We start from the raw sequence: 72,089 nt of genomic DNA, 5'->3' as shown, positions 1-72,089 counted from the left end.
TTAACATGAGAAAACCTTTCACAAGTGTTTCTTCCTTTGGCCTAAGATGTGTGATACCTTCTTCCCTTCATTGTGGCCCCCAATCCCTTACTTATTCAGAGTGTCTGGCCAGAAAGCAAAGGCTGGGTGGTTGTCTTAAAAAGATGTGCAGTAATGTTGTTCCCAGACAGAACGAGGTCTGGCTGCTTGATCTCACGGTCCAATAACAAGATGCAGACAGCCTGGGAAATAAGGAAGTTTATTTCTGCAACTAGTTATAGGCAGAAGGTCGGAGTCACTCACCAGACCAACTCAAAGTTTCAAGTTTTTTTCTAGTGCTTATATACATTTTAAGCTCCATGCTGCGCATGGGAGTGCACCTACAAGCAGGGGTGTTTAATTCAATCTCTCTCTAATCTTTAACTAGGGTCTGGGGTCTGGAAAGCTTTCTCTAGAGTCTCGGAAAGTTTATCTTAAGTGGGCCCTGGTACGAGGTGTATGTGTAAGAATGCTTTTATTATTTGACCCGACTTTAATGTCGGAGAAAACCTGAGTGGGGTATTAATGGGTTTGTTTGGGCATTCCAGCCCTTGCACTCAGGCACTAGTTTCTCCAGTACTTTAACGCTTAACTTATACATTCATCAGAATTATGGCAAAAGGCCAGTAAAAATGAACTGTTCTGGTTGCAAATGGAAGCCTGACCTGCCACAATGTCTTTGAAGGATTATGGGGTTGGGGGAAAGGCTGTTTAGTCTTATTTATTTCCATTAGTCCCGCACAGATTAGTTTCTTCAGTGATCTCACAGAAGCCCAAGGTATTGGACCAAAGTCTTGAGAAGGTGACGGACAGATGGTTTTCAGTAGGAAGCAAGGTATCATATGGATGGAGGGTAGAAGCATAAGGAGGCAGCCCTGGATGGGAAGGTGAGGAGGGAACGCCCTGGACTGATGGGAATTCTGAACAGCCTGATAGTCACAGGCTTGGGAAGGCGGAAAGGCAGGCTCTGAGTGATGAGGTGCCTGTCACAGGTGTTGGGATAAATAAGAAGGCACCCTGGAAACTCCTTGACAAATGCCTGAAAAGAAACCAGTGGTGTTTTCCCACTGGGACCTTGTTCTCAATGAAAATGCTACCTGTTTTCTTTAAAGGAACCAAGAGAGGGCGCTGTCGTACTACCTCCAAATCCTGCTAAACCAGTTTCTGACTGGGTAATTCTCCCCCTTCCCACCCCAGTCTATAAAAATTCAGCTTTTTGAGGGATCCCAGACTGATTTTTAACCTCCTGATCAGCGGTGGTGGAGATGTTTACAACAGGGTCTCTGCTAAGCATATGCTGTATGGATAGGGTAATTCAAGGTCCCACTTGAGCCCAAAGAAACACCTTAAGATGATGGTTTTGGCAGCATTATTATGTTGCACACAAAATGCACGTGGTTCTTGTGTTCAGGAGTCCAAATATGCAAACAGGTTCAGGATGTAAAGGGAATTTGGATAGTGGGGAAATAGAAGGGTGAAGGTCGTGCATTGTAGGATAACAAAGGGAGTGTGTGTGTGCACATATACACACACACACATATACACATGCACACCCACGCACACACACACTCACACACATTGGGATTTTAGATTGGTCAGAATGGGCAGGGACTTTGGTTCACTGCTGACTGCTTCTTCAGCACCTGACATCTGTGCCTGCCACAGAGTAGGTGCCCATGAACACCTTTTGATTGTAACTGATATGTTCAATATCAAGATTTATGAAAAACTGAGAAAATTTAATCAACTGGCTGTTTAGCTTATGCAGCACTGAGTAATGTTTAGCTGTTTTAACTGCCTTAAAAAAACTAAGCTAAATGAATTGGCTCTTTGTTTGAAGATCATGTAAATATAGGAAAAACATCAATAAATATAATGACAAAACATTGCCTGTTTCACCTCAGCTTTCCTGAAAGCCTCCCATTCTTCTCATTCAACTCTCTTCCTTATGGGTACCCTTGAAGGCCAGTGAATGCGAGCCTTGCCCTGGCTGAAACCATAGCCAGCATCTCCCTGATGTGTGCAGGGCTGGGTTGTCCTCACCTCATGGAGTGACTTCATTGGCTCCTCTGATTAGTCCTTTTCCTCCCTTCTCTCATCCAGAGCAGGTCCCAGCAGGCAGAAGAGTAAGCTCAGAATTTCAGACATGACTTTCTGCATTGGGGTCTTCATTGTAAAATGAGATCTGAATCCAGGTCTCTGTCCCTTTCATCTCCAGGGCTCTCTGCCTCTGAGATTCCCACACCCTGGTGTGAATCAGACATCAGATCACGCTCCTTATCATGCACCTGCACAGCACCGCCCGGGGACCTGTAGAAATGTAGATTCTCTGTCTCTCCCTAGACACATGGAATGAGAAACTGTTAACCTGCTCAGGGATTATACCCCTTTAATTGCTGCTACTAAGGAGGCTGAGGCAGGAAGATTGCTTGAGCCCAGGAGTTCAAGAGCAGCCTAGACAACATAGCATGACTCACTCTCTAAAAAACATAAGGAAGGAAGGAAGGAAGGAGAGAGAGAGGGAGGGAGGGAGGAAGGAAGGAAAGAAGGAAGGAAGGAAGAAGAAGGAAGGGACGGAGAAAGGAAAGATAAACCGTCGGGAAAGGGGAAAATGGTCTTTCCACCCACGTGGGGCCACATGAGAAGGGGCCTTGGGTACTTCCTTACAGAGAGAGAAAGCCTGTGCCGTGCCTATCACCTCATGCATTGTGTGGGGAGAGCTTTCAGACTCAATGGATGTGTGTCAAGGGCCCTAGACACCCCCCGCCAGCTTTCAGTATTTCAGACTCGAGATAGAAATATGGGGTTATTCCTCTAGGGTGCAAGAGGAGTGTGCATAGGTAAATTACCCTATCTACACTGACCACACTATTGGAGCTGGTCTTGTTCTGTGTCTTCTCTACCTAAGCAAAGCATCGTCCCTTTCAGTGCTTGACTGCACTGTTTTCCTTGGTGACTCTGATGCCAAGGTCAATAGGCACAAGTGTTTGGAGTTCTCCCCTGGGGCTGGTAACCAGAGTGTCTTGTTTTGTGAGACAGACACTTTGACGGGGCCCAGCAGTCTGATATAGCAGACCCACAGGGGATTCTGATGCATGCAAAATGGAGCCACTGGTTTAGTGGAACTGTGTAGTGGGAAGAGGGGGTGCCAATATACTGAGGATCAAGTGGAGTTTGGTGCACCCAAGTCCAGAGGAGTGGGCTCAGGGAGGAGCTTCAGGATGGGAAACAAAAATCTCATGGGATGCCTGGGGTGTAAGAAGAGGCAATGTCAGGTAGTGAGGGCCGGGGTGGTGCAGCATGGCGGCCAGGAGCACAGGCTCTCGATGCGACTGCTTAAGTCAGCTCTGCCACTTATTACCTGCATGACCATGGGCAAGAGGCATAAACTGTCTAGTCTCTGTTTCTTCATTTCTAAAAATATAACAGGTCTTGTAGTAACGCTGTAGTAGACATAATCAGCAACGACCTGCATTTGGTGTCTTAATCCCTTCTGCACACTCCTGCCCAACTTCTGGGTTCAGAGCTCTCCTGGGTATGAAAGCCAGCTGTCCAATTGCCCTCACTACACCCCCCTAACACCACAGTGCCTCCCCGCAAACAATGCTGGATGAGGCTGATGTGTAAGAGCCCTGGCTGTCCAGCCTCTCTGGTGAGTAAATCTGAGGTGTGTTTTCTACACTGGTTCTAGAGTTTCCTCAGCAGAGATAAGCTCTGATGACCGCAGTGGGGTAACTGGCACCACCTGTCAGCTCCCCCTTCCCTCTCTCACTTCCCCACTCTCTAGGCTGGTTTCTAAGATTGTGTTCCAAAGAAACAACTTGCACTTGGACCCTCGTCTCAAGGTCTTCTCCTGGGGAACCCATGATAACCTAAGAACTTACCTTCTAGGGTTGATATGAAGATTAAAGGAGTTAGTACTGAGAGCTGTGCTTGGCACATCATAAGTACAGTCCTGTGCTGTATAACTACATTCTGGTTGACAAACCACATATACAATGATAGTTCCATAAGATTATAATACCATATTCTTACTATACCTTTTGGTGTTTAGCTATGTTTAGATACACAAAGACTTACCACTGTGTTACAATTGCCTACAGTATTCGGTATTCAATTCAGTATTCCACCACATCACATGCTGGACAGGTTTGCAGCCCGGGAGCAATAGGCTGTATCATACAGCCTGGGTGTGCAGTGGCTGTAGCATCTAGGTTTGTGTACGTGCTCTGTGCCAAACAGCATATTTCTGAGGTGGTATCCCCATTGTTAGGAGATACATGGCTGTACTCAACAAATAATTGCCATTGTTATTAATAACTGAGCACTGAGCTTGGAGCTAGGACACTTGATTCCAATCTACTTTGTGGCTTACCACCGATGGGAGTGCGAGCAAGTCAGTTAACTTCTCTGAGTGTCAGTTTCAGCCTTTTCAGGGCTGTTTCTAGAATTAAAAAGGGGGAAGAGCTCGGCAAGCACTTTGCAGACTGCCAAGGGTGATACCAAAGTGAAAGTGAAGAAGGACCAAAGGTGGAGAAAACAAATGAGACTAATGCCAGCTGCCCACAGAGGCTGGATCTGAGGTGCTGTCCAAGGGGCAAGACTGCCTCAGATCCAGCCAGAAACTTCCTGAACCAAGGCCCCTGACCAGAGGGCTGTGGCCAGCACAGCTCCCCACTGACCTGGGGAGGAGCAGGAGGCAAGAGGAGATTTCTCAGCCTTGCTAGTTTGACAAAATGGCATTGAGTGCCATTACAAATCAGGCCCTTTAATCTGTGCACTTCTGAGCATTTTGGGCAGGGTATCTTAGAAGTTATGAGAAACTTGTATACAGCTGGGCAATTAGGCAAAACTGATCAAAATTATGGATATTTTTACTCTGATACTATTTCTAATACTTTAACCTACAGATATACCTGTAAATGATCAATTACAAAATGATATATTCTGGCCAGGTGTGGTGGCTCATGCCTGTAATCCAGCACGTTGGGAGGCCGGGGCAGGCAGATCTCTTGAGGCCAGGAGTTCAAGACCAGCCTGGCCAACATGGGGAAACCTCATCTCTACTAAAAATACAAAAATTAGCTGGGTGTTGTGGCAGGCGCCTGTAATCCCAGCTACTCTGGAGCCTGAGGCATGAGAATTGCTTGAACCTGGGAGGTGAAGGTTGCAGTGAGCCAAGATTGAGCCACTGCACTCCAGCTTGGGTGACAGAGCGACATCCTGTCTCAAAAAAAAATTAATCAACTTAAAAAATGGGTATATTAGAGAGAGAAGGCAAGATGGCCAAATAGCAAGAGTTCTGGTCTGCAGCTCCCAGCAAGATCAACTCAGAAGGTGGGTGATTTCTGCATTTCCAACTGAGGTACCCAGTTCATCTCACTGGGACTGCTTGGACAGTGGGTGCAGCCCACGGAGGGTGAGCCGAAGCAGGGTAGGGTGTCACCTCACCTGGGAAGCACAAGGGGTGGGGGAATTTTCTCCCCTACCCAAGGGAAGCCATGAGGGACTGAGCCTGGGGAACTCTGGCACGGATACTGCGCTTGTCCCTTGGATTTTGCAACCTGCAAACCAGGAGATTCCCTTTGGTGCCTACCTAACCAAGGCCCTGGGTTTCAAGCACAAAACTGGGTGGCCATTTGGGCAGACACCGAACTAACTGCAGGAGTTCTTTTTTTTAATACCCCAGTGGCACCTGGAATACCAGTGAGACCGAACCATTCACTCCCCTGGAAAGGGGTGCTGAAACCAGGGAGCCAAGTGGTCTGGCTCAGCAGTTCACACCCCCATGGGCTCAGCAAACTAAGATCCACTGGCTTGAAATTCTCACTGCCAGCACAGCAGCAGTCTGACATCGATCTGGGATGCTGGAGCTTGGTGGGGGAAGGGGAGTCCACCATTGCTGAGGCTTCATTAGGTGGTTTTACGCTCACAGTGTGCTCACAGTGTAAACAAAGCTGCTGGGAAATTTTAACTGAGTGGAGCCCACTGCAGCTCAGCAAGGCTGCTGTGGCCAGACTGCCACATTTCCCTGCTCTGGGCAGGGCATCTCTGGAAATAAGGCAGCAGCTCCAGTCAGGGACTTATAGATAAAACCCCCATCTCCCTGGGACAGAGCACCTGGGGAAAGGGGCAGCTGTGGGCACAGCTACAGAAGACTTAAACATCCCTGCCTGACGGCTCTGAAGAGAACAGTGGACCTCCCAGCACAGCATTCGAGCTCTGCTAAGGGTCAAACTGCCTCCTCAAGTGGGTCCCTGACCCCTGTGTATCTTGACTGAGAAACACCTCCCAGTAGGGGCTGATAGACACCTTATACAGGAGAGCTCTGGCTGGCATCTGGCAGGTGCCCCTCTGGGACAAAGCTTCTGGAGGAAAGATCAGGCAGCAATCTTTGCTGTTCTGCAGGCTCTGCTGGTGACACCCAGGCAAACAGCATTGGGAGTGGACCTCCAGCAAACTCCAGCAGACCAGCAGCACAGGGGCCTGGTTGTCAGAAGGAAAACTAACAAACAGAAAGGAATAGCACGTCCATTCAAAGACCCCACCCGAAGGTCACCAACATCAAAGACCAAAAGCAGATAAATTCACAAAGATGGGGAGAAACCAGTACAAAAAGGCTGAAAATACCAAAAACCAGAATGCCTCTTCTCCAAAGGATCACAACTCCTCACCAGCAAGGGAACAAAATTGGACAGAGAATGAGTTTGACGAATTGACAGAAGTAGGGTTCACAAGGTGGGTAGAAACAAAATCCTCTGAGCTAAAGGAGCATGTTCTTACCCAATGCAAGGAAGCTAAGAACCTTGAAAAAAAGGTTAAACAAATTGCTAACTAGAATAACCAGTTTAGAGGAGAACATAAATGATCTGACGGAGCTGAAAAACAGAGCACAAGAACTTCGCAAAGCATACACAAGTATCAATAGCTGAACTGATAAAGCGGAAGAAAGGATATCAGTCATTGAAGATCAACTTAATGAAATAAAGCATGAAGACAAGATTAGAGAAAAAAGAATAAAAAGGAACCAACAAAGCCTCCAAGAAATATGGGACTATGTGAAAGACCAAATCTATGTCTGATTGGTGTACCTGAAAGTGATGCGGAGAATGGAACCAAGTTGGAAAATACTCTTCAGGATATTATCCAGGAGAACTTCCCCAACCTAGCAAGACAGGCCAACATTCAAATTCAGAAATACAGAAAAACACCACAAAGATACTCCTCGAAAAAAGCAACCCCAAGACAAATAATCATCAGATTCACCAAGGTTGAAATGAAGGAAAAAATGTTAAGGGCAGCCAGAGAGAAAGGTCGGGTTACCCACAAAGGGAAGCCCACCAGACTAACAGTGGATCTCTCTGCAGAAACCCTACATACCAGAAGAGAGTGAAGGTCAATAATGAACATTCTTAAAGAAAATAATTTTCAACCCAGAATTTCATATCCAGCCAAACAAAGCTTCATAAGTGAAGGAGAAATAAAATGCTTTACAGACAAGCAAATGCTGAGAGATTTTTGTCACCTCCAGGCCTGCCTTACAAGAGCTCCTGAAGGAAGCACTAAACATGGAAAGGAACAAATAGTAACAGCCACGGCAAAAACATGCCAAATTGTGAAGACCGTCAATACTATGATGAAACTGCACCAACTAATGGGCAAAACAACCAGCTAGCATCATAATGACAGGATCAAATTAACAAATAACAATATTAACCTTAAATGTAAATGGGCTAAATGCCCCAATTAAAAGACACTGACTGGCAAATTGGATACAGAGTCAAGACCCATCAGTGTGCTGTATTCAGGAGACCCATCTCATGTGCAAAGACACACATGGGCTCAAAATAAAGGGATGGAGGAATATTTACCAAGCAAAAAAAAAAAAAAAAAAAAAAAAAAAAAAAAAAAGCAGGAGTTACTATCCTAATCTCTGATAAAACAGACTTTAAACCAACAAGATCAAAAGAGACAAAGAAGGCCATTACATAATGGTAAAGGAATCAATGCAGCAAGAATAGCTAACTATCCTAAATATATATGCACCCCATACAGGAGCACCCAGATGCATAAAGCAAGTCCTTAGAGACTTACAAAGAGACTTAGACTCCCACACAATAATAGTAGGAGACTTTAATACCCCAATTTCAATATTAGACAGATCAATAAGACAGAAAATTAACAAGGATATTCAGGACTAGAACTCAGCTCTGGACCAAGCTGACCTAATAATCATCTACAGAACTCTCCATGCCAAATCAACAGAATATACATTCTTCTTAGCACCTCATCGCATGTATTCTAAAATTGACTGCATAATTGAAAGTAAAACACTCCTCAGCAAATGCAAAAGAACAAAAATCATAACAAACAGTCTCTCAGACCACAGTGCAATCAAACTAGAACTCAGGATTAAGAAACTCAGTCAAAACCACACAACTACATGGAAACTGAACAACCTGTTCCTAAGTGACTACTGGGTAAACAATGAAATGAAGCCAGAAATAAAGATGTTCTTTGAAACCAATGAGAATGAAGACACAATGGACCCGAATCTCTGGGACATCTTTAAAGCGGTGTGTAGAGGGAAATTTATAGTACTAAATAACCATGAGAGAAAGCAGGAAAGATCTAAAATTGACACCCTAACATCAAAACTGAAAGAACTAGAGAAGCAACAGCAAACAAATTCAAAATCTACCAGAAGACAAGAAATAACTAAGATCAGAGCAGAACTGAAGGAGATAGAGACACGAAAAACCCTTCAAAAAATCAATTAATCCAGGAGCTGGTTTTTTGAAAAGATCAACAAAATTGATAGACAGGTAGCAAGACTAATAAAGAATAAAATAGAGAAGAATCAAATAGACACAATAAAAAATGATAAAGGGGATATCACCACTGATCCCACAGAAATACAAACTACCATCAGAGAATACTATAAACACCTCTATGCAAATAAACTAGAAAATCTAGAAGAAATGGATAAATTCCTGGATACGTACACCCTCCCAAGTCTAAACCAGGAAGAAGTCGAATCCCTGGATAAACCAATAACAAGTTCTGAAATTGAGGCAGTAGTTAATAGCCTACCAGCCAAAAAAAGTCCAGGACCAGACAGATTCACAGCCGAATTCTACCAGAGGTACAAAGAGGAGCTGGTACCATTCCTTCTGAAACTATTTCAAACAATAGAAAAAGAAGGAATCCTCCCTAACTCATTTTATGAGGCCAGCGTCATCCTGATACCAAAGCCTGGCAGAGACACAACAAAAAAAGAGAATTTTAGACCAATATCCCTGATGAACATCGATGTGAAAGTCCTCAATAAAATACTGGCAAACCGAATCCAGCAGCACATCGAAAAGCTTATCCACCACGATCAAGTGGGCTTCATCCCTGGGATGCAAGGCTGGTTCAACATACGCAAATCAATAAACATAATCCATCACATAAACAGAACCAGTGACAAAAACCACGTGATTATCTCAATAGGTACAGAAAAGGCCTTCCACAAAATTCAACAGCCCTTCATGCTAAAAACTCTCAATAAACTGGGTATTGATGGAATGTATCTCAAAATAGTAAGAGCTATTCATGACAAACCCACAGCCAATATCATACTGAATGGGCAAAAACTGGAAGCATTCCCTTTGAAAACTGGCACAAGACAAGGATGCTCTCTCTCACCACTCCTATTCAACATAGTATTGGAAGTTCTGGCCAGGGCAATCAGGCAAGAGAAAGAAATAAAGGGTATTCAGATAGGAAAACAGCAAGTCAAATTGTCTCTGTTTGCAGATGACTTGATTGTATATTTAAAAAACCCTATCGTCTCAGCCCAAAGTCTCCTTAAGCTGGTAAGCAACTTCAGCAAAGTCTCAGGATACAACATGAATGTGCAAAAATCACAAGCATTCTTATACACCAATAACAGACAAATAACCAAATCATGAGTGAACTCCCATTCACAATCACTACTAAGATAATAAAATACCTAGGAATACAACTTACAAGGGATGTGAAGGACTTCTTCAAGGAGAACTACAAACCACTGCTCAAGGAAATAAAAGAAGACACAAACAAATGGAAAAACATTCCATGCTCATGGATAGGAAGAATCAATATCATGAAAATGGTGCCTGTAGTCCCAGCTACTTGGGAGGCTGAGGCAGGAGAATGGTGTGAACCCAGGAGGCGGAGCTTGCAGTGAGCCGAGATTGAGCCACTGCACTCCAGCCTGAGCGACAGAGCAAGACTCCGTCTCAAAAAAAAAAAAAAAAGAAAGAAAATGGCCATACTGCCCAAAGTAATTTATACACTCAAAGTTATCCTGATGAAGCTACCACTGACTTTCTTCACAAAATTGGGAAAAACTACTTTAAACTTCATATGGAACCAAAAAAGAGCCTGTATAGCCAAGACAATCCTGGGCAAGAACAAAGCTGGAGGCATCACACTACCTGACTTCAAACTATACTACAAGGCTACAGTAACCAAAACAGCAACTGGTACTGGTACCAAAACAGATATATAGACCAATGGAACAGAACAGAGGCCTCAGAAATAACACCACACATCTACAACCATCTGATCTTTGACAAACTTGACACAAACAAGCAATGGGGAAAAGATTCCCTATTTAATAAATGTTGCTGGGAAAACTAGCTAACCATATGCAGAAAACTGAAACTGGACCCCTTCCTTACACCTTATACAAAAATCAACTCAACATGTATCAAAGACTTAAACATAAGACCTAGGACCATAAAAATCCTAGAAGAAAACCTGGGCAATACCATTCAAGACATAGGTATGGACAAAGACTTCATGTCTAAAATACCAAAAGCAATGGCAACAAAAGCCAAAATTGACAAATGGGATCTAATTAAACTAAAGAGCTTCTGCACAGCAAAAGAAACTATCATCAGAGTGAACAGCCAACCTACAGAATGGGAGAAAATTTTCGCAATCTATCCATCTGACAAAGGGCTAATATCCAGAATCTACAAAGAACTTAAATAAACTTGCAAGAAAAAAAAACCCATCAAAAAGTGGGCCAAGAATATGAACAGACACTTCTCAAAAGAAGACATTTATGCAGCCAACAGACATATGCAAAAATGCTCATCATCACTGGTCATTAGAGAAATGCAAATCAAAACCACAATGAGATACCATCTCACACCAGTTAGAATGGTGATAATTAAAAAGTCAGGAAACAACAGAAACTAGAGAGGATGTGGAGAAACAGGAATGCTTTACACTGTTGGTGGGAGTGTAAATTAGTTCAACCATTGTGGAAGACAGTGTGATGATTCCTCAAGGATCTAGAACCAGAAATAACATTTGACCCAGCCATCCCATTACTGGGTATATACCCAAAGGATTATAAATCATTCTGCTATAAGGACAAATGCACATGTATGTTTATTGCAGCACTATTCACAATAGCAAAGACTTGGAACAACCCAAATGTCCATCAATGATAGACTGGATAAAGAAAATGTGGCACATATACACCATGGAATACTATGCAGCCATTAAAAATGATGAGGTCATGTCTTTTTCAGGAAAGGAACATGGATGAAGCCGGAAAGCATCATTCTCAGCAAACTATCACAAGAACAGAAAACCAAACACCACATGTTCTCACTCATAAGTGGGAACTGAACAATGAGAACACATGGATATAGGGAGGGGAACATCACACACTGGGGCCTGTTAGGGGGTGGGGGGCTAGGATAGGGATCACATTAGGAGAAATACCTAACGTAGGTGATGGGCTGATGGGTGCAGCAAACCACTATGGCACATGTATATCTATGTAACAAAATTGCACATTCTGCACATGTACCACAGAACTTATAATAAAAAAAAAATATATATATATATATAGGTATATTAGAAATGGAGAGAAATGCAAAAATGCGGTTATGAATACCATGCTGCAGTTTAAATATTTACCTTTTACAAATGAAATGCTTGTAATAGGAAAAGTGCAATGCAACAAAATTGTACTGTTAATATCATAACTAAATCATTCGTAAATCATTATTAACTCAGTGCAGAGTAGGTGTAGGCATAGTAGGTACAGGATAAGTTTAAGATGTAGTCTTCTTACTTGAATCCAGCGTGTGTTGTCAAGCAACACACAACCTCATTTGGCCATCATGTCATTAAAAGATAAACTTAGGCACATTAAACTTCTGAAGAGTTTATTTAAGCAGACAGTAATTCACAAATTGGCCAGCTCCAAACCACAAGTAACAGTGCTCCCCCTGGATGGGGAGGGGAGAGGACTACTTTGATAAGGTGTTCAAAAGAGCAATAAAAAGAAAATGTATTTGACGAGCTAAAGTGCCCAGTCCCTATTTAGTGGTTAGTGGGTGGTTTCTGAAGGGTTGAGCTTAAGTTTTGTTTTCCCATTTGCATTGGGATTTAGTCTGCTTTGGTAGGAACCCAAGGTGGGAGAGCTATCTCAGCCTAATGGCCTCATGATTAAATTTCTGTTTAATCTGTTACAGGCCTAGTCGTAAGCCCTTTGTCCTCCACCTGAGCAGTGACAGCCTTTTTGAAAGTGGAGGTGTAGGAATAAAGCCTTCTGGGATCACCTGAAATGTGGATTGCAGCAGGGAGAGAGGAGATGTGGAATTTATTTAGAATTAGTAGTGGACACGTGGACTGAGGCCCTAGAGGTCTAAAGTAAAGCTGCAGAAATGGCTGTGAAGAGGTGGAAGGGACTAAGAAAGATATTTTGAAAGGAATTTTTTTTTTTTTTGAGACAGGGTTTTGCTTTGTCACCCAGGCTGGAGTGCCCTGGTGCTATCACCGCTTACTGCAGCCTTGACCTCCTGGGCTCAAGGGATCCTCCTGCCTCCACCTCCCAGAGTGCTGGGATTACAGGCATGAGCCACCACATCCAGCCAGCTTTTTGTTTTTTCACCTATGTGAAATAACAGAAATGCCAATAGAATTAGCAAGAGACCATTTTTGTTTGCTTGTTTGTTTGTTTGAGACGGAGTCTCGCTCTGTCACCCAGGCTGGAGTGTAGTGGCAGGATCTGGGCTCACTGCAAGCTCCGCCTCCAGAGTTCACGCCATTCTCCTGCCTCAGCCTGGCCAGTAACTGGAACTACAGGCGCCCGCCACCACGCCAGGCTAGTTTTTTGTATTTTTAGTAGAGACGGGGTTTCACCGTGTTAGCCAGGATAGTCTCGATCTCCTGACCTCATGATCCGCCCTCCTCGGCCTCCCAAAGTGCTGGGATTACGGGCGTGAGCCACCACGCCCGGCCGCAAGAGACCATTTTTTAAAATGAGCAAAAGGAATTAACTGTGACTTCCGCAAGCTTCTTGAAACTGGCTTTCCTCAGGTGCTGCCTCTGTCTCCTCGGGAAAGGAGGGATATTGTAGCGAGGCAGACAGCTTGCCATTCACTACTCCTCCAGTCATGCACGTGTGTGTATTTTTCCTTTGATGAACATTTTTCCTCAAAACACCCAGGCAAGAGCCAGTGGAAGACGACGTGTCCCAAGACAGCCGATGTGGCTGGCAAATGTCATTTCCTTCCCTGCGTCCTTTCAGACTTAGCCCTGGATAGTGGGAAGAGTCTGGGAGAGGTAGCAGCTGCAATGTTTTCCGTCATTCAGGAAGGGAAGATTTGTCTGGAAAAGGAAGGGGGTGTAGGCTTCTCCTCTTAAAGGTTAAAGGTTAGATGGCAACACGGCTGGAGCCCTCATTAAGGTTCCCAAGGGACTTGCCCAGGTCCCTGCTCTCAGATACAGAGCTCTAGTCACCCAGGGAAAGGCTTAAGCAGCTTAGTTCTTATCAGATAGCTATTTAACCCCAAGAAGCTCAGCGTTATCAACTAAAAGAGTAATAATAACATGGCAAGCGAAGTGATTGAGATTTTGATTTTTGTGTGCGTGTTTTGCTTTGGGTTTTTGCTTGCTTTGTAAGAGATGAGAAAGACTAAGAGGTGTTTTTTCTCACCCCATCCTAAGAGAGTAGTCCAGCCTTTCTCTTTGGGATTGAGGACTCCCAGAGTTCCTTGTGTTTTATAACTGAAGATGGAGATTTTGGGGCATGAGAACAGCTCCCACCAAGGCTTCTGTTGGAGGCGAGTGGCCCACTGAGTGGGAGGGGGCTGGTGCTAGAAGTAGAGGGAGAAGCAGGTGGCTGGGCCCAGGGGAGAAGAGACAGGTCTCCCAGGCACTTCAGAGGGCACTTGGCTTTTGAGGCCTTTTTTTTTTTTTTTTTTTTTTTTTCTTTCTTTCTTTCTTTCTTTCTTTCTTTCTTTCTTTCTTTCTTTCTTTCTTTCTTTCTTTCTTTTTCTTTCCTTCTTTCTTTCTTTTTCTTTCTTTCTTTCTTTTTTGAGATGAGTTTTGCTCTTGTCACACAGGCTGGAGTGCAATGGCATGATCTTGGCTGACTGCAACCTCTGCTTCCTGGATTCAGGTGATTCTCCTGCCTCAGCCTCTCAAGTAGCTGGGACTACAGGCACCGGCCATCACGTCCGGCTAATTTTTTTGTTTGTTTGTTTGGTAGAGACAAGAGTTTCACCATGTTGGCCAGGCTGGTCTCGAACTCCTGACCTCAGGTGATCCACCCGCCTCAGCCTTTCTTTTTTTTGTTGTTTTGATTTGTTTTGTTTGATACAGAGTCTTGCACTGTCGCCCAGGCTGGAGTGCAGTGGTGCGATCTCAGCTGACTGCAAGCTCCACCTCCCAGGTTCACGCCATTTTCCTGCCTCAGCCTCCCAAGTAGCTGGGACTACAGGCGCCCACCACCACACCTGGCTAATTTTTATTATTTATTATTTTTTTTGTATTTTTAGTAGAGACGGGGTTTCACCATGTTAGTCAGGATAGTCTCTACCTCCTGACCTCGTGATCCGCCGGCTTCAGCCTCCCAAAGTGCTGGGATTACAGGCGTGAACCACCGCGCCCAGCAATCTGCCTCAGCCTTTCAAAGTGCTGAGATTACAAACGTGAGCCACCGCAGAGGCCTTTCTAAAACTGGTGGCGGCCTGTGCCCTGCTACCACACAGCCTGCTAAGACAAGTGATGAGATTTCTGATGGAGTCAAGTGTGGAAGCAGCAGAAGAAAGCTAAGAGCAGTGGCCTTGGAGACTGAGGCAAAACATTCCTACTTATTTGCTTGGCTGAAAATGAAGTGAAAATGAAGTCACCTGACTTTTCTGATTTTAAATGGAGACCATAACCAGGAGCACCCCAGTAGTGACCAGGAAGGAAACATGTCTAGAGTTTCTGTTTTCTAACTGTAAGCGCTTTGGATTCTTATTTGACTCTAGGAAGGGGAAAGGATTCCTAAAATAGGACTGTGGTTGCTTTTTCCACTACCTTTAAACAAATAAGGTAACATGATGCTGACTTTCACTTTAGCATTCTAAGACTAAATTCATACCTGAAATATTAAGAACACACAATTCCAGGTTTTATGGCGTCTGAAGCTTGCGAAACTTGGAGAGCCCTCTTTAAGAAAAATAATATATGGCTATGGATACACAATTAGGCATGGAAGTGATTATTCAGAATAAGAGCGGAAATCACAACAACATGATAAAAATTTAATCTGACTGTATTAGTTTCCTGTGGCTACTGTAACAAACTACGACAAACTTGGTGGCTTAAACACCAGAAATTTATTCTTTACAGTTCTGGAGGCCAGAAGTATGAGATCAAGTTTTTTTTTTTTCTTTTTCAGATGGAGTCTTGCTCTGTCATCCAGGCTGGATTGCAGTGGCAGGATCTCAGCTTACTACAACCTCCGCCTCCCGAGTTCGAGTGATTCTCCTGCCTCAGTCTCTGGAGTAGCTGGGAATACAGGCACCCACCATCGTGCCCAGCTAATTTTTTGTTTGTATTTTTGTAGAGACCGGGTTTCACCATGTTGGCCACTCTGGTCTTGAACTCCTGACCTCAGGTGATCCGCCCACCTCTGCCTCCCAAAGTGCTGGGATGACAAGCTTCAGCCACCGTGCCCAGCCAAGATCAAGTTGTTGTTGGCAGGGCTGCACTCCCTGCAAAGGCTGTAGGAGACAACCCATCTTTGCTTCTTCCAGCTTCTGGGGGCTTCCCCAGCATGCCTTGGCGTGCCTTGGCTTGTGGCTGCATTCCTCCAATCTCTGCCTGTATGGTCAAATTACCTCCTCCTGGTCCATCTATCTCCCTGTGTGTCACTTATAAGGACAGTTATCATTGGATTTAGTGCCCTCCTGGATGATCCAGGATGATCTCATCTCAAGATCCTGAACTTAAGTACACCACAAAGTCCCTTTTGCCAAATGAGATAACATTCACCATTTCCGAGGATAAGGACTTGGATACATCTTTTGGGAGGTCACCATTCAACACACTACACTAACAAATATCACTGTTAAAAAAATATGAATTGAGAGTCCATTTGGCTGAGATGGCTTCCAGGGCCTTGAGTTCCTATGTAAACAAACTGAAACCCAACCGATTTAAACAGTAAAATGAAACTTAAACTTCACCAATTAGAAACTGTCAACTAACCAGTAATTAGAGAACTCATCAATCAGAAACTGACAACTAACCTCTAACTAGGGACTCTGCACTTTAGCCAATCAAACATATGTTTTTTGTCTTGCTACTGAGAACAGTTTTTGAAAGTTTCCCCTTGAGTTCCCTTGGTGGAGTCCTGAACCCCTCCTGGTCTTGTGCTGCCTGATTCATGAATCGCTGCCTGCTCAAATAAACTGTTTAGAATTTTAACATGCCTAAGTTTATCTTTTAAAACCACTAACATCACCAATGTCAGGAAAATGACAAAACGTTTTAAGTTATTTATTTATTTATTATTTTTTTCAGACAGGTTTTCCCTCTGTCACCCAGGCAGGAGTGCAGTGGCATGATCTTGGCTTACTGCAACCTCTGCCTCTCAGGCTCAAGCAATCATCGCAAGTCAGCCTCCCAGGTAGCTGGGACTACAGGCACATGTCATCATGCCTGGCTAATTTTTGTATTTTTTGTAGAGATGGGGTTTTACCCTATTGCCCAGGCTGGTCTTAAACTCCTGGGCTCAAGCAATCCACCTGTCTTAGCCTCCCAAAGTGCTGGGATTACAGGTGTGAGCCACCACATTCAGCAAACATTTTTATTTTTTCTGAAATACTTTTTCTTATAATTTCTGAATACTTTTTCTTATAATTTTTGGCTGCACATGCTTTGCCTCTTCATCCAATAATAATTTTGTAATTTCATTTTCTATAGAAACAATAGAAATTCAATATTTACTCAACATGATTGATTTAAATGTGCATATTATGATTTGTAGTTGGGATGCATGCAATATGTAATTCCATACATTTACTCATTATGGTACTTGCTGCTATAGGTTTGAACCCTAAAAAATAGGAATTTGGATAAATTCTATTTCATGTGATTTCTATCAAAAATTGAGGGGAAAGTAAGGTGTTTTATCAGTTTCCTAGGGCTACTGTAATAAAGCATCACAAATTGAGGGACTTGAAACTACAAAAATTTATTCTTTCACACATCTGGGGGTTAGAAGTCCAAAAGAAAGGAGTTGGCAGGGTCATGCTCCCTCTGACACCCTAGGTATGGGTAGAATCCTTCCTCACCTCTTTCTGGATTCTGGTCTTGCCATTCCTTCTTGGTATTCCTTGGCTTGCAGCTGCATCCCTTCTATCTTGGCCTCTATCGTCACATAGGGTTCTTCATGTCTGTCTATGGCCAAATTTCCCACTACTTATAAGGCCACCAGTCACTGGATCAGGGCCTGTCCTCCTCCAGTATGACCTCATCATTGTTTACATCTTAATTATATCTCCAAAGACCCAGTTTCCAAATAGGGTCACATGCATGGGTACTGGAGGTTAAGACTTCAACCTATCCTTTTGGGAAACATAATTCAAAAGCATTTACATCTGTATATTATCAATGAAAAGAGTCAAACTTTAGGTTGGGCATGATGGCTCACACCTGTAATCCCAGCACTTTGGGAGGCTGAGGCAGGTGGATTACTTGAGGTCAGGAGTTGGAGACAAGACTGGCCAACATGGTGAAACCCTGTCTCTATGAAAAATACAAAAATTAGCTAGGCATGGTGGTTGGCATCTGTAATCCAAGTTACTTGGGAGGCTGAGACAAGAGAATCATTTAAACTCAGGAGGCAGAGGTTACAGTGAGTTGAGATTGTGCCACTGCACTCCAGCCTGGGTGACAGAGCAAGACTCCATCTCAAAAAAAAAAAAAAAGTCAAACTCTGTAAAATATTAATATTTGAAGAGATTTATTCTGAGCCATATATGAGGGACCACAGCCCATAACACTGCCCTCAGGAGACCCTGAGAACATGTGCCCCTGGTTAGGCCACAACTAGGTTTTATCCATTATAGGAGGACATATGATATCAATTAATACATGTAAGATGTATATTGGTTTGGTCCATAAAGGCAGGACAACTGGAAGTGGTGGGGCTTCCAGGTTATTATGATCAGATTCAAAGATTTTCTGGATGGCAGTTGGTTGAAAGAGTTTATCTAAAGATCTGGAATCAATAGAAAGGAAAAGTCTGGGTTAAGATAAGAGATTGTAGGGGATCTGTTCCAAGATGGCTGAATAGGAATAGCTCTGATCTGCAACTCCCAGCATGATCAACACAGAAGATGGGTGATTTCTGCATTTCCAACTGAGGTACCTGGTTCATCTCACTGGGACTGGTTGGACAGTGGGTACAGCCCACAGAGGGTGAGCCGAAGCAGGGTGGGGCATCACCTTACCTGGGACACACAAGGGGTCCGGGGATTTCCCTTTCCTAGCCAAGGGAAGCTGTGACAGACTGTACTGGGAAAATCGGGACACTACCACCTAAATACTGTGCTTTTCCAACAGTCTTAGCAAACGGTACACCAGGAGATTATATCCTGCGCCTGGCTCAGCGGGTCCCATGCCCACGGAGCCTTGCTCACTGCTTGTGTAGCAGTCTGAGATCCAACTGCTAGGCAGCAGCCTGGCAGGGGGAGGGGCGTCCACCATTGCTGAGGCTTGAGTAGGTAAACAAAGGGGCCAGGAAGCTCGAACTGGGTGGAGCTCACTGCAGCTCAACAAGGCCCTCTGCCTCTGTAGACTCCACAACTAGGGGCAGGGTATAGCTAAATAAAAGGCAGCAGAAACTTCTGCAGACTTAAACATCCCTGTCTGATAGCTCTGAAGAGAGCAGTGGTTCTCCCAGCATGGTGTTTGAGCTCTGAGAACAGATAGACTGCCTCCTGAAGTGGGTCCCTGACCCCCGCGTAGCCTAACTGGGAGACACCTCCCAGTAGGGGCTGACAGACACCCCATACAGCCAGGTGCCCCTCTGAGATGAAGCTTCCAGAAGAAGGATCAGGCAGCAATAGTTGCTGTTCTGCAATATTTGCTGCTCTGCAGCCTCTGCTGGTGATACCCAGGCAAACAGGGTCTGGAGTGGACTTCCAGGAAACTCCAACAGACCTGCAGCTGAGGAGCCTGACTGTTAGAAGGAAAACTAACAAATAGGAAGGGATAACATCAACATCAACAAAAAGGACATCCACACCAAAACCCCATCTGTAGGTCACCATGATCAAAGACCGAAGATAGATAAAACCACAAAGATGGGGAGAAACCAGAGCAGGAAAGCTGAAAATTCTAAAAACCAGAGCACCTCTTCTCCTCCACAGGATGGCAGCTCTTTGCCAGCAATGGAACAAAGCTGGACGGAGAATGACTTTGATGAGTTGACAGAAGCAGGCTTCAGAAGGTTGGTAATAACAAACATCTCCGAGCTAAAGAAGGATGTTCGAACCCATTGCAAGGAAGCTAAAAACCTTGAAAAAAGATTATATGAATGGTGATCTAGGATAAACAATGTAGAGAAGACCTTAAATGACCTAATGGAGCTGAAAACCATGGCACGAGAACTACATGACGCATGAGCAAGCTTCAGTAGCTGATTTGATCAAGTGGAAGAAAGGGTATCGGTGACAGAAGATCAAATGAATGAAATGAAGTGAGAAGAGAAGTGTAGAGAAAAAAGAGTAAAAAGAAATGAACAAAGCCTCCAAGAAATATGGGACTATGTGAAAAGACCAAATCTACGTTTGATTGGTGTACCTGAAAGTGACAGGGAGAAAGGACAAAACTGGAAAAGACTCTTCAGGATATCATCCAGGAGAACTTCCCCAACCTAGCAAGACAGGCCAACATTCAAATTCAGGAAATACAGAGAACACCACAAAGATACTCCTCGAGAAGGGCAACCCAAAGACACATAATCATCAGATTCACCAAGGTTAAAATGAGGGAAAAAATGCTAAGAGCAGCCAGAGAGAAAGGTCAGGTTACCCACAAACGGAATCCCATCAAACTAACAGTGGATCTCTTGGCAGAAACTCTACAAGCCAGAAGAGAATGATGGCCAATATTCAACATTCTTACAGAGAAGAATTTGCAACCCAGAATTTCATATCCAGCCAAACTAAACTTCATAAGTGAAGGAGAAATAAAATCCTTTACAGACAAGCAAATGCTGAGAGATTTTGTCACCACCAGGCCTGCCTTACAAGAGCTCCTGAAGGAAGCACTAAACATGGAAAGGAACAACCAGTACCAGCCACTGCAAAAACATGCCAAATTGTAAAGACCATTGATGCTAGGAAGAAACTGCATCAACTAATGAGCAAAATAACCAGCTAACATCATAATGACAGGATCAAATTCACACACAACAATATTAACCTTAAATGTAAATGGGCTAAATGCCCCAATTAAAAAACACAGAGTGGCAAATTGGATAAAGAGTCAAGACCCATCAGGGTGCTGTATTCAGGAGACCCATCTCACATGCAGAGACACACACAAGCTCAAAATAAAGGGATGGAGGAAGATCTACCAACAAATGGAAAGCAAAAAAAAAAAAAAAAGCAGAGGTTGCAATCCTAGCATCTAATAAAATGGACTTTAAATCAACAAAGATCAAAAAAGACAAAGAACGCCATTACACAATGGCAAAGGGATCAATTCAACAAGAAGAGCTAACCATCCTAAATATATATGCACCCAATATAGGGGCACCCAGATTCATAAAGCAAGTCCTTAGAGATCTACAAAGAGACATAGACTTCCACACAATAATAATGGGAGACTTTAATACCCCACTTTCAATATTAAAAAGATCAACAAGACAGAAGGTTAACAAGGATATCCAGGACTTGAATTCAACTCTGCACTAAGTAGAACTAATAGACATCTACGGAACTCTCCACCCCAAATCAACAGAACATACATTCTTCTCAGCACCACATCGCATTTATTCCAAAATTGACCACATAGTTGGAAGTAAAGCACTCCTCAGCAAATGTAACACAATAAACTGTCTCCCAGACCACAGTGCAATCAAATTAAAACTCAGGATTAAGAAACCCACTCAAAACCGCACAACTACATGGAAACTGAACAACCTGCTCCTGAATGACTACTGGGTACATAACGAAATTAAGGCAGAAATAAAGATGTTCTTTGAAACCAATGAGAACAAAGACACAACATACCAGAATCTCTGGGACACATTTAAAGCAGTGTGTACAGGGAAATTTATAGCACTAAATGCCCACAAGAGAAAGCAGGAAAGATCAAAAATTGACACCCTAACATCACAATTAAAAGAACTACAGAAGCAAGAGCAAACACATTCAGAAGCTTGCAGAAGGCAAGAAATAACTAAGATCAGAGCAGAACTGAAGGAGATAGACAGACACACACACAAAATACCCTTCAAAAAATCAATGAATCCAGGAGCTGGTTTCTTGAAAAGATCAACAAAATTGATAGACCACTATCAAGACTAATGAAGAAGAAAAGAGAGAAGAATCAAATAGATGCAATAAAAAATGATAAAGGGGATATCACCACCAATCCCACAGAAATACAAACTACCATCAGAGAATACTATAAACTTTGCTACACAAATAAACGAGAAAATCTAGAAGAAATGGATAAATTCCTGGACACATACACCCTCCCAAGAGTAAACCAGGAAGAAGTTGAATCACTGAATAGACCAATAACAAATTCTGAAATTGAGGCAATAATTAATAGCCCACCAACCAAAAAAAGTCCAGGACCAGATGGATTCACAGCCGAATTCTACCAGAGGTACAAGGAGGTGCTGGTACCATTCCTTCTGAAACTATTCCAATCAATAGAAAAAGAGGAAACCCTCCCTAACTCATTTTATGAGGCCAGCATCATTCTGATACAAAAGTCTGGCAGAGACAAATGAAAAAGAGAATTTTAGACCAATATCCCTGATGAACATCATTGTGAAAATCCTCAATAAAATACTGGCAAACCAAATCCAGCAGCACACCAAAAAACTTATCCACCAAGATCAAGTTGGCTTCATTACTGGGATGCAAGGCTGTTTCAACATATGCAAATCAATAAACACAATCCATCACATAAACAGAACCAAAGACAAAAACCACATGATTATCTCAATAGATGCAGAAAAGGCCTTCAACAAAATTCAACAACACTTCATGCTAAAAATTCTCAATAAACTAGATACTGACGGAACGTATCTCAAAATAATAAGAGCTATTTATGACAAACCCATAGCCAGTATCATACTGAATGGGCAAAAACAGGAAGCATTCCTTTTGAAAACTGGCACAAGACAGGGATGCCCTCTCTCACCACTCCTATTCAACATAGTATTGGAAATTCTGGCCAGGGCAATCAGGCAAGAGAAAGAAATAGTGTATTCAATTAGGAAAAGAGGAAGTCAAATTGTCCCTGTTTGCAGGTGACATGATTGTATATATAGAAAACCCCATTGTCTCAGCCCAAAAACTCCTTAAGCTGATAAGCAACTTCAGCAAAATCTCCAGATACAAAATCAATGTGCAAAAATTGCAAGCATTCCTATACACCAATAACAGACAAACAGAGAGCAAAATCATGAGTGAGCTCCCATTCTCAATTGCTACAAAGAGAATAAAATACCTAGGAATCCAACTTACAAGGGATGTGAAGGACCTCTTCAAAGAGAACTACAAACCACTGCTCAAGGAAATAAAAGAGGACACAAACAAATGGAAGAACATTCTATGCTCATGGATAGGAAGAATCAATATCATGAAAATGACCATACTGTCCCAAGTAACTTATAGATTCAATGCCGTCCCCATCAAGCTACCAATGACTTTCTTCACAGAATTGGAAAAAACTACTTTAAAGTTCATATGGAACCAAAAAAGAGCCCACATAGCCAAGACAATCCTAAGCAAAAGGAACAAAGCTGGAGGCATCATGCTACCTGACTTCAAACTATACTACAAGGCTACAGTAACCAAAACAGCATGGTACTGGTACCAAAACAGAGATATAGACCAATGGAACAGAACAGAGGCCTCAGAAATTACACCACACATCTACAATCATCTGATCTTTGACAAACCTGACAAAAACAAGAAATGGGGAAAGGATGCCCTATTTAATAAATGGTGCTGGGAAAACTGGCTGGCCATACGTAGAAAGCTGAAATTGAATCCCTTCTTTACACCTTACACAAAAATTTATTCAAGATGGATTAAAGACTTAAATATTAGACCTAAAACCATAAAAACCCCCCTAGAAGTACACCTAGGCAATACCATTCAGGACATGGGCATGTGCAAGGACTTCATGACTAAAACACCAAAAGCAACGGCAACTGAAGCCCAAATAGACAACTGGGATCTAATTAAACTAAAGAGCTTCTGCACAGCAAAAGAAACTACCATCAGAGTGAACAGGCAACCTACAAAATGGGAGAAAATTTTTGCAATCTACCCATCTGACAAAGGGCTAATATCCTGAATCTACAAAGAACTGAAACGAATTTACAAGAAAAAAATCAAACAACCCTATGAAAAAGGGGGCAAAGGATATGCACCAACACTTTTCAAAAGAAGACATTTATGCAGCCAACAGACACATGAAAAAATGCTCATCATCCCTGGTCATCAGAGAAATGAAAATCAAAACCACAATGAGATACCATCTGACACCAGTTAGAATGGCAATCATTAAAAAGTCAGGAAACAACAGGTGCTGGAGAGGATGTGGAGAAATATGAACACTTTTACACTGTTGGTGGGACTGTAAACTAGTTCAACCATTGTGGAAGACAGTGTGGTGATTCCTCAAGGATCTAGAACTAGAAATACCATTTGGCCCAGCGATCCCATTACTGCGTATATACTCAAAGTATTATAAATCATGCTGCTATTAAGATACGTGCACATGTATGTTTATTGCAGCACTATTCACAACAGCAAAGACTTGGAACCAACCCAAATGTCCATCAATGATAGACTGGATTAAGAAAGCACGGCACATATACACCATGGAATACTATGCAGCCATAAAAAAGGATGAGTTCATGTCCTTTGCAGGGTCATAGATGAAGCTGGAAATCATCATTCTGAGCAAACTATTGTAAGGACAGAAAACCACACACCACATGTTCTCACTCATAAGTGGGAATTGAACAATGAGAACACTTGGACACAGGGTGGGGAACATCACACACCAGGGCCTGTTGTGGGGTGGGGGGATGGGGGAGGGATAGCATTAGGAGAAATACCTAATGTAAATGATGAGTTAATGGACACAGCAAACCAACATGGCACATGTATACATATGTAAAAAACCTGCACGTTGTGCACATGTATGCTAGAACTTAAAGTATAATAATAATAATAATAATAAAGATAAGAGATTTTAGAGGCCAAGGTTCTTATTATGAGATAAAGCCTCCAGGTAGCAGGCTACAGATAGAATAGATTGTAAATGTTACTTATTAGACTTAAAATGGTGTCAGACTTTGGTTGATTCTCTCCTGGATCAATAAAAAGACCTGGAAAAGGGAAAGGGGACTTTTTACAGAATGTAGAGTTTTCCCCAAAACAGATCACTTTGCAGGTCTATTTCAAGATATACCCAAGAAACATACGTGTGGTTAAAATATTATGATTTCTTTTCTTATCTGTCATGATGTTATGCCAGAGTCAGTTTGGAAAGTAAGCCACATTAAATGGGTTAAATAAAATTTCTCTGATAAGAGTCTATGGCTTGTAGGATATGACTCCCCAGGCCCCTTAGATAAGAATTTGGACAAGAGAAGAAAAAAAGGTCAGAATTTAGTCCTCAATATGATGCATTATTCAATATATACCAGGATAAAGCCTTCACTTCTGACCATGCATCAATGAGAACCAAATTATCCACTTAGAATTTTATCCATGTGATTACTGGGATAATTTTCCATGGACTAGTTTCCAGCTCTGGAGATTTGAAACTTGGTTTATTATGGTTGTTATACTGTGATAGTTAATATTAAGTGTCAACTTGATTGGATTGAAGGATGCAAAGTATTGTTTCTGGGTATGTCTATAAGGGTGTTGCTGGAGAAGATTAACATTTGAGTCAGTTAATCTGGGAGAGGCAGATCCACACTTGATCTGAGTGGGCACCATCCGATTGGGTGCCAGCACAGCTAGAAAAAGCAGGCAGAAAAAAGTGGACTGAGCAGACTTGTTGAGTCTTCCTGTCTTCGTCTTTCTCCTGTGCTGGATGCTTCCTGCCCTTGAACATCAGACTCCAAGTTCTACAGCTTTTGGACTCTTGGACTTATACCAGTGGTTTGGTAGGGGCTCGTAGGCCTTTGATCACAGACTGAAGGCTGCACTGTCAGATTCCCTACTTTTGAGGTTTTGGTGCCCTGCTTACCAGCCACTCCAGCTCCACCCATGGCTAAAAGGGGCCAAGCTACGGCTTGGGCCATGGCTTCAGAGGGTGCAAGCCTCAAGGCTTGGCAGCTTCCACATGGTATTGGGCTTGCAGGTGTGCAGAAGACAAAAATTGAGATTTGGGAGCCTCTGCCTAAATTTCAGACGACGTATGGAAATGCCTGGATGTCCAGGTAGAAGTCTGCTGCAGGAGTAGAATTCTCATGGAGAACCTCTACCAGGGAAATGCAGAGGCGAAATGTAGGGTTGGATCTCCCACACAGAGTCCCCACTGGGGCACTGCCTAGTGGAGCTGTGAGAAGAGGGCCACCATCCTCCAGATCCCAGAATGGTAGATCCACCAACAGCTTGCACCTTGTACTGGGAAAAGCCATAGGCACTCAACGCCAGTCTGTGAAAGCAGCCATGGGTGCTATACCCTGCAGAGCCACAGAAGCAGAGCTGCCCAAGGCTGTGGGAGGCCACCCCTTGCATCAGTGTGCCATGGATGTGAGACACAGAGTCAAAGGAGATTCTTATGGAGCTTTAAGATTAAATGGCGGCCCTGCTGGATTTTGGACTCACATGGGGCCTGTAGCCCCTTTGTTTTGACTGATTTCTCCTTTTTTGAAAGGGAGTATTTACCCAATGCCTGACTCTATGTGAGACATAGAGTCAAAAGAGATTATTTTGGAGCTTTAAGATTAAATGTTTGCCCTGCTGGATTTTGGACTGGCATGGGGCCTGTAGCCCCTTTGTTTTGGCTGATTTCTCCTTTTTGGAAAGGAAGCATTTACAGACTTATAGGCAGAAGGAACTTGCCTTGTCTCAGATGAGACTTTGGACTTGGACTTTTGAGTTAATGCTGGAATGAGTTAAGGCTTTGGGGAACTGTCAGGAAGGCATGATTATGTTTTGAAATGTGAGGAGGACATGAGGTTTTGGAGGGGCCAGGAGTGTAATAATATGGGTTGGCTCTGTGTCCCCACCCAAATCTCATCTCGAATTGTAATCCCCATATGTCAAGGGAGGGACCTGGTGGGAGATGATTGGATCATGGGGGTGGTATCCCCCATGTTGTTCTCATGATAGTGAGTTCTCATGAAATCTGATGGTTTAAGTGTTTGGCAGTTACCCCACTCTCTCTCTCCTTCTGCCATGTAAGACGTGCCTTACTTACTCTTCACCTTCTGCCATGATTGTAAATTTCCTGAGGCCTCCCCAGCCATGCAGAAATGTGAATCAATTAAACCTCTTTCCTCTATAAATTACCCAGTCTCAGGTAATTCTTTATAGCCATTTGAAAATGGATAAATACATACAAGTTGCAAGAGAAAAAGAGCAGATGGGGAATAATCAATTATATATTCATCTTGAGTCTTGAACTCAGTAAAGTGGCACTTTATATAAGATAAGTTGAACATAGAGTAGCTACCTGTGGAATCCTTTTAACTGTAGCTATTTGCTTAGGGACAAAAGGAAAGGCAGCTTTTTTGCATGACTCAGCTTTCAGCTTAATTTTTCTTTTTCTTTTTTTTTTTTTTGGTGTAATGAATTGGGGTCCCAAGTTTTTATTTTCCTTTCACATTTTCTCCCTATTTTTTTTTTTTGGGACAGAGTTTCACTCTTGCCCAGGCTGGAGTGCAGTGGAGTGATCTCGGCTCACTGCAAGCTCCGCCTCCCAGGTTCATGCCATTCTCCTGCCTCAGCCTCCCCAGTAGCTGGGACTACAGGTGCCCACCAACACGCCCGGCTAATTTTTGTATTTTTAGTAGAGACAGGGTTTCACCACATTAGCCAGGATGGTCTCAATCTCCTGACCTCATGATCTGCCCGCCTCAGCCTCCCAAAGTGCTGGGATTACAGGCATGAGCCACCATGCCCGGCCCTCTCTCTGTTTTTTCTTTTTAAAGCTTTCAGAGGAAACATTTTAGAAGAAAATGAGTCTCTGGTCTTGGGTTTTGTTCGATCTCTCATAGCTAGGACAGTTTGTTCCTAGACAAATAGGTCCCACATTGTTAGGAAAGCTCATTTTTTTTAACAGATTTTAAGGTCTCCTATCCTATCAAGAAAAAATAGGGGAAGGAAGAGAAAAAGAAAACAATAAACCAACAAAAAAATAGAACAATCCTAGAAAACTGATATAGGCTGCATTATTCTGAAGTCCATACATCAGTAGGCAGATATGAAAGTAGTTTATGTATATAAATAGGTTACTGTTATTTTCTTCTGATGTTTAAGTTATCTAGCTTCAGTTTACAGGGCTTTAAGAAGAGCAAAGCATAATTTTTAGTGATTTCAAATTAGAACAAAATGGACAGAAAAAAGGAAAAGAAGAAGGAAAAAAATTGAAAACATTCCAGCTTGTGTCCAGGAAAAATTTTAGAATTCAGTTCAAATAAAAATTTTATTATTTAGAAAATAATACAAATGGAAAAACATTAGGCAAGACTAGAATCTAATAACAGGTGTACTGCAGTTATTTTTTTTAGAGACAGGGTCTTGCTCTGTCTCTCAGGCTTAAGTACAGTGAGTTGGTCACAGTTCACTGCAGCCTCAACCTTCCAGGCTCAAGTGATCTTCCTACCTCAGGTCCTCAAGTATCTGGGACTGTCAATTGAGCCACAACACCTGGCTAATTTTTAAATTTTTTTTGTAGAGACTGGGTCTCACTGTATTGCCTGAGCTGGTCTCAAACTCCTGGGCTCATGTGGTCCACCTGCCTTAGGCCCCCAAAGTTCTGGGATTACAGGCATAGCCACTGTGTCTGACCCTATAGTTTATTTTGAAGCATAATTTTTCCCTCTTCAATTCCTCAATTTTATGAAAGACAAAATCATCATAATACTAATTTATTTGTAAAATAACTTTTAGTCCTATTACACTTTGCTTGGTTATTTGCATAAAGTGCAGCAAAAATAATTATTTTCCATATAGGCACTCCGTCTTTTTTTAATTGGCTTTGCCAGAACCTTTTTCATAAGGAATCTAAGATTAGACCTTTTTAAAAGGCTTGAGCCCAGCCAAGGATTTATCTGTGCTTGCAGATACCTGTGTGAATTGGATGAATTCTTCTCTTTTCAAGGTTCTAAGAAAACTTGGGGTTTCTGGGCCTGACAAAAAATGACATTCTTAATTTACCACAGGTTGGCACCCTGTAAAAGACAAGGTATAAAGTCAGTTTTTCTAAGGGGCTTCTCTAAACTCTATGAGTCAGCCTCATTTTCTAAAGTCAATCTGAAAATATCACTCCACTCAAAACCTTGGTAAAATAACCAGTGTCTCCAAATATGCCATGTTAGAAAAGAAAACAGATTCTCATTGAACTTATGCAGATAACTATATTGTCATAAATTAAGAATGCTCACAAAACAGTTTTCAAATTTTAAAGAAATTAGGTTTTGAGAAAGGGGTTGCATTTCAAATTTTGCTCATAAGAGTATCCTTTACTCAATTGTTAACAGCTTTAAATAGCTTAAAAGAAGAGAAACTTTTCTTGACTCTGAAAAACAAAACAAAGAGTCAGCAAATGTTTTGAAGAAGCCGTAAAAGATTAACTCAGTCTTCTGTTAGTTCAGCCCATGTAACTAACTCCTGTTCTGCTTGATATTGGATCAACAGTCCTCATGAATACATCGGCTCTCCATGAGAATCTTCGAAATTTTTCTCTCTATTCCTGTGGCACAATCTCTCAATTTATACAAAACCTGTATTTAAGAGTACCCCTCAGAGCTCCATAGCTGATTATAAACTGCTCTATGAAAGAATCAAAGTAAAACAACAATTGCGGATGACAAAAGTCTTAGAACAGCCATGGTTGAAGAGACAATTGACAAGGAAATTTGGTTACTTCTGTGGCATACAACAATTTTACATAATAATTATAATTACTACTGATAGTATATGCTAAGACATATCAGAATCACAGGAATCTCATACAATTTTGGAACAAATACTAATAACTCATTTAGATAAATATAATCCAAAGAAGGCTAAATACCATTTCATATTTGACAATACTTCCTGCATGATTTTATTATAACAAATAAGCTGAATATGTCTCTTTTGGACTTAGGGGACCTAAAGTCAAAAAAGTAAATAAAGTCAAAAGGACTGAATATAGAATTTGATTTTGGAAAGTTTGTCAAATATCAAAAGTTTAAAACACTTGACATCACAAAATAGGATCACAGGTCATTGTAAAAGAAGTCATTCATTTAGCCAAAGTGACAACTCAATTTTTTTTTTTAAACAGAGAAAAACCTTGTTATTTGAGTGAGGATACTTACTTTCCTAAACAATAAGCCTTAATAAAGACAGCATGAAGCTAATTAAATCTGTCTCTCAAATCTTATAAACAAATCTATTAAATTTTAATCATCTTGACCACAGGATATAGTTTCCATAAACCTTTTTATGCTTTTTTTTAAATTAAAAAGTGGGTTAATGCTTCATGAAAACTTTGTTAGTCTGACACAGGGGCCCAGATACAGGTGTTGCATCAGTGTCCCTTTGATATTAATGTTTAATTTATAGAGAAACTCAGAATGAATTTTATTTCTCAAAATTGGCCCTTACAATCTCATGTGCCCTTTCTTACCAAAAAAACTCTTTATATCTATAACTTTCTTTATATCTCTCTTATTTACTGATTCTTTTTACCTTGTTTTATAAATAACCTTTGAATTAGACAAAAATCATTTTCCTTTAAATAAGAATGCATTTTGCAAGAAAAATATTTACCTACAATATATTTTTTAATTCAAAATGACCCAGACATTTAATGAATATTTACTATTTAGTTCAATATAACTTCAGATGCTAAATTATGTGACATGTTTATTAACAAGCATGTGAACCCCCCAGATTTGAGACAGGTCTCACTTAATTTAGAAAGTTTATTTTGCCAAGGTTGAGGATGTGCACACAACCTCAGAAAGTCCTGATGACATATGCCAAAGGTAGTTAGGGCACAGCTTTGTTTTATACATTTTAGGGAGTCATGAGACATTAATCAATATGTGTAAGAAGTACGTTGGTTCTGTCCAGAAAGTGGGGGACAACTTCAAGCAAGGAGAGGGGCTTCCAGATCACAGGTAGGTGAGAGACAAATGGTTGCATTCTTTTGAGTTTCTAATAAGCCTTTCCAAAGGAGGCAATCAGAATGTGCATCTATCGAAGTGAGCAGAGGGATGACTTTGAATACAATGGGAGGCAGAATGGTCCTGAGAAGTTCCCAGCTTGAATTCTCCCTTTAGCTTAGCTTAGTGATTTTGGGAGCCCAAGATATCTTCCTTGCACATTTTCCCCATCTTCTTTTTAAAAATATTTTGGGGAAAGCATTTTAGAAGAAAATGAATCTCTGGTCTCAGGTTTTATCTGATCTCTCATGGCTAGGACAGTTTATTCATAGATGGGTTAGGTCCCGAAAGCTCATTTTTAGCAGTCTGTGAAGTTTCATGTCGTATGAAGAGAAAATAGGGGGAGTGTAGGGAGACCCCCTGAAACTATTGCTATGGAATAAAAGATGAAATGCTCCTGATTATTGTAAATACAAAATTGAATGCAGGATTGTGTAAAGACAATGCCAGGTTGGACTGCCAGAACAAGCCAACAGCGTGTAATGTGCTTCCCCCTGCAGAGAGCCTATGAATGGACGTGCAGTCAGGGAGGTTTCACATCACCAAGATTCCTATCCCAGAAAAGCAGATGTTCATAGCTCTGGGAATGGAATGTGACCCTTGTGGAGAGCCTATAAACGGATGCATGGTGGGGGCACCTGTCCATATGGATAAGACAGGGCTATAAACACCCTCTTCTTGCCACGGCTCTTCTAGGTCTCTTTAGGGTTAAGGCATACTCCCTTCTGAGAATTTCTGGTCTAACCGGTTGTCTAGCTTCACCTCCTGTTTCCATGGATTGTTTGTAACCAGCTTTTGTTGAAATTGTTACTGCTGATTAATATCTTGCTAATCGTAGGTTACAGAAAGATTGTGTTTCTGTTTTAAGGCTCTGTTAGAAATTACTGATGCACACATTATATTGTAAATTCTTATCTCTGTATACTGTACTTCTACATACAAATGTTATGTTAAAGAATTACTTTATCCCCATGTGACCATCTCACCTCATAATCAAATGACCCTAAATCCCTCACTAACCTACCCCTGCCCTCACTAAATTTAATAATAAATGCTGGTATATCCAGTGCATTGTTGGCACCGTGGGACCAGAAGGTGGTGACCCCCCTGGACCCAGCTTTCACTATCTTCTGTGTGTCTATTATTTCTCAACCTGCTGATCCACCTGGGAACAGAGAGAGCCCCATTGCATTGTGGGCTGCTGGCCAGATCCCGCAATAGGGGAGGAAGGGAGAAAAACAACAACAAACAAAAGAACAATCCTGGAATAATTGATAAAGGTCACATTACTCTGAAGTCCAGACATTAGTGGGCAGGTATGAAAGTGGCTTATGCATGTAAATAGGTTGTTGTTATTTTCTTCTGAAGTTTAAGTTGTCTGGCTTCGGTTCACAGGACTTTAAGAAAACATAGCTTAGTTTTCAGTGACTCCAAATTAGGAAAAATAAGAAAAAAACAAGGAAAAAAATTGAAAACATTATTTTGAAGACTTGTAGCCAAAAAAATCTAGAATTGGTCCAAATTGTAGAAGATAATCATTAGGCAAGACTAGAATCTACAATAGATGCACAGTTTTGAAACATAATTTTTCTCTCTCATTTCTCTCTCTCTCTGTCTCATACTAAAGACAAATCATGGTAGGACTAGTTTGCTTTATTATACTTGGCCTAATTATTTGTATACAGTGCAGCAAGAATAATTGTTTTTTATATAGGCTTTTAAATTGGCTTTGATGGAACTTTGTTCCATAGGAGAAATCTCAGATAAAACTATTTTTTTCTTTTTTTTTGGAGATGGAGTCTTGTTCTGTCACCCAGGCTGGAGTGCAGTGGCATGGTCTCAACTCACTGGCACCTCTGCCTCCCAGGTTCAAACAATTCTCCTGCCTCAGCCTCCCAAGTAGCTGGGATTATAGGCACCCACCACCACACCTGGCTAATTTTTGTATTTTTAGTAGAGATGGGGTTTCACCATGTTGGCCAGGCTGGTCTGTAACGCCTGACCTCAAGTGATCTGCCCACCTTGGCCTCCCAAAGTGCTGGGATTATAGGTGTGACCCAGACAAGACTTTTTTAAAGCTGAGCCCAGCCATGGATCTGTGCCATTAAATAACTATGAGTTATGTGAGTTTCTTCTTCTCTTGCAGTTGCAAGATAAACCTGGCTCCTGGGCCTGTCAGAAAATGACATTCTTTACTTACCACAGGTCAGGAACCCCGTACAGGGATTGTGTACACAAAACATAAGGCCAGCTTTTCCAAGGGCTTTATTGGCTTCATAAGTCAAGTTTGATTCCTTAAAGGAAAGCACATCATTCCAGTCAAAGCCTTGGTAAAATAACCAGTTTCTCTAATTGTTTCCAGTTACAAATGAAAACAGATACTTTTTTTTTTTTGAGATGGAGTCTCGCTCTGTCGCCCAGGCTGGAGTGCAGTGGCATGATTTCAGCTCACTGCAAGCTCTGCCCCCTAGGTTCACACCATTCTCCTGCCTCAAGCTCCCGAGTAGCTGGGACTACAGGTGCCCACCACCATGCTCGCCTAATTTTGTTTTTGTATTTTTAGTAGAGACGGGGTTTCACCATGTTAGCCAGGATGGTTTCGATCTTCTGACCTCGGCCTCCTGCCTCGGCCTCCCAAAGTGCTGGGATTACAGGCATGAGCCACTGCGCCCCACCTAGATTCTTACTGAACTTATGCAATAACTATATTGCCATAGTTAAGAATACTCACCAATAGTTTCCAAACTCTGGGGAAATCAGGTAGACAGAAACAAATATGCTCCAAATTTTGCTCATAGGATTACACTGAATTGTTAAAAGCTGTCAATAGCTCAAAACAAAAGTTTCAAGCCTAAAAACAACCCACAAAGGATTAGCAACGATTAAAGCAAAAGTAAAAAAGATTGCTTTAGTTTTCTATCAGTTCAGTTTACTCCGTTAACTCTTGTTCTGCTTCATGAGCATTTCAGCTCTTCATGAGAGTCCTGAAAGTTTTTTTCCCTCTGTTATAATGTCACAGTCTCCAAAGTTATCAGAAACCTGCATTTAAGAACACCTGTTAGAGTTCCATAGCTGATTATAGAACCACCTTCTAAAGAGGACCAAAACAAGGCTTGTCTGTGGAAGACAAAAAGCTTTAGGGCAGTCATAGTCAAAGACACAATTGACAAGGAAATTTGTTACCTCTGTGGCACACAATAATTTAACATAACAATTATAATTATTACTGATAATGCACACTGTTATATCAGAATTGTAAGAGTTTCCCATAATTTTGGAACACATACCAATAACATATTTATACAAATACAGCCCAAAGAAAACCAAACACCATTTCATATTTGACAATACTTCCTGGATAGTTTTTTTGTAGCAAATAAGCCAAATTATGTCATTTTTGGACTTTAGAGGACCTAATATCTTAAAGAATTAATTAGGTCAGAAGAAAACATAATTTATAACTTGATTTTGGAAAGTTTGTCAAATATCAAAGGTTTAAAACACTTGATATCACAAAATAGGATCACAGGTCATTGCAAAATAAGTCATTCACTTAACCAAAGTGATAATGCAAGGATTTTTTTTAAAAAGGCAAAATCTTTATTCTTTGAGAGAGGAGACTTAATTTTCCAAGCAATAGCCCTAATAAAAACAACATGAAGCCAATTAAATTTGTTTTCCAAAATTTTATAAACAATCTATAAAATTGTAATCTTGACCATCAGCTATAGCTTCCATAAGCCTTTTATAACCCTTACAACCTTCATTAAGGAGTTGGCTAATGCTTAAAGAAAACCTTGTTAATCTGACACACGGGCCCATATGCTGATCTTGCATCAGTGCACCTTTGACATTAATGATTACTTTATAGAGAAACTGAACTTAATTTTATCTTTCAAAACTCACCCTTACAATCTCATGTGCCTGCATCTTGCATTTCAGTCCCTGGGCCTTGAGGAGTTGACTAGCTTTAATTTCTGGCTCTGTGTCTCAGAAAAGCAGTTTATTTTGATTGGCATCTTCTATGGGGCATAATAATGAGGCTTTAATTGCTGTGAGTGTTTAAGATTTAGCAAGACTTGGTGTCCTCTTAAGACCCAGGATTCAAAGCCCTAAATGTCACAAGACTTTAAAAACACATACAGGAAGATAACATGGATGTAATAACCTTAATCCAAAAATTTTTTTAAACTCAGTTTTTATTCATAAGCAAACCAGAACTTAATAATAATGTGACAACCTGATCAAATGAAAGCTTTTTTTTCAGATAAATTCTCTTATTATTACTTAAACCAACTGTTCATGACATGCCTGGACTTTCTGGTTTGTCCTGAATATCCCTCTTTCTTTAACAACCAGTCATTTTATTTTAGGGCTAAATTTACCATACAAGATTCTTTCTCATATACAATTATTTCTCTTTCAGCTTTCTTACCACAAAAAAAAAATTTATTTTTATAACTTTATTTACATCTGTCTTATTTCCTGGTGCCTTTTACCTTGTTTTATACATAACTTTTAAATAAGCTTTGAATGAGATAAAACTTATTCACCTTTTTTTTAAAAAGAACACCCTCCCTTTTTTTTCAGTAAGAATGTTTTCTGGCCAGGCGTGGTGGCTCACGCCTGTAATCTCAGCATTTTGGGAGGCCAAGGTGGGTGGATCGTGGGGTCAGGAGTTCAAGACCAGCCTGACCAACATGGTGAAACCCCGTCTCTACTAAAAATACAAAAATTAGCCAGGCATGGTGGCACGCACCTGTAATCCCAGCTACTCAGGAGGCTGAGGCAGGAGAATCACTTGAACCTGGGAGGCAGAGGTTGCAGTGAGCTGAGATCATGTCACTGCACTGCAGCCTGGGCAACAGAACAAGACTCCGTCTCAAAAAAAAAAATGTTTTCCTGCAATATATATTTATTAGAAAATACCCAAATAATGAAATATCTATTATTTAATTTAATATAACCTTAGAGTCTAAATTATGCTGAGTTTGTCTACAAGTATTTATCCCATTACATTTCCCTAATTATTTTAATTGTTTCCCTAGATTATTTATGAAAACTACAATAGTCATGATTTGAAGTTATGAAACTGCCATTGCAAAATTATGGCTGAGACAGTGAAAAAGATATAACCTAACTGACTCCATCTTGCTTCTAACCTCTAAGCTGTCCTTGTTAATTACTAGACTTTGGGAGGAACTTAGCTTATACTTTAGCTTTGAAACAAAGACGATTACAGTCCTGTCCCATAACAAACCTCCTTACTGCCCATGGACTAGGCTGTGTAAATACAGAAGATTAGAAGTTATGGTAATTTTACTAAACAATTCAAGATGTAGCTATTTTCATGAAACCAGTATCAGTGTCTTATTCATTAAAGATTACACAAGCAAAGATCATTCTGTCTTGGGCTAGGTTTATAGTTTTGTAAACTCTGTGCCAAATTTTGACACCTTATAGTATTTGGCAGGGATAAGTATGAACTTGCTTGATTAATAAATGCAAACAATGTATGCTGGCAATTCTTAAGACATTTTTAATATTACTTTGCCAATAATTTTAAAGCTAGCTTGTTTACTAAAGATTTTACTTAAGTTACATAAACTTGAAAAAGCATTTGACTAGTCTTTTCCTTTTTCATATCTAATTTAAGCACTTTGATTTTACTTTTAAGCCCATTAATTAGAGATCTTTTATATATTTTTAGTAGTAAAATATTGTGTACACAACACATAAATATATAGATGCATTAGGCATGCTGATAGAAGTACATTTTATAGATTCACAAAAACCTTTTTTTCCCTATCTTAGACTTTCAGATTCTTGATAATGTGTTTTACAACCCTGAGCTGTTGTCAGCTAAATAGCCTTAAATTTGCATATTAAAGAAAGCAACTCAGGTAAAAGTCAAAGAGCAAAATTTACATTATAATGTGCAGAGAGAAAAAGTTTGGTATGTTGGAGGGAAATTAAAATGGTTTTAATTGCCTATTAAACATAAAATTATGGAAATTATAAAGGCCTTTTAAATATGTACACACACACACACAAAGATCCTATAGCTTTTACTTCAGAACTTTTAACCATGAGATAAACATGAAATCATTGGCTTGCAAAAAGGGCTTGTTGGATCTAAACAGCGGTTTTTGTCTTAATAGAAAAATAACAGCATATTTAGAGCAGGCAGAAAAGAAAAAAATAGAGAAAAAGAGGACTTAGGAACTCTATAGTTTTCAGGTTGACCTTCGGGCTCCTTTTCCTTAAGGTAATTATTTACAAAGACCATATTATTTTCATTTTACATAAACTTTGGCAAGTAGATGTGCCATGAAACCCATGGAGTCCTTGAAAGGGGGTCATTTTCCTTGTTTTCTTTCTTAGATTATTTGTTTCCCGCTTTTCTTTTTCTTAAAAGGAAGAACTGAGCTCTTGCCTAAGGTTTTTATGTGGTGGATTGATATATGCTGCTTTTGGTCAGGACTCTACAATGTGTCACCACTGAGTACATCCACCCTCTTACATTTCTGTCTCTAGAGTTTCTTTCAGTTTCTTTCTCCAGAGGTCTATGACCTCAGAGAGGGCTAAAAATGCTGGGTGATCAGCCCTTATATGTATTTCCTGGATGAGCCATTTTAAAAATTAATTTTTGTTGGGGGTTTCCCAGAAGGGCCACTACATGTCATGGCATGGGGGATCAATGCCCTAGACACTGTGATGGGGCCCCCAGTCACCCAGGGACACCTTTTGGCTGGGAGGAACAAATGCCCTTCCTCTTTGGAGCTGAGAAAGCTCAGTCTCTCATTAACATGTGAAAACAACATTTCAGCTCCTCATGAAAATGCACACTGACAAACCAAATTAAGATTAAATTTGGGAGAAAAGGCAATGGAGAAGACTATTTAGAATGCATCTTTAAAGTAGAATGAGAATCCTTAAACAACAACCTCAGACCAGAACAAATAACAAAGAAACTCCAACGGTAAGATCACTGAGTGCTCTAATGGTAAGGAGAAATTAAGACCAGCTGGCTGTTAATCTAACTTTAGCCAAGACAAATCCCAATTCAATTACTTACCTAGGGATGGGTCTCAGGCTGAAGAGTGCTCTCTACCATCCTAGAAGCAGGAAAAGAAACCCCTCATCTTCCCTGTTGGAAATGAACTCAAACTCCATAAAGGAGTTACCTACCTTCCATCATCATGGAAGCAGGAAAAACTTGCCTTCCTTGTGTTGGAATGTTGGACTCAAGTAAAACTAAAAAAAAAAAAAAAAAAAAAAAGGAGTTTTTACAGCAAAATAAGCTTTAGATCTTGACTAAATTTTGGGAAATTAGGGATCCTCTGGAGGCAGTGTTCTTAGACCTCAGCAAATTGTCCTATTGGTTTTTGCCATGAAGTTAGCGCATGTTGGCACCAAGCACCAACACAAGATTTGTCAAAGGTCAGGGGCATCTCCACTCAGAACCCCTTAGTGGTTACCAAAATGTGAAGCCCCAAAATTTGAGACAGGTCTCAGTTAATTTAGAAAGTTTTTTTGCCAAGGTTGAGGACGTGCTCATGACGCAGCCTCAGTAAGTCCTGATGACATGTGCCCAGGTGGTCAGGGCACCGCTTGGTTTTATACATTTTAGGGAGATATGAGACATCAGTTAATATGTGTAAGAAGTATATTGGTTCCATCCAGACAACTTGAAGCAGGGAGGGGGGCTTCCAGGTCACAGATAGGTGAGAGACAAATGGTTACATTCTTATGAGTTTCTGGTAAGTCTTTCCAAAGAAGGCAATCAGAATGTACATCTGTCTCAGTGAGAAGAGGGATGACTTTGAATAGAATGGAAGGCAGATTTGCCCTGAGCAGTTCCCAGCTTGAATTTTCCCTTTAGCTTAGTGATGTTGGGCCTCAAGATATTTTCCTTTTACAAGCATTTATTTCATTATATTTACCTAATTAATTAATTTAAAAAATAGTTTACCTAAATTACCTATGAAATAACCAAATGAGTGTTTTTGCTCAATAACTCAGGATTTAGCTATTTTCATTAAACCAACAATATTAAATGTCTTATTTGTTAAAAAATTACACAAACATAATTCTCTTTTGGTCTGCAAGCTTTATAACTCTCATGCCAAATTTTGAAGCTTATAGTATCTGGCAGAGATAAATATCAAACTGCTTGACCAATAAATCTAAATGATAATGCATGTTAACAATTCTGAAAACATTTCTAGTTTTATTTTACATATATATATTTTTTTTTTTCTTTTTTTTCTTTTTGATGTGGAGTTTCACCCTTGTTGCCCAGGCTGGAGTGCAATGGCATGATCTCGGCTCACTGCAACCTCTGCCTCCCAGGTTCAAGCAATTCTCCTGTATCAGCCTCCCAAGTAGCTGGGATTACAGGCATGTGCCACCATGCCGAGCTAATTTTGTATTTTTAGTAGAGAAAGGTTTTCACCATGTTGGTCAGGCTGGTCTCAAATTCCTCACCTCAGGTGATCCACCCACCTCGGTCTCCCAAAGTGCTGGGATTACAGGTGTGAGCCACCACACCCAGCCTTTACCAATAATTTTTAAACCAACTTATTTATTAAGGATTTTCTTAAGTCATATGAACTTGAGAAAGCATTTGGGTTTAAACTTTCTATTTTTCTGATACAGTATTTCATTTGAGTGCTTTTTTTCTTTAAGCCAGTTAATCAGAGCTCTTTTATATATTTTTGGTAGTGAAACATTACATGCATGACACATAAATACATAGACATATTAGACATGTAGATATGGTGTAGATCTTATAGATTCATAAGACCACTTTTTTTTTTTTACCTCCTATTATAGGCTTCCAATTTCTTGATAATCTTTTTCATTACCCTATGCAATTGTCAGCTAGATAGCACTAAATTTGCCTACTAAAAGAACAACTCTGAGGTGAAAATCAGATTGTGAAATTTACTTCTCAAAGTACAAAGAGAGAGTCTGGTGTGCTAGAAAGAGATTAAAAATAGATGCCAAGTCAAACATAAAATTATAGAAATCTACCATATTCTACCAAATATGGTAATCTACCAAATAACTTTAAATGATTACTATTACAGTTTTCTTTTCTTTTTTTACAGTTTTCACAATATGTGTAAGGAGACCAATTGTATTTAGACAGGCAGTTTTAAATTTAAGACTGTTCTCTACCATGTTAGAAGCAAACAAAAACTCAAACTTGCCTTCCCTATTGGAAGTGTGAAAGGAAAATAAATCTAGGGACCCCAGAATCACTAAGCCAAAGGGAAAAGCCAAGCTGAGAATGGCATCAGGCAAACCTGCCTCCCATTTCATTTCTAAAAAAGATAGCTACAAAGATTTTTCTTAAAAAGTTACAATCCCCATAATTTGCCCCCTAGGAAATGCCTTGTGGGCCCCAAGATTTTTACCTTAAAACAACTCTTGAATTTCACCCTGACAATGTAAATTGAAAGCTTATCACAAGTATGGGACAAAGGACAGGACTCAATGTCCTCCCTCTGCTAATCTGAGATAAATGCATATCTGATTGCTTCCTCTGCCTTATGTTTATTTTATCTTATATAAAAATGCAGATTCACTGAGCTAGATGAATGCCTAAGTGATGATTCCTCTAACCCCGTCAAATGTGAAAGGCTGATCAAAGACTCAAAAGAATGCAACTGCTTGCCTCTTATCTACCCACATCTTTTCAAAATTTCTTTTTCTTTCCCCAGTATCTGCCTTCCCCCTTTAAATACTGAAGCCCTCAAAATCATCTTTGGAGAAAGGCACAGATCTGTCTTCCAGGTGTGCGTCCATAACCTTGGCAAAAGAACCTTCTAAATCAATTGAGACCTATCCTCAAATACTTTGCGGTTTACAGAAGTGAACTGAAACTGCAGAAAAGAATTGCCTACTCTCCATCATAAAGGAAGCAGGAAATCTGGCCTTCCTTGTTGGAAGTAAAACTCCAGAAAAGGAATTGTACAGCAAGGTAAACCTTAGATCTCAACCACATTTTGGGAGATGAGAGATTTTTCTGGAGGCGGAGTCCCTGGACCTTGGCAAATTATCCTGTTGGTTTGAGCAATGAAAAGAGCTCAAGCTGGTACCAAGCACCAATAGGAGGTTTGTCAAAGGTCAGGACCACCTCCACTCAGAATCCCTTCCATTGGTTGCCTATTTGTAAACCAAGATGTATCTGAGACAGGTCTCAATCAATTTAGAAATTTATTTTGCCAAGATTAAGGAAGTGCACTTGGGAGACATGTCTGTGCCTTTCTCCAAATATGATTTTGAGGGCTTCAATATTTAAAGGGGAAAAGCAGGCTGGAAGGGAAGGTGTGGTCACATTACTGAATCCACATGTTGCAAGAGAAAAGGAGCAGGTAGGGGAATAGTCAATTACATATTTGTCTGGAGCTCAGTAAACTGGCAATTTACATGAGATAAGGTGAATATACAGTACCTACCTGTGGAGGTAGTTAACCTTTTATCTGTAACTGTCTGCTTAGGAACAAAAGGAAAGGTAGCTTCTTGCATGACTCAGCTTTCAGCTTAATTTTTTTCTTTTGGCAGAGTGAATTAGGGTCCCAAGTTTTTATTTTCCTTTCATACTTGGTATTAACTACCTATTACAGAGTTGTGCAATGCTTTCAGCCTAGAACTTCTTCATAATCCATCTCTCTCCCACCTTCTCATGTTTAGAGGTTTTGAACAGACAACTGCTCAGCATGCTTGCCCTTACATTCTCCCATCTGCCAAGATGACACTTGCCCCAGACAGCCCTGTCTCCATCCTGGGCCTCTTAGGCTGCAGGAGATCCAGCTGCAGAATGACTTTATTTACATTGCTATTCAGAAGCAAATGGCTCAGCTCAATGGAAAGTCTTTTATTTCTAACAAGCAAGTCAGTATGTGGCATTTTTCTTTTCCTTACTCTGCAGGACAAAATGAATCTTGCAGATGTTCCTGTAATACCAGGGGAATAAGATTCACTGATGAGCTGCTGAGAGTGGCTTGGCTGCACTACAGGGCTAGCCAGTTGCCATGTGGCCTGTGGTCAAGTCAGAGGGAGCAGCTGTGAATCCTATTTGGGAACTGACTTTATGGCTGTAATTAGGGTGCCAGAAGGCCCATTTGTATAGAGCCTTCCTTCACAAACTGCAATGACTGCCTCCCCTCATTACAAGGCTTGGGAAAAAGGGGGCTTAGATAAGAGCATCTCTTTGACATAAAGTTGTGGGAGCTCAGGTTTTTGGTTTTCTCTGATCGTCATGGGTGGTGGTGAACAATGGGCCAATAATCTGTTTAGTCACTGAGCTAGGTGCTGAGAGATGAAGAAGGCAGACCTCTACCCATGAAATTCCAGGAAAAGGAACAAGACAAATAAAAAAACTATTATTCAAATATTAGTCCTGACCACAGGATGTGCTTAGGGAAAATAAAAAAAAAATATTGGTTCATAGTGACTTGGGGAATGTTCATTACCTTAATAAGTAGAAACAGACAGATACTGAGTTTGTGCAATTCATGACAGACCCATTTTGCCAAAACACTGTCAGAGAAGTTCAAGCCAACCAATCAGCTATCACTTTTTTCACAGTGGTGTGGTCAGACCAACCCCAGGCTTCCAGCCTGTAAACGAAAAAAAATTGTAAGGCTCCCGCAATCATCTGAATGGGCCCTCCTCTCAGCCAAGGGCATTCCAAAGTTAACCTGAAAAACTTGTTCAGGCCATCATGGGAATAGGGGGTTGGAATGCCACATTCCAAGAGGGTTGGAATGGCCTCTTCCCTTTCAGAAATCAGGAAAAGCTGACCAGCTTTAACTTGAACACAAATCTTAAGTCTGATAAGAAACATTTACAATCTATTCTTTCTGAAGCTTGGTGCTTGCAGGCTTCATCTGCATGACAAAACCTTCATCTCCACAACCCTTTGTGTAACCCAGACATTCCTTTCTATTGATAATAACTCTTTCAACTAATTGCCAATCAGAAATATTTTAATCTACCTGGAATGACTTGGAAGCCTCTCATTCCACTTAAGTTGTCCCACCCTTCCAGATCAAACCAATATAAATCTTATATGTATTTGATTGATGTCTCATGTCTCCCTAAGAAGTATAAAACTAGGCTGTGCCTGACCACTTTGGGCTCATGTTCTTAAGATTTCCTGAGGACTGTGTCACAGGCCATTGGTCACTCATGTTTGGCTTGGAATAAATCTTTTCAAATATTTTTTCAGAGTTTGACTCTTTTCTTCAACAAGCCTCTTGTAAGAACAAAGGTTCAACTAACACAAAGACTACATTTTAGGGTGATGATTCTGACATTCAAATGTTGAAAGGAGTCTCTTTAAGAAAGGCACTTTGCAAATAATCATTAGATCTCTGCATAGCAAAAATCCCTCTTCTCACAGGTGATATGGGTGCAGATGGACACTCCCTTTCATAGATGTAGCCTACCCTTTGCCCTTCCTTATTGGATGCTGATTTTCACCTTTATTGAGCTATCATGGGACTCAGCCTTTTACCAGAACCTTACAGGTGGGCATCACAAGAAAGCCAATACCTGGACTCTGCATTAGATGCATTTTAAATAATTTCCACAGCTACAGGAACATTTGCTGTCATTGTTTCCAAGCCTCTTAGTTACAGTTACAGAAATCCACTATATTAAATAATTCAATATGAGAATGTATAGAAAGTGACTAATACACTACCTCAATTACCTTAAAAATGTATATGCATATGTATATGTATGTATGTACATATATAAATATATTTGTAATTATACATTTGCTAATAATGAATATCTGTATCCCCATTAAAGTGTAAACTTCTTGAGTGTAGGAATAAAGTCAGATGGAGCCTGGAAAATGGGAATGACTGACCAAATGAACCAATGAAGAATTTCCAGCAACCAAGTGTACTCTATTTCCATCTAGTTACCATGCCTTAGCTATAAATGGCTTTCCCAAAAAATCCTGACCTCTCAATCTGGATGATGCAATGCTTTGAAAATATTTTGGATCTTGTTATTTATCTCATAAGTGACCAACAGCCCCTGCTGCTGTGCTTAGAAATTCATCACTGGGTTCCTGCAGAGAGTACCCTGTCCACAGGCTGCTCCTCAACTATGCCTGAGTGTGGAAGGGATACCAGACAGGCCCATTTCTGAGATGAGTGACTTTGATGAGAGGACTCCCCATCAGCCTTGCCAAACATCCCTAGAACTGTACTGCTGTCTCAGACTTCCACATTCAACCTTGTTTCCCTTGCTCCTTCTGAAAGCAGAGAAAACATCTGTTTCACTCCTAGGGTGAAGCAAAGGAAGCAGCAAATTAAAAGAGAAGAACCTGCAGCAGAAAATAAACATGGCTTCCAGGTGTGCAGGCAGCTAAGGCCCAACAGAGTCCCTGAGCCCCTCCTAAGCCCAGAGGGGCACAGAAGAACACCTGAGTTTTCTACAACCCGTCTAAGGGCACACCTTAGCTATAACCTTCAGGTATAAACGTTCTCCCAAGAACTTAGTTGTCACACTGGGAAAAAGAATGGGAAAAGGTAGCCTCCTGAAATTGAAAAATTTCATTTTTGAAATGATTGAATTATTACTCAATTGCCAAAAGTGTCATCTATTGGCACTATTGTTTCCAGTTCCAAGGGTAATAACAGCTCAAAATACAAATTTATTTTAGGACTGGAATGAATTAAGAAAGTGAGATTTTGCAGATTAGTTTTGTGACCTTCAAAAATTATACACTGTAGATATACATGCATGCTTGTCTGTGCAGTGGAGGATACAGACAGACACATAGGATTTGCCTGGTGAGAGAAACACGTAGATGCAGCCATTTCTGTGGATGTGGTGAGTGCAGCAGTACTGATAGATGTAAGTGCTCTGAGAAAAGGAGTGTGTGGCTTTGTCAACTTTGTTGTCTCCAGTGCCTAGCCTTGAGAGTGCCTGGTACCTTGGAGGAGCTCAGCAAGTATTTGTTCATTACACTGGTTGAATAAATGAATGCTATAAAAAGGAAAGTTGCTGGCGGGTCAGCCTTACTGGAGTGGAAGATGAGGTGGAAGCACTTCATGCTGAGGCTGAAATGCGAGCAATCAACAGGTCATGGAACATGTGCTTAGAAGGGGGAAGCTTCTGGAGGCATTTAAGCAGGTGTGATGGTCAATTTTATGGGTCAACTTGGCTAGGCTATGGTGCCCAGATGTTTAGACAAACACTAGTCTGATGTTGCTGTGAAGCTATTTTTTAGATGTGATTAACATTTATGTAATTATTATTTTTTAAAAATTTCAACTTCTATTTCAGATACAGGAGGTATATATGCAAGTTTGCTATATGAGTATATTACATCCAGGTAGTGAGCATAGTACCCAACAGGTAGTTTCTCAAGCCATGGGCCCCTCCCTCCCCATCTAGTAGTCTGTAGTGTTTATTGTTCCCATGTTTATGTCCATGTGTGCTCAATGTTTAGCTCTTACTTTTGAATGAGAACATGTAGTATTTGGTATTCTGTTCTTGCATTAATTTGCTTAGAATTATGGCCTCCAGTTCCATTCACACTGCTCCAGTAAACACAACTCCAGTAAACACATTGCACATGCTCAACTCCCAAGTGCTAGCAGGCCGCTGCACATGTGGACAGCCCACCCCAAAGGGAAGAATCAGGGGAGAAGGAATGCAAGATCATAGTAGTATGCCTGTGTATAAAACCCCAAGTCAAAGGTCAAACAGGGCACTTGATCTCCCAAGTCGTCTGCTTGGCCCTCTTCCAAGAGTGCTTTACTTCTCTAAAGCTTTTTAAAAAAAACTCACTTTTGCTCTAAAACTTGCCTCTGTCTCTCCTTTTGCCTTATGCTCCTCAGTCAAATTCTTTCTTCTAAGGAGGCAAGAATTGAAGTTGCTGCAGACACATATGGATTCACTGCTGGGAACATACTTTGGTGCTGTGACTCGGATATGTTCCCCAGTGGTAAAAAACCTCTAAGCCTCCTCTTCTTCAGCTGGAGACGTTCAATCCCCGTACATTGTTTTCTTCTCCCCTTTCACTCTCCTACTTACTAATCAACCCCCAGAACAATTCCTCTTGGCCACAAGTGGCTCTGCTCTTCCCAGCTGATCTCTCAGCTCACCCTGACAGGTGGCTTGGGGGTGGGAAGCACCTTCAGGTCCACGCTGAATAGAACTGAGGCACTAATGGACCTCCTGTACAGGAGGCTTGAGAGAGTGGTAGGTAAATGTTCCCATTCCAAATGGGAGAAATTGGGACAAAACAAAGGGGCCACATGCACTATGCAAGTTCAAACCCAACAGGGTAGTCATTAAACCTTTAAACTCCAAAATAATCCCATTTGACTTCACGTCTTACCTCCAGGGCATGCTGAGGCATGGGGCCAGCTCACAAAGCTTTGGGCAACTCCACCCCTATGGCTCTGCAGGGAATAGGCCCATGGCTGCTTGCATGGGCTGGTATTTTGTGCTTGCAGCTTTTCCAAGTGCATGATGCAAATTGTCAGTGGATCTACCATTCTGGAATCTGGAGCACAGTGGCCCTCTTCTCACAGCTCCACTAGGCAGCGCCCCAGTGGGGACTCTGTGTGGGGGCTCCAACCCCACATTTCCCATCTCCACTGCCCTAGTAGAGGTTCTTCATGGGCCCCTGCAGCAGACTTCTGCCTGGACATCTAGGCATTTCCATACATTCTCTGAAGTCTATGCTGAGGTTCACAAAACTCAATTCTTGTTATCCGCACTTCTGCAGGCCCAACACCATGTGGAACCTGCCAAGGCTTGGGGCTTGCACCCTCTGAAGCAATGATCTTAGATGTACTTTGGCGCTTTTTAGCCATGGCTGGAGCTGGCATGGCTGGGACGCAGTATATCTTGTCCCAAAACTGCACAGAGCAGGAGGGCCTTCACCTCAGCCCAAGAAACCATATTTCCCTCCTAGGCCTCAAGATCTGTGATGGGATGGGTTGCCTCAAAGACCTCTGAAATGCCCTGGAGATATTTTCCCCATTGTCTTGGCTATTAACTTTTGGCTCCCTGTCACTTATGCAAATTTCTGCAACTGGCTTGAATTTCTTCCAAAAATCTGGGTTTTTCTCTTCTATCACGTGGTCAGGCTGCAAATTTTCCAAACTTATATGCTCTGCTCCCCTTTTAAACATAAGTTCAAATTTCAAACCATCTTTTTGTGAATGTGCATGATGATGTGCTTTTAGAAAAAGCCAGGTCACCTCTTGAATGCTTTACTGCTTAGAAATTTCTTCTGCCAGATATCCTAAATCATTTGTCTCAAGTTGAAAGTTCCACACATCTCTAGGGCAGGGGCAAACTTCACAAGTCTCTTTGCTAAAGCATAGCAAGAGTCACCTTTGCTCCAGTTTCCACCAAGTTCCTCATCTCCATCTGAGGCTACCTCAGCCTGGACTTCATTGTTAATATCACTATCAGCATTTTGGTCAAAACCATTCAACTAGTCTCTAGGAAGTTCCAAACTTTTTCTCATCTTACTGTCTTGTTCTGAACCCTCCAAGCTGTTTCAAACTCTACTGGTTACCTAGTTCCAATGTCATTTCCACATTCTCAGTTATCTTTATAGAAATGTCCCACTAATTTGGTACCAATTTTCTATATTAGCCTGTTTTCACAGTTACCCGAGACTGGGTAATTTATAAAGAAAAAAAGGTTTCATCGATTTACAGTTCCATATGGCTGGGGAGGCCTCAGGAAACTTACAATGATGGCAGAAGTTAAAAGGGAAACGTAGCATGTCTTACATAGCTGCAGGATAGAGAGAGAGCAAGGGGGAGTGCCACACTTTAAGGCCATCAGCTCTCATGACAATTCATTCACTATCATGAGAATAAGAAGGGAGAAATCCACCACCATGATCTAATTATCTCCCATCAGGCCCCTCCTCCAACATGTGTGGATTACAATTTGAGATAAGATTTGGGAGGGGACACAGAGCCAAACCATATCAATTGACTTCATTATTTCTTTTGAATACATAAATTAGTGATTTTCTAGTTCCATCTTTTTTTTGGCATTGATTATCAAGGGCTCATCTAAACTATCTAAACTAAAGTTGCCTAATCAATCATTTGATTACTTTATCATTTCTACTGGGTTGTCATTGTTTCTTTTTGAAGGTGTGTTTCAAGTGTACTGGGGATGTCTAGGTTCAATGTGTGGTGAGATGACATAAAATTATTCCATTAATATTGTTATGCATCATTTACATTCTTATGTCTAACATTGACAAAATACTATAATAATACAATATTTTAATATGCTGAAAAATAAACACCTTTGGGGCTATGTATTTCAAACTGGTTTATTCTAGATTGTATGAAGCTAAAAAACAACAACAAACCCTGCTTATTTTAATTGAAAGATATATTATTGTAAATGCTTAAATTTATTACTATAATTTACTGATTAATATATCTGGCATTATTACTGTGTTTCATTAATCAGTTCATCCTGGAATTGAACACCTTAAAAGGATAAGATTATTTCATGATTAATACGGCTTACTAAAATAATTTTGCTCTTACATTGAGTTTTTTCTATAAACTCCTGAGGAGATTTTGAATATTTAAATCACAAATAAAAATTAATCCTTAAACTTCACTGAGTTAATTAAATGAACAAAGAATATTGGTACAAATTGGCTAATTTTGATAACTTAAATAAATAGGCCCAGTGGTTGTTTTTTTTCTTTTTCAAGTAAATTGCATATATATGTGTGTATTAAGTAATATATATACATTATTTATGTGTGTGTGTGGGTAACATATGTGTGAGACATGTATGTATATATATATAAACAAAATATATGTAATATATAAATTATATATATTATATGTTATATAAATATAAATATATATATATAAATTTTTTTTTCCTCACTGCTGCTTTTCAGGGCTACTATTCAGTTCCCATAGTACAGCAACTTTCCAATTCTGGTGGTGGGATAATAACTACTTCATGATTGGAATGTTGCCTACCTGGCCTCTCAATGTTCCATTCTCAGGACTCAGTTTTTTAGTAAAGTCCAGTAGTGTACCAAGAGCCTTTTTTGAACGGTGTTCAACTCTCATCTGTAGCTATAATTCCCATTTTCTTAAATACTGGAATATGCACTGCATATTTATTAGCAAGGTGAAAACAGACTAATACAATAAATTGGTACTGAGAGTGGGATGTTGCTGAAATGATACCCAAAAATGTGGAAGTGACTTTGGAAGTGGGTAACACACAGAGGTTGGGACAGTTTGGAGTACTCAGAAGAAGACAGGAAAATGTGGGAAAGTATGGAACAACCTAGAGCCTTGTTAAATGGCGTTGACCAAAATGCTGATAATGATATGGACAATGAAAGGTGGTCTCAGATGGAGATGAGGAACTTTTTGGGAAGTGGAGCAAAGGTGACTCTTGTTAGGTTTTAGCAAAGAGACTGGCAGCATTTTACCCCTGCCTTAAAGATTTGTGGAACTCTGAACTTGAGAGAGATGATTTAGGGTATCGGGCAGAAGAAATTTCTAAGCTGCAAAGCATTCAAGAGGTGACTTGGGTTCTGTAAAAGGCATTTGCTTTTAAATGGGAAACAGAGCATAAAAGTTTAGAAAACTTGCAGCCTGACAATGCAGTAGAAAAAGAAAAACTCATTTTTTGAGAAGAAAATCAAGATGGCTGCAGAAATTTATGTAAGTAGCAAGGATCCTAATGTTAATCCCCAATATCATGAGGAATAGGTCTCCAGGCTGTGTCAGAGACCTTCACAGCAGCCCCTCCCATCACAGGCCCCGAGACCCAGGAGGCAAAAGTGGTTCTGTGGGCCTAGCCCAGGGTCCCTGTATTGTTTGCGGCCTAGGGACTTGATGCCCTGTGCCCAAGCTGCTCTAGCCATGACAGAAAGGGGTCAACATAGAGCTTGGGCTGTGGCTTCAGAGGGGCTTGCCTCAGAGGATGGAAGCCCCAAGGCTTGGCAGCTTTCACATGGTGTTGAGCCTGCAGGTACACAGAAGTCAAGAATTGAGGTTTGAGAACCTCTGCCTAGATTTCAGAAGATAAATGGAAACGCCTGGATGCCCAGGCACATATTTGCTGCAGGGGTGGGGCCCTCATAGAGAACTTCTTCTAGGCAATGCAGAAGGGAAATGTGGGGTTGGAGCCCCCACAGAGAATCCCTACATTGACACTGCCTAGTTGAGCTGTGAGAAGAGGGACACCATCCTCCAGACCCCAGAATGATGGATCCACCACAGCTAGCACTGTGCAGTTGGAAAAGCTGCAAACACCCAACACCAGCCCATGAAGGCAGCCAGGAAAGAGGCTGTACCCTGCAAAGCCACAGTGGCTGAGCTGCCTAAGACCATGGAAACTGACCTTTTGCATCAGCATGACCTGGGTGTGAGACATGGAGTCAAAAGAGATCATTTTGGAGATTTAAAATTTGCCCCACTGGATTTTGGTCTTGCATGGGCCCTGTGACCCCTTTGTTTTGGCCAATTTCTCCCACTTGGAATGGCTGTATTTACCCAATACCTGTACCCCCATTGTATCTAGGAAATAACTAGATTGCTTTTGATTTTACAGGCTCATAGGCTGAAGGGACTTGCCTTGTCTCAGATGAGAATTTGGACTGTGGACATTTGGGTTTATGCTGAAGTGAGTTAAGACTTTAGGGGACTGCTGGAAAGGCATGGTTGGTTTTGAAATGTGAAGACAGATTAGGAGGGGCCAGGGTTGGAATACTGTAGTTTGGCTGTGTCCCCACCCAAATCTCAACTTGAATTGTATCTCCTAGAATTCCCACCTGTTGTGGGAGGGACCCAGGGGGAGGAATTAAATCTTAGGGGCTGGTCTTTCCCATGCTATTCTCGTGATAGTGAGTAAGTCTCACAAGATCTGATGGGTTTATCAGGGATTTCCACTTTTGCTTCTTCCTCATTTTTTCTTGCTGCTGCCATGTAAGAAGTGGCTTTCACCTCCTGCCATGCTTCTGAGGCCTCCCCAGCCATGTGGAACTGTAAGTCCAATTAAACCTCTTTTTCTTCCTAGTCTTGCGTATACCTTTATCAGTAGTGTGAATATGGACTAATAGAACACACATGTTAACTTTTTATAAACTGACCCCAGCAAGGTAAACAATAGAGCAAATTTGCTTGTTGTAATCATTATTAGTGTTATTTTGTTTGTTTTATTATCAAGGAATACATTGTTCACTATCTATTTCTATATATTTTTCAACTTTAACCTAGTTTATTAATTTTTGCTCTCTGTCTTTAGCAATGTTTTATTCAGAAAACATGTTGCCTGTTTAATGTGGAAACCAGGTGGGAATCTGTAGTCTGCTCAGGGAAGACTCGGGGTATCTGGTAGGATAAGCTGAAATATTTTGCCTTTTCCTTGTCTAGCTTGATAGTATCAAAACTGTTTGTTATGATTTTTTTAATCCTTTGCTGGTAAAAATTTTTCATATGTTAAGCACAACATTATATAACAAATTCATCGTTCAGTATAAGAAACAGAAGTCATTCCAGATATTTCAATTGTTTGAAACAAGTGATAATAGAGGCACAACATATCAGAGCCTCTGGGATACAGCAAAAGCAGTGATAAGGAGAAAGTTTATAGCATTCAATGCCTACATTAAAAAGATAGAAAGATCACAAATTAACAACTTACTATGGTACCTCAAGAAACTAGAAAAGAAAAGAAAGTAGCAAACCAAACTCAAAGCTATTAGAAGAAAAGAAATAAAAAAAAATCAGAGAAGAACTTAATGCAATTGAGATAAAAATACAAAGAATCAATGAAATTAAAAGTTGATTCTTTGAAAAGGTAAACAAAATTAATAGATCACCAGCTAGACTAACCAAAAAAAAAAAAGAGGTTCAAATAGGCATGATCAGAAATGAAAAAGGAGAATTAAAACTGATGCCACAGAAATACAACAGATCATGAGAGACTACTGTGAACCTCTGTGTGCTCACAAATTAGATAAACTGGAAGAAATATATGCATTCCTGGAAACATACAAACTCCCAAGATTGAACCTGGAAGAAAAGGAAATTTTGAACAGGCCAACAATCAACTGTGAGATTGAATCAGTAATAAAAAATTTTCCAACATCAACAACAACAAAAAAACGAGGACCTTACAGATTCACAGCCAAATTATACCAGGTGTCAAAGAAGAACTAGCACCATCCTCTAAAAACTGTTAAACACACACACACACACACACACACACACACACATCGAAAAGGAGTAAATCTTCCCTAACTCACTCTATGGAGCCACTATTGCCCTGATAACAAAGCCAGGCAAGGACACAACAACAATGAAAAAAACTACAGGCCAATATTTCTGATGAACATAAATACAAACATTTTCAACAAAATACTAGCAAACTGAATCCAACAGTACATCAAAAAGATAATATACCATGATCAAGTGGCTTTTATTTCAGAGATGCAAGGATATACAACATATGCAAATCAATAAGCATGATTCACCATATGAACAAAATTAAAAATAAAACCAAATGATCATCTCAGTAGATGCAGAAAAAGCATTTAATAAAATTCAGCATGGCTTCATGATGAAAACCCTCAACAAAGTAGGTATTGGAAGAACAGAACTCAATATAGTTAAAGCTATATGCAACAAATCTACAACCAAAATCATACTAAATGCAGAAATACATTTAACATAGGAAATTACATGCTTGTCAAACCACTGGCGGAGTTGGAGGGATGGAAGTCACTGTCATTGTCTACAATGACATACCATTGCTGCCATGACCCTGGCCAGAAAACTACTGTTGTCACTGATGTCATCACAGAGCCACCCACACTCATGAAGTTTGTGACTAGGTAAGGAGGCATAGACTATGCCTGCTGCTACTCTATATTTGCTAAAGATCACCTGTGAGTTATCACTGATACTGAAACGTCACCTCTTCTCTTCTGCATTTGAATTTTATGCCACTACTTCAAGAAAGTAGAGTCTGAATTGTTTCTAGTTACCTGGCTACATGCACATCCTTAAAATATGAGCTTTAGTGTTGCCTTCTTAGTAATACATGAGTGATCTTAAAATGGAGTGGAAATAGATGATGAGTATTATCAACTGACAGCAGCTTAAATAAAGTTTGTATTGAGTATTTGTAAAATGTTGCAACAAAAATGACATTTTAAATGAGAAATTCAAACATTCTCTCCCCTTTCATGCATAGGTAAATGTAGTAATCATTAAGTATTTAAAGTTAACAAAATTATCTTGTGACTTTTTGGCAAAGATCTCCTGTATGTTTCCTAGGGCTGCCAGAACAGAATACCACAAACTAGGTGTCTTAAACAGCAGAGATTTATTTTCTCATAGTTCAGAGGCTGAGGGCCCAAGATCATGATGTTGACAAGTATAGATTCTTTTGACGCTTCATTCCTTGGCTTGTGGATGGCTGTCTTCTCTTTGTGTTCTCACATGGGTTTTTTTCTCTGACAATGCATTTCTGGTATGATTGTGTGTTTCTGAATTTCCTCTTCTTATAAACACACTGGCCAGATTATAATAGGGCCCACTTAATAGTCTCATGTTAGATTAATCACTTCTCTAAAGGCCCTGTCTCCAAATATTTTCACATTCTGAGGTGCTAGGAAATTCAGCTTCAATATGAGTTTTAGAGGGACATGATTCATCCACTAACACTCCCCTCCCATAGTTTTTTATTTAATTTCACAAGCAGATGCCATGTGGACCATGTAAATTTCCATAGTCATTATGAAGTTACATGAAAGGTCATTCTCATGTAATTTATTGATAAATTTTACCCTAAAACTTTAACCTTATACGTGTGTGTGTGTGTGCGTGCATGTATGTAGGCGTACCTCATTTTATTATGATTTAATTTATTGTACTTTGCAAATATTGTACCTTTTACAAATGAAATATTTCTAACAACTTTGCAATGAGCAAAATAATTTGTGCCATTTTTTTTTCAACAGCATGTACTCATTTTGTGTCTCTGTGTCACAGTTTGGTAATTTTCACAATATTTCAAATATTTTTATCATCATTATATTTGTTATGGTGATCTGCAATCAGGGATCTTTGATGTTCCTATTGTAATTGTTTTGGGGCCCCATGAACTTTTCCCATGCAAGTCGGCAAACTCAGTAGAAAAATATGTGTGTTCTAACTGCCCCAACAATCCCACATCTCTCTCCCTCTCTTCAGGCCTCCCTATTGACAACAATATTAAAATAGGGCCAGTTAATAATCCTACAATGACTGCTACATTTTCAAGTGAAAGGAATAATCACATATCTGTCACTTTAAATCAAAAGCTAGACATTATTCAGCTTAGTGAGGAAGGTATGTGGAAGGCTGAGATAGAGGCTGAAATTAGGCCTCTTGTTCTAAAGTTAGCCAAGATTTGAACAGAAAGGAAGAGTTTTGGAAAGTAATTAAAAGTGCTACTTCAGTGAACACATAAATGATAAGAAAGCAAATGGCCTTATTGCTGATATGAAGAAAGTTAAGAGTGGTTTGGATAGAAGATCAATCAGCCACAGAATTCCCTTAAGCCAAAGCCTAATTCATTAAAAGGTCCTAACTGCCTTCGATTTTATGAAGACTGAGAGGGGTGAGGAAGCTGCAGAAGAAAAATTTGAAGCTAGCAGAGGTTGGTTCATGAAGTTTAAGAAGATAAGCCTCCATAGCGTGAAAGTGCAAGGTGAAGCAGCAAGTGCTGATGTAGAAGCTGCAGCAAGTTATCCAGAAGATCTAGCAAAGATCACTGATGAAGATGACTACACTAAATAGATTTTAATGTACATGACACAGCCTTACATTGGAAGAAGATGCCATCTAGAATTTTCATAGCTAGAGAAGAGAAGTCAAAGCCTGACTTTAAAGCTTCAAAGGACAGGATGACTCTCTTGTTAGAGGCTAATGCAGCCATTAACTTTAAGTAGAAGTCAATGCTCATTTACCATTTAGAAAAGTCTAGGGCCCTTGAGAATTATACTCTACCTATGCTCTATAAATGGAAACTAAGACTAGATAACCATGCCCATGTTTACAGCGTGGCTTACAAAATTGTCAAGCCCACTGTTGAGACCTACCACTTAGATTAAAATTGCTTTCAAAATATTACTGCTCATTGACTATACATATGGTCACCCAAGAGCTCTGAGGGAGATATACAAAGAGATTAATATTATTCTTATTCTTCTTAGTATTATAATTATTTTGAGATGGAGTCTCACTCTGTCACGCAGGCTGGAGTGCAATGGCGTGATCTCGGCTCACTGCAACCTCTGCCTCCTGGGTTCAAGCGTCCTGCCTCAGCCTCCCAAGTAGCTGGGATTACAGGCACACACTGCCACGCATGGCTAATTTTTTTGGATTTTAGTAGAGACGGGGTTTCACCATGTTACCCAGGCTGGTCTCAAACTCCTGAGCTCAGGCAATCCACCCACCTTGGCCTCCCAAAATGGTAGGATTACAGGCGTGAGCCACCGCTCCTGGCTGAGATTAATATTGTTTTTATACCTGCTAATGCAAAATCTATTCTGTAGCCCATGTGTCAAGAGGTCATTTGATATTCAAGGCTTTCTATTTAAGAAACACATTTTCTAAAGGTATAGCGATAGTTATTCCTCTGATGAATCTGGGCAAAATAAATTGAAAACCTCTGTAATGGATTCACCATTCTAGACGATATTAAGAATATTTTTGATTCATGAGAGGAAATCAAAACATCAACATTAACAGGAGTTTGGAAGAAGTTTATTTTCTTCAATAAATAATTGCTGCAATATCATGATAAAACTCAAATGAAGAAAGACTTGCTTCTTAAGGATGAGGAAAGAAAGTGGTTTCTGGACATGAAATCTACTGCTGGTGAAGAGTCTGTGAACATTGTTGAAATGACAATAAAGGATTTAGAATATTACATAAACTTAAATTATAAAGCAGTGGCAGTTTTGGAAAGTATTGACTCCAATTTCAAAAGAATTTCTACTATGGGTAAAATTTGTCTTATTTTAAGAAATTGCCACAGCCACCCCAACCTTCAGTAAACACTACTCTTAAGTTAGCGGCCATTAACAGTGAGGTGAAACCCTCCACCAGCAAAAAGACTAGGACTCATTTAAAGGACAGATAATTATTAGCACTTTTTAAAATAAAGTATTGTAAAATTAACATATGCACATTGTTTTTTAGATATTATACTATTGCACACTTAATAAACTATAGTATAATATAAATATAACTTTTATATGTACTGGGACACCAAAAAAACATTGTGTGGCTCACTGTCTTACTCTATGTTGCTATGAAGGAATACCTGAGTCTGGGTAATTTGTATAGAAAGGAGGTGTATTTCGCTCATGGTTCTGCAGGCTGTACAAGAAGCATAGCCCTGGCATCCTTCTGCTTGACTTCTTGTGAGGATGTGAGGAGGTCAAGCTTCCACTCGTGGCGGAAGGCAAAGGGGAGCAGCATTACTATGTGGTGCCGAAACACATGGAAAAAGAGCAAGCGAGAGAGCAGGGTAGGAGGTTGCAGGCTCTTTGAAACAGCATCCCTCAGGGAACTATTAGAGCAAGAATTCACTCACTACTGTAAGAATGGCATCAAGCCATTCATGAGGGATCCACCCCTGTTATCCAAACACCTCCTACTAAGCCCCACCCCCAACATTGGAGTACAAGTTTCAACATGAGATTTTCAAGAAGTCAAACATCTAAACTATAGCACTTGCTTCATTGAAGTATTCACTTTACTGCCGGGCGCTGTGGCTCACGCCTGTAATCCCAGCACTTTGGGAGGCCGAGGTGGGCGGATCACAAGGTCAGGAGATCGAGACCATCCTGGCTAACACGGTGAAACCCCATCTCTACTAAAAATACAAAAAATTAGCCGGGTGTGGTGGCGAGTGCCTGTAGTCCCAGCTACTCGGGAGGCTGAGGCAGGAGAATGGCGTGAACCCGGGAGGCGGAGTTTGCAGTGAGCCGAGATTGTGCCACTGCACTCCAGCCTGGGTGACAGAGTGAGACTCCATCTCAAAAAAATAAAAATAAAAATAAAAAAAAGAAATACTCACTTTATTGCAGTGTTCTGGAAACAAACCTGCAATATCTCCGAAGTATGTCTCTCTCTCTCTCTCTCTCTCTCTCTCTCTCTCTCTGTCTCTCTCTCTCCCCCTGTCTCTGTGTTTGTGTGTTTTAACCAAATGTGCAAAATATCTAGGCTCAATTATTTACACACCACATTAAAGAAACTCAAAATTGAGGAAATCTTTTTACATTACAGAATATTTGGGATCCATTGCAAATTTTTGCATGACCTTAATGATCTCAATACATACTTTCACTATTACAAATAAAGCTAGTTGCTAAGGTTACAAAAATGAATGTGTTTTACTTGTTTCAAATTAACTAGTTTATTTTCTTTGTAGGAACAATAAGGAAGTGAGTGCTTTTGTAATTCCTGCACAACTGTATCTTACACTTACTAAGGTAAAATATCAGGATTATGTTAATCTACACTGAATGATGAGAACACTACTGTAAAGTTAGTTAAGGAATGTTCTAAAATTCTAACTAGACTTTGAATAAAATTGTGTTAATTATGCTAATCTAAAAGTATCTTAAATGCTCCCATTGCTCATTATCTTTCTGTGAGTTGCAATTATTCTGTAGTGCTGCAAACTACACGGTGAAATAAGAGCCACTGGCATTTTTATAAATTATTTAAATGTAAAAATTGCTGTATGGCGGTTTACATAAATTCTTTTTATTACAGTGTTCACAGTACATAGATACAGTGACAGATCATTTCTAGGTAGAATCAAGATGAAAAGTGTAGTCCAATTACTGCAAGAAATTCCAGCAATTAAAGAATTTTTTGGCTTAAATTGGCAACTCAGAAAGAAAGGCCAGGCCTGCTGTATGTTTGAGAATAAAAGTGAGCTTATTAATTTGGCTTATTATACACAAATATAACAAATGGTTCATTTCTGATACACTTACTGATTTTTATTCAAGGTAAGGTTAAATTCAGAAAAAGTGACACAAGATAATATGAAGCTGATATTTGTTTAGGTATACTTCAAATAAATAATACTTTTTAGGTATATTTCAGGAATTAAGCCATATCCCAATTGTTATGAAAATAATCATCACTGAAATTCCTTGCAGTAATTGGATCATACCTCTCATCTTTATTCTACCTAGAAATGACCCGTCACTATATCCTTATACTGTGAACATTGTCTATGATTAAAGAAACTCATATGACCCATGATACAGCAATTTATACAATAGTTTATAAAAATGCTAGTAGCCATCTAGTAATGTGTATATATATATATATATATATATATACACACACACATACGTATATATTTGAAATAAACTAACATACCATACAATATATTAATTTAAATTTTAAAATTCAATAGATTTTGTTACAATAATGCATTGCTTAATTGCTTAATGCAGATATGTTCTAAGAAATGCATCATTAAGCAATTTCATCCTTGTGAGAACATTATACAATGTACTTCCACAAACCTGGATAGTATAGGCTACTACACACCTAGGCTACCCCGTATATCTTACTGCTCTTACTGCTCATAAGCTACAAACCTGTACAGCAAGTTACGGTAGTGAATACGGTAAGCAATTGTAACTCAATGGTATTTGCCTGTGTAAACATATCTAAACATAGAAAACATATGATATGATAGAAACATTTTTAGTTCTGTTGTAATTACTGGGACCATATATGCAGTCCATTGTTGACCAAAACGTAGTTACGCAGCTCATGATGGTATATTCACAGAGTGGGGCAACCATCACCACAATAAACTTTAGAAAACTTCTATTACCCCAAAGCAAAAATTCTATACCACTTGCTTAACAGTCACCCTCATTTTTCCCCACCATCACCCTCAGTCTTAGGCAACCACCAATCTGCTTTCTGTCTTTAGAGATTTGCCAATTTTGACAATTCATATGAATGAAATCATACAACACATGGTCTTCTGTGACTAATTCCTTTTGTTGACATAATATTTTTAAAAATTCATTTTTAATTTAGTATGCATCAGTACTTTATTTTTTATTATTGACAAATAATATTTCACTGCACGTAACACATTTATTCATTCATCAGTTGATGGACATTTATATGTTTCTTCCCTGTTTATTATAAATAGTGCTGCTATGAACTTGGTGTATATATATTTTTACTTCTCAAGTACTTGTCTAGGAGTGGAATTGTGGGATCATATAGTAATTCTATGTTTCACTTTTTGAGAAACTGCCAGACTTTTACAAAGTAGCAGTACCATTTTACATTCCTACCAGCACAGTACAAAGCTTCCAGCCTCTCACATCCTCACCAACACTACTTTTATATCTTTTTAATTATAACCAAGTAAGTGTGATGTGACATCATATTATGGTATAATTGTCTCTTAATAATATATCAATTAGTAACAAATATCCTCAAGTTGTCACCAAGGATCACTTAAATTGTGCTGGTCCAGCCCTTCCTGTGTGCTGATTTTGCAATTATCAATAATCTGCAACAACTGATTTAAATACTTAACAGAGATATCAATTATAAAAGAAAGAGTTAAAGAAAAAGTAAGGAAAGAGCAAAATAATAATTATAATTCATAAATAATATTTCATATATTGTACATACTGTATTTTATCCATTCATTGACTGATGGACATATGGATGGAAAAGAAAGGAATGATAGGAAAAGGAGGACGTACTAGCATGAGAAAGGAGTTGATTGTCAGACAACATATTATTTTAATGTCCTGAGAAAAATAAGTGTTAATCTAGAATCCTATATTCAGACAAATGATCTAACAATTTGGGGCTCCCAAGAATGTTCTATGACTTTCCCTTGATGCCCAGTGTTCCAATTTCCCTGACGTCCCTCTGCCATGGAAAGCTGTGTTGGTTTCATTGACACCTTTCTAACCAGGATATCCTTGCTCCTACTATTCCCTCTTTTCTCCTTCCTTTCTGATTCAATTTCTCTTCTCTAAATTTTTCTAATTCTTTAAGGATCAGTTTGAGTGCCTTTCTTTGCAGAAGGAAAAATCCTCTTAGAAAAAAAAAATGAACATTATGAACATATTCTCTTCTATGTTAAATTGTCAATCTCTTGTCACCACAAAATAGTATTTTATGTGTTAAAATTCTCCATATCTCCTAGTAGAATGTCATCTGCATAAGAGGTATGAATATACATATAAAATTTTAGTAAACTATTAAGGAAAATCTTATTGAATTATTAATGAAGAATGTTTCTGTGACTTGTATTCAAAGCTAATTTCTCAAATCTTGATTAATTACAGAATTTTCTTCATCTATTATTGTTCGCTTTCATAATTATAAAAGAGCACACCTCATTCAAAATATCTTAATATTGTAATTTTCTACAACTCAAGGAATTGTACTATCTGAGTCAGTGACTTCAATTGGCTATATTTGGCTGTATGCTTATTTAACTGCATACACGTTCACACACAGCAAGTTTAAAAACTCACAGAATATTTAACATTAGATGTAATTTCAAGAGTACAATTTCAGAATATACATATAGTTTTATTTACATTATGAGGTACTTTTCATTTGATTTGATTTCTTCTTGTATCCCTTGAATACATAATTGGATTATTATGGATTATATAATCAAGGGACATAAGAAGAAATGCATTATTCTTGACTAATATTCCATTTATCAATGCCAAGGAAAGTTATATAAATGCCTGGCTTGAAAAAAAAACAGGATCCATATTTTATCCAGAGACAATGTAAACAAATTAGTTTCAACACAATAGATTTTGGGGTAATACAGAAAAATGTTAAATTAAAGAAAGGAAATCTGGTCATAATAAAAAGTGGTTACAAATATCATTGAAAACTAAAAAGGAGGTAGAAAAGAACTACAAATATTTAAATATTAACTAAAATTGTTTATTAGAAACTTTCTAACTCTGTGCGGCACTTGAATGGTAATACTGGTCTTCTAAATCCCTGTGTCTGTGACCGAACAGCTGCCACTAGACCTTATAAGGCATCTTTGTTCTTGTTATTGAGAGTTGTGGTCAGAGCTAAAGAAGTCCATGGCCTATAACTGTATCTGAACTTCATTTTACATGGCTATACGCGCTTTGAAGTAATATTGCTGTTTCAAGATTACTGCTCAGAGAATTACTATCCCCCTGGTTCACTGCTGATTTTTCTATTTAGAGCAGAATTGTTAAAAAGCACATTGACTGAAGTAATATCAACGATGTATTTGAGTGCTAATGATCCAAGATCTTAAGAAACTATCCAAGGGCCATGGACAATAACGGATCATTTTTATAATATATAAATTATAAAGGTCAATTATAATTTTAGAGGATAAAAGTAAGTATTGGTAATGATGATATTTGCCCTGCCAAATATCACAGGGCTGCAGGACAAGTTTGCTAATATTCTAGAATTGCTCTTTTCAAACTAGATTTCAGAAACTCCTAGAGCTGTACTAAAGAGAGGCTGAGTTACATACTGGGTAAGCCTGGCCCCAGCCAGCAACCTTCAGTTCAACAGAAAACAAATGTTAGAACTGTGTAGTTTTATAAGAAGTTAGAATCTATACAGCGAATTAATTCTCTTTTATGATCATTTTGGATAAACAATTTAATTCTTTCTAGAAGATAAATACCCAATGCAACATATTAATTGCTTGACTGGCTTTAAGTTCACTGAGTCCATCTGTCTATACTATGATAGATAGTGAAAATCACATCCCTTGTTTCATTAACATTTAGGTAGCAGATGAAATTGAAAACCCACATATCTGAACACTTCCCAATGTATTACACTTAATAAAAATGAAAACTGTTTTCATTTTGGCAACCTTCTTCACTGCTGAAGTTACCTCTTCTGACTTTATAAATTATATATTGATATTAGTTTTCTTGTGAATGTTTATATTATCAAGGCTTCTTACAGACTCAGTTTTATTTTTTTATTATTATACTTTAAGTTCTAGGGTACATGTGCAGAACGTGCAGGTTTGTTACATAGGTATACACGTGCCATGGTGGTTTGCTGCTTAGACTCAATTTTAAAGCTTGCTATAAGTATTTTCTTTTGATAGTAACATTATCATACTTTGTCAGTGGGAATACTATGTGTTTATAATATTATAATATAATATTAGATTAGATTAAATATAATATTCTATCTGTAGAGCAAGGTTTAAGATATATTTTATGTATTCATTCATTAAAGCAGCATTCTCAAAGTAGGTCTGGAGACTTTAAATAAAAATAGTATTATTGATCAAAATGTGGGCATTTAATATTATTCCACAATACTGGTACTTGGTAGCTTGGAGTTACTAACCTCTAGGCCACTGGGGTTACTAACAAAGCCGAAATATATTCTTGTTAATCAAATGTGCTCACATCAGTCTTTCCTTTTTAAATTTAATTTTGTAAAATATTTTGCTTTAATTTTAGTCTGATATAAATTGCTAAATATTTATTCTTTATAATATGTTTACTAAAACTCTTATACCCTCAGTCTCTTCTTTCTAATAACTCTCATACAACTTAGTGACTACCATGCTGTGGCAATTTCATTGACCTTGAAGGTTTTCACCAAAACTATTGCTTCTCTTTCATCATTGTTTGAAACAATTCATGAAGTATTGTGATTTCTTATTTGAAATAATGAAACTAAATAAAGATTTACATTAAAAATCAGAAAATGATGTTAAAGTTAAATACAGTTAATCTAAATTTTTTCACATAATTTGATTTCGTGAGTTTACTTTTCATGTAGCTTTTCTCATTCTTATTGCATCACAATGCAAATCATTTGCATAAATTCTGCCTAAGAAATAACATATTTCATAACACAATTACTCAATTTCAATAAAGAACCAGATATTAACATAGAAAGAAATGCAGTGTTGCTCAAGATTTGACTAACAAAAAAAAATTGCAAAGAATGTGTTTTTGCAGCTATCTCTAGTCAACATGTCTAGTTTTTGAAGGTCAAAAGGAAGAAAATAATAGAAGAGAAGTTAGCCAATCAGTCAACTCAATAATGGTAACAATAAAAGTCAAATATAATTATAAATTGGTGGAAGGAATACTAAATAGATTTTTAAAATATTTGATCCTTTATACTTAGATTTAAAAATATATATTTACTATAAGATTAGTGTATCTTTTATGGAAAAATGGATGTAATAGTCAATTGCTTAACAATTGTGTATCATAGTTGTGTATGTAAGTCTATTGTGTGTGTGTTTCTACCCTGAGCTGTAGAACATGCCAAAGCATGGGCACAAAGTAAACAAAACATTTTCAGATGGAGCCAAGATAAATGATGATATCAATTGAAGCTTAAAAAAAATCAAATGACTAACAATAGCTTGTGGCTAATATATGAATGATAGGGATAGACTGCAATTTCTGAGCAAAGCTGTTTTTCAATAACCATGTATATCAAAGCATCAGGGAACACTCAATATCTTAAAATGTTCTTACTATACTAAGTTTGTAAGCATATTCCATTTAAAAATTTGGAAAAACAAAAGTCTAACAATCTAGATGTGATGAATACTCATCCAATGTTGTCCAGAGACATTGAACTTTGGCAAGAAAAATATAAGGTACTGTATTTTGCTCTAAGCAAAGTTTCACAAGGTGTGATCTGCAGACCACTGCTGGTCAAAAACTCTCATTGCTCTATACTTTGACAACATGGAGACCAACAGTGACAAAAAGAAATTACCCGTAGAAGGTAATTTATTTTCCACTGACCTTCAAAATACCAATCCATATTTGTGTTTAATATTTTGGATTCAGGGATTCATGGGCAATATGACTGAATAGGAACAGCTCCAGTCTGAAGCTCCCAGTGAGACCAACATAGAAGGTGGGTGATTTCTGCATTTCCAAGTGAGGTACCCAGCTCATCTCATTGGGTCTGGTTAGGCAGTGGGTGCAGCCCACGGAGGGAGAGCCAAAGCAGGGTGGGATGTCATCTCACCCAGGAAGTGCAAGGGGTTGGTGAACTCCCTGCCCTAGCCAAGGGAAGCCGTGAGGGACTGTGCCGTGAGGAAGGCTCCATTCCAGCCCAAATACTACGCTTTTCCCAGTCTTCGCAACCTGCAAACCAGTAGATTCCCTTGGGTGCCTATGCCACCAGCACCCTGGGTTTCAAGCACAAAACTGGACGTCCTTTGGGCAGACACCAAGTAGGCTGCAGGAGATTTTTTTTCTGTACCCCAGTGGTGCCTGCAATGCCAGCAATACAGAACTGTTCATTCGCCTGGAAATGGGGCTGAAGCCAGGGAGCTAAGGGTTCTTGCTCAGCAGATCCTATCTCCACAGAACCCAGCAAGCTAAGATCCACTCACTTGAAATGCTTGCTGCCAGCACACTAATCTGAAGTCGACCTGGGACACTGGAGCTTGGTGGGGGAAGGGGCATCTGCCATTACTGAGGCTTGAGCAGGCAGTTTTCCCCTCAGTGTAAACAAAACCACTGGGAAGTTTGGACTGGGCGGAGCCCACCGCAGCCCACAAATGTGCTGTAGCCAGACTGCCTCTCTAGATTCCTCCTCTATGGGCAGGACATCTCTGAAGGAAAGACAGCAGCCCCAGTCAGGGGCTTGTAGATAAAACTCCCATCTCCCTGGGACAGAACACCTGGGGGAAGGGGCTGCTGTGGGCACAACTTCAGCAGACTTAAATGTTCCTGCCTGCCGGCTCTGAAGAGAGCAGTGGGTCTCCCAGCACAGCGCTCGAGCTCTAGTAAGGGACAGACTGCCTCCTTAAATGGGTCCCTGACCCCCATGCCTCCTGACAGGGAGACACCTCCCAGCAAAGGTCGACAAACACCTCATACAGGAGAGCTCCAGCTGACATCTGGCAGGTGTCCTTCTGGGAAGAAGCTTCCAGAGGAAGAAGCAGGCAGCAATCTTTGCTGTTATGCTACCTCCACTGGTGATATCCAGGCAAACAGGGTCTGGAGTGGACCTCCTGCAAACTCCAGCAGACCTGCAGAACAGGGTCCTGGCAAACAAAAGCAATAGCATCGACATCAACAAAAAGGATGACCACTCGAAAACCCCATCTAAAGGTCACCAACATCAAAGACCAAAAGTAGACAAATCCATGACGATGAGGAAAAGCCAGCACTAAAAGGCTGAAAATTCCAAAAACCAGAATGCCTCTTCTCCTCCAAAGGATCACAACTCCTTGCCAGGAAGGGAACAAAACTGGATTGAATTTGATGAATTGATAGAAGTAGGCTTCAGAAGGTGGGTAATAACAAACTCCTCCTAGCTAAAGAGGAATGTTCTAAACCAATACAAGTCAAGGAAGCTAAGAACTTTGATACAAGGTTACAGGAACTGCTAACTAGAATAACCAGTTTAGAGAGAACATAAATGGCCTGATGGAGGTGACAAACAGCACGAGAACTTCGTGAAGCATATACAAGTATCAATAGCTGAATTGATCAAGCAGAAGAAAGGATATCAGAGACTGAAGATCAACTTAATGAAATAAAGTATGAAGACAAGATTAGAGAAAAAAAAGAATGAAAAGGAACGAACAAAGCCTCCAAGGAATATGGAACTATGTGAAGAGACCGCACCTACGTTTGATTGGTGTACCTGAAAGTGACGGGGAGAATGCATCAAATTGGAAAACACAATTTAGAATATTATCCAGGAGCTCTTCCCCAACCTAGGAAGACAGGCCAACATTCAAATTCAGAAAATACAGAGAACACCACAAAGATACTCCTTAAGAAGAGCAACCCCAAGACACATATTCATCAGATTCACCAAGGTTGAAATGAAGGAAAATATGTTCAGGGCAGCCAAAAAGGTCAGCTTACCAACAAAGGGAAGCCCATGAGACTAACAGCAGATCTCTCTGCAGAACCCTACAAGCCAGAAGAGAGTGGGGGCCAATACTCAACATTCTTAAATAAAAGAATTTTCAACACAGAATTTCATATCCAGTGAAAAAAGCTTCATAAGTGAAGGAGAAATAATACCCATTACAGACAAGCAAATGCTGAGAGATTTTGTCACCACCAGGCCTACCTTACAAGAGCTCCTGAAGGAAGCACTAAATATAGAAAGGAAAAACTGGCACCAGCCACAGCAAAAACAATCCGAAATGTAAAGACCATCGTCACTATGAAGAAACCGCATCAACTAATGGGAAACAATAACCAGCTAGCATCATAATGACAGGATCAAATTCACACATAACAATATTAATCTTAAATTTAAATGGACTAAATGTCCCAATTAAAAGACAGACTGGCACATTGAATAAAGAGTCAAGACTCATCGGTGTGCTGTATTCAGGAGGTCCATCTCACATGCAAAGATACACATAGGGTCAGAATAAAGGTATGGAGGAAGATTTACTAAGCAAATGGAAAGCAAAAAATAAAAAATATTTAAAAAGCAGGAGTTGCAGTCCTAGTCTCTGATAAAACAGACTTTAAACCAACAAATATCAAAAAAGACAAAGAGCATTACATTACACAAGAAGAGCTAACTATCCTAAATATATAGGCACCCAATACAGGAGCACCCACATTCATAAAGCAAGTTCTTAGTGACCTACAAAGAGTCTTAGACTCCCACATAATAATAGTGGGAGACTTTAACACCCCACTGTCAATATGAGACAGATCAATGAGACAGAAAATTAACAAGGATATTGAGGACTTGAACTCAGCTCTGGTCCAAGCAGACCTAATAGACATCTACAGAACTCTCCACCCCAAATCAACAGAATATACATTCTTCTCAGTACCACATAGCACTTATTCTAAAATCAACCACATAATTGGAAGTAAAAGACTCCTCAGCAAATGCAAAAGAATGAAAATCATAACACACAGTCTCTCAGACCACAGTGCAATCAAATTAGAACTCAGGATTAAGAAACTCACTCAAAACCACACAACTACATGGAAACTGAACAACCTGCTCCTGAATGACTACTGGGTACATAACGAAATTAAGGCAGAAATAAATACATTCTTTGAAACAAATGAGAACAAAGACACAATGTATCAGAATCTCCGGGACACAGCTAAAGCAGTGTTTAGAGGGAAATTTATAGCACTAAATGACCACAGGAGAAAGCAGGAAAGATGTAAAATTGACCCCCTAACACCACAATTAAAAGAACTAGAGAAGCTAGAGCAAACAAATTCAAAAGCTAGCAGAAGACGAAATAACTAAGATGACAGTACAACTGAAGGAGATAGAGACACAAAAAACCCTTCAAAACAATCAATGAATCCAGGAACTGGGTTTTTGAAAAGATTAACAAAATAGATAGACTGCTAGCTAGACTAATAAAGAAGAAAAGAGAGAAGAATCAGATAGACAGAATAAAAAATGATAAAGGGGATATCACCACTGATTCCACAGAAATACAAACTACCATCAGAAAATACTATAAATACCTCTATACAAATAAACTAGAAAATCTAGAAGAAATTGATAAATTTCTGGACACATACACCTCCCAAGTCTAAACCAGGAAGAAAGTGAAGCCCTGAATAGACCAATAACAAGTTCTGAAATTGAGGTAGCAATTAATAGCCTACCAAGCAAAAAAAGCCCAGGACCAGATGGATTCACAGCCAAATTCTACTACAGGTACAAAGAGGAGCTGGTACCATTCCTCCTAAAGCTATTCCAAGCAAAACAAAAAGAGGGACTCCTCCCTAACTCATTTTGAGGCCAGTATCATCCTGATACCAAAACCTGGCAGAGACACAACAAAAAAAAAGAAAATTTCAGGCCAATATCCCTGATGAACATTGATGTGAAAATCCTCAATAAAATACTGGCAAATCGAATCCAGCAGCACATTAAAAAGGAGAAATACCTATTGTAGAACACATGGACACAGGGAGGGTAACATCACACACCCAGGCCCGTCAGGTGGTAAGGGACTAAGGGAGGGATAGCATCAGGAGAAATACCTAATGTAGATGACAGGTTGATGGGTGCAACCAACCGCAATGGCCTGTGTATACCTATGTAACAAACCTGCACCTTCTGCACATGCATCCCAGAACTTAAATATAATTAAAAAAAAGAAAAAAAAAGAACTGTTCAACTGGTTAATTTTAATTAAAATGTAACACATATCTTGAACAATATGCATTGCTTTGTTTAAAAGTTTGAAACATGTAAGAAACCTTGAATTTTTTCATATTACTAGGAACCTGTAAATGTTGTTCATTGCTTGTAAAAATGAGTTTGCATTCTTTTTGTTTTTAATTTGCTTTAAATTTGAATTGAATTAAAGCAATACTGACATTTCTAGGATTTATTTTTATTTTCTTGATAAGTGCTCTATGTAACTCGATAGTCAGCAGGACACACTCGTAGATTTTCAAAAAAATACCACCTCTGCCTTATACCGACTTTGTCTTTTGGCTTTGTGGAATCATTAAAATGAATTGTGTTAACAAATTAATGTTTTAAAATGAGTATTTTGGATTCCATTTTCCCAGTATTCCACGTTAATTGTGTTGTATACAGTATCAATCTTTCAAGAATTGAGTAATGAAAATCAGATGTAATATTATCTGAATCGATGATTAGCAAATGACAGCCTACTGACCAATTTTTGCCTGTTTCTGTAAATAGAGTTTTGTTGGAACATAGCCACTATGATTTGTCTGTGTATATACAGCAGTAGTAGTAAGTCCATATCAGAGAAAATATTTTTGATCTTTTCAAATTCTCAAGTACGTTAATTCATTTTGAGTGCCATGATTAGATGGATATGAAGAAAGTTCAGAGTTACCAACTTGTCCGAGTCCAATGAGTCAGAACATCCGCACACACATCCGAACATCCATGAAGTCAGTTTATAGATGGGCGGCAAGGAGTAACAGAAACTTGGGATTCACTGTGAGCTGGTTCCCTGAGGCTCAGAAAAGCTGCCTGGGTTAGACGGAATTTTATCTGCATGTGTCCCCCTTGCACTGACCCTGGAGGACTCTAGAAAACAGCAATCCTGGGTCTTATATACCAGGGTCCCAGGAAACTCTGGGATAAGGCATGAAGGACATCCTGTTTCTAGCAGGGAGACTAGAACATAGAATGCTGTTCAGGACAATTTCTCCTCTTCTCAGAATGTTGCCTTCCTAGCACATTCTATGGTTATTCTTGAAAAATACAAGCAAGAGTCAGGGGAGAACTGGGTAGACCCAAAGCCACCCGAACTGTTTTGCAGTGGGATTTATTAATAAACATTATTTATGTCTAATACAGTGAAAATATATTAAATTTATCACAGAGAACTACCAGAGTAAACTGTTTTAATTAATTATGATATATTGATTAGATTTTAGGCATCTGAATAGAATTTCTGAGCAAGATTGACATGAATTTATATATTGTATTATTGTACCTTAGAGCTATGATACATTATTATAACTCTTCCCAAAATACATTGACTTTTTGAAAACAGATTTCTATCAGGATTAATCCAGAAGCCATCTATATTTTGAATTGACATCCCCAACACATAGCAGTGGTGTCAGATATTTAGTTGATGCTGAAAAATCTGTTGAATAGATCAATGTTAAGAAAGTCTTTGAAATGAAATATATCACTTAAATGTAAACCTTCCTCAAGATAAGTAGAATTTGGAAATAGATGGACTAAAACCTCTTAAAATTCTTAATTTTATTGCCAATTATGGTACAAAGGTTTTCTAATATATTAAGTACTTTATTTAAATAACAGACAGTTCCCAACTTACTGTCATTTGACATGGTGTTTTGACTTTATGATGTAATGAAAGCAATACAAATTCAGTAGAAACAGAAATGCAAATTTTGATTTTTTACTTTTGCTGGCTGTAGATATATGGTACAATACTCTCGTGTAATACTGGGCAGTGTGCCACAGCTCTCAGTTAGCCAAATAATCACAAAGGTTAACAGCCATGAATTATTCAACACTTAATTATAAAATAGATTTTATATTAGATGATTTTGTCCAACTATAGGCAAATGTAAATGTTCTGAGCCTGTTTAAGGTAGGCCAGGTTAAGGTATGACATTTGGTAGGTTAGTTGTAGTAAATACATTTGACTGACAATATTTTCAACCTATGATGGATTTATCAAGGCATAACCCCATTGTGAGTTGAGGAGCACAAAAAACGTTAAAGCTTTTTTATTTTTTCCTTACTTTACCTCATTTGGGATGAAAATGTTTTCTCTTATTTATGTCTGGACATCTGAATCACAATGAACTGTGAATCAATAGTATTTTTGTAGGGGCTTTAAAAAATAACTTTATAATAATCTCTGAATTCTCTAGGTATTGTCTTGTATCTTAAAAATAACTTCATAAAAATCTCTGAATCCTCTAGGTACTGTATCCACTTGATTATTAAACTCCTCTTCTTCTGAGGTCACACATTGGTGAGCACTCCCATGGGATACAAATATCTTCACAGTTTTTGACCACTCAGAGAGGTCCAGCCACATACCTCTTCCCCAAATTTCTTTGTCAACAATATTCCAATCATGCTTCTTCCAAGTCCCTGACCATCCAGCCAAACCATTGGCTACAGTCCATGAATCAGTATGTAATTGCACATCTGGCCATTTCTCCTTCCATGCAAAGTGCACAACCAGGTAGACTCCTCGAAGTTCTGCCCACTGGGAAGATTTCCTTTCACCGCTGTCCTTCAGGAATGTGCTAGAAAGAGGCTGTAGTGCTGCTGCTGTCCATGTTCAAGTAGTGTCTGCATATCATGTAGAACCATCTGTGAACCAGGCCCTATTTTTCTCTTCCTCTGTCAACTATTATATTGTCAACTCCCCATGAGGCCATCAGTGCAGGCTGGAGGAGAGAAGGCAGGGTGGCAGTAGTGGAGACCATGAGAATTTGAGGCACTTCCTCATATAACTTACTTGTGCCTTCAGGACCTGGTCAAGATCCATCAGATGTATACCACTGTCATTTGATGATGGAATGCTGCTGTGCACAACCCACTTTATGACTAGATGGGTCAGAAAGCACCCAGTTCATGATAGGCAGTTCAGGCCACATGATGACTTGATGACCCACAGTCAAATGTTCAGTTTCCACCAAAGCCCAGTAATAGGCCAAGACCTGTCTCTCAAAAAGAGAGTAGTTATCTGCAAAAGATGGCAGGGACTTGCTCCAAAATCCTAGAGGCCTCCGCTGTGATTCACCTATGTGAACCTGCCAAAGGTTCCAAACAGCATCCTTATCTGCTGCTGACACCTGAAACACCATTGGATCTGCTGGGTCATATGGCCCAAGTGGCACAGCAGCTTAAACAGCAGCCTGGACCTTAGCAAAGCCTTCTCCTGTCCTGGAACCCACCCAAAACTGGCAGCTTTTCATGTCTCTTGATAAATGGGCCAGAGTAACACACCCAAATGAGGAATGTGTTTCCTCCAAAATCCAAATAGGCCCACTAGGCATTGTGCCTCTTTCTTGGTTGTAGGAGGGACCAAATGTGGTAACTTATCCTTTATCTTTGAAGGAATATCTCGACAGGCCCCACACCACTGGACCCCTAGAAATTCTACTGAGGTAGAAGATCCCTGAATTTAAGCCAGATTTATTTCCCATCCTCTGGCATGCAAATGTCTCACCAATAAGTCCAGTGTGTTTGCTACTTCTTGCTCACTGGATCCAATCAGCATAATGTCATAAATATAATGGACCAGTGTGGTATCTTACAGAAGCGAAAAGTGATCAAGATTTCCTCTGAATAAGATTATGACACAAAGCCGGAGAGTTGATATATCCCTGTGGTAGGACAGTAAAGGTATATTGCTGGCCTTGCCAGCTGAAGGCAAATTGCTTCTGGTGGGCCTTATGAAAAGGAATGGAGAAAAAGGCATTTGCCAAGTCAATGGCTGCATACCAGGTACCAGATGTGTTAATTTGCTCAAGCAATGAAACCACATCTGGTACAGCAGCTGCAATTTG

General features: G+C 39.7%; 8 annotated features.

The window, feature by feature from the left end:
• Positions 33,637 to 33,837: a silencer, noted in NCBI's record as "peak5221 fragment used in MPRA reporter construct". NCBI's record gives its function as "represses an SCP1 promoter by STARR-seq MPRAs in K562 erythroleukemia cells {active_cell/tissue: K562}" and the evidence as "EXISTENCE:reporter gene assay evidence [ECO:0000049][PMID:32103011]".
• Positions 36,523 to 37,089: an enhancer, noted in NCBI's record as "NANOG hESC enhancer chr5:34416563-34417129 (GRCh37/hg19 assembly coordinates)". NCBI's record gives its function as "activates a minimal SCP1, AML or CMV promoter by ChIP-STARR-seq in primed H9 embryonic stem cells {active_cell/tissue: H9 hESC(primed)}" and the evidence as "EXISTENCE:reporter gene assay evidence [ECO:0000049][PMID:30033119]".
• Positions 37,489 to 37,658: an enhancer, noted in NCBI's record as "active region_22460". NCBI's record gives its function as "activates an Ori minimal core promoter by ATAC-STARR-seq in GM12878 lymphoblastoid cells {active_cell/tissue: GM12878}" and the evidence as "EXISTENCE:reporter gene assay evidence [ECO:0000049][PMID:35858748]".
• Positions 40,699 to 41,521: an enhancer, noted in NCBI's record as "OCT4-NANOG-H3K27ac hESC enhancer chr5:34412131-34412953 (GRCh37/hg19 assembly coordinates)". NCBI's record gives its function as "activates a minimal SCP1, AML or CMV promoter by ChIP-STARR-seq in naive H9 embryonic stem cells {active_cell/tissue: H9 hESC(naive)}" and the evidence as "EXISTENCE:reporter gene assay evidence [ECO:0000049][PMID:30033119]".
• Positions 40,699 to 41,523: a biological region, named in NCBI's record as "OCT4-NANOG-H3K27ac hESC enhancer GRCh37_chr5:34412131-34412953".
• Positions 41,229 to 41,523: a silencer, noted in NCBI's record as "tiled region #480; K562 Repressive non-DNase unmatched - State 24:Quies". NCBI's record gives its function as "represses a minimal TATA promoter and a strong SV40 promoter by Sharpr-MPRA in K562 cells {active_cell/tissue: K562}" and the evidence as "EXISTENCE:reporter gene assay evidence [ECO:0000049][PMID:27701403]".
• Positions 41,522 to 42,344: an enhancer, noted in NCBI's record as "OCT4-NANOG-H3K27ac-H3K4me1 hESC enhancer chr5:34411308-34412130 (GRCh37/hg19 assembly coordinates)". NCBI's record gives its function as "activates a minimal SCP1, AML or CMV promoter by ChIP-STARR-seq in naive and primed H9 embryonic stem cells {active_cell/tissue: H9 hESC(naive and primed)}" and the evidence as "EXISTENCE:reporter gene assay evidence [ECO:0000049][PMID:30033119]".
• Positions 42,345 to 43,168: an enhancer, noted in NCBI's record as "OCT4-NANOG-H3K27ac-H3K4me1 hESC enhancer chr5:34410484-34411307 (GRCh37/hg19 assembly coordinates)". NCBI's record gives its function as "activates a minimal SCP1, AML or CMV promoter by ChIP-STARR-seq in naive H9 embryonic stem cells {active_cell/tissue: H9 hESC(naive)}" and the evidence as "EXISTENCE:reporter gene assay evidence [ECO:0000049][PMID:30033119]".

This window comes from Homo sapiens, chromosome 5 (assembly GCF_000001405.40).
Source record: "Homo sapiens chromosome 5, GRCh38.p14 Primary Assembly".
NCBI classification, from domain to species: Eukaryota; Metazoa; Chordata; class Mammalia; order Primates; family Hominidae; genus Homo; species Homo sapiens.
Note: the sequence above shows the minus strand (reverse complement) of the source record. Positions and strands in the feature narration are given on the sequence as shown.